The following is a 72,089-nucleotide window of genomic DNA, read 5'->3' on the forward strand; positions in this document are numbered from 1 at the left end:
CTCTGAGGACTCTGCTTGCCTGACAAGCAAGGCACTGACTGCCCTTTGTTCTGGACTATCTTTAAAGGATGTTTACATTGTGAACACACCTGCAAAAAGGGTAGTGGTCTTCTTCTGGAAAACAGGGAGAATTTGCTGAAAGCCTTGGAAGGTAAAGATGGCATCTTCCTTCAGAACAAGGGAAACCATGCTTAATATTCATCATAAAAGATTTAGCTCTCCTAAGCTCAGGAGTCCTCTCCTGGGTCACTGTCCCACTGCGTGTGCAGGTGCCATGCAGCAGCCCTCTCTGCAGCACCCTTAGGATCTAATACAAAAGTTTCATACTCTGGTTATTGCTGTTGTTGTCAGGAAAAATAGTCCTTCGTCTCTGAACCAGTCTCAGGCCTCCTTGCAGCATCCACGAAACTCTGGCAAGCTAACATGTAGCCTTCCAGTAGGGTAACCTCTCAGGCATTTTGCAGTTCCTGACACAAACTATAGGGTAGGACCACAAAAATTTCAGGTAGTAGCAACTTTTCTTTCAACTCCAGTTTAGTTTCTTATGAACTGTGAGTATTGACAGCATGTTCAGCCTGTGGTCAACAGGATGAAAGCATAAACATTGAAGTCTCCCACAAGTAAATTTTAAAATCAAACTGGTTTTCCTTCCTCTTCTATGTTTGGTTGGGGCTATAAGATAATTATTTTTAAATCAGAAACTGCATGTACTGAAGATAATATTGTGAGAAAGGGGAGAAAAGAAGGAAGGAGAGGAAGACAGAAAGAGAAGAAAAAAGAATGAAATGGGTAATGGTTACAAATTTAAAAGATATTTAATAGAAAAGCTAGGTATCTGGATGTCAGAAGCTTTTTTTTTTAATGAGCATATTGATGACTTGGCAACATTGAAAAACACTTATATTCACATCTTTTCTGAAAATTCCCAAAGGTTTCAAAATATTCTTACCTGATCATTGATTATCAGAAAAGCTACAAAATAATTTGGGGCCTCTCCTTTTTGTTTCCTTTTTTTCATTTTGGCTTTCTTTTGCTGTGTCCCTGTCTGCCTTATCACATGCCTCTGGCTGTGCCCTACCAGGTCTTCACCCCCTGATGTGGAAGCCTTTTGTCTGCTGACGTGTGTCAGCTGGACCTTCCTTTCTTGCAGGTGGCCATCTTGTTATTTCTGCATTGGTTTCACTTCAGTTTCTTCAGATCAATTTCTGTGAACCAGCCAGGTACTGGAGACTCAGTTCCCCTCCATCTTATGCTAGGCTCCTAAGTGTGTTTCTGAAGTTTCACCTCTGCTGAACCAGCTCTTGGATCAGGTTCTTGCTTTTCCTTGATGCTGCAGAAGCTTCCTTGCTCCAGAAGAGCCTTTCCTATAATTACTGCTGCTGCCTCAAGACTCTCAAAATGACCATAGCCTCATGTTTCCCCATTTGCCACAGGACCCATGGGACTAGCCATCTGGCCCTGGGAACCCACAGCTGTCAAGGATGCCTCCTTCAGGCATGCCAGCTGCCCTTGTAACACTCTTGGCATGGCTTCCTCTTGGCCTTAGTGCCACTGCTCCATCACTTGTAGAGCTTGCTCCATCAGTTTTAGAACTTGTTCCATCCCAAGCTGCGTCTCACTTGTTTTCGGGAGCTTCTCTCTTTGAGGTTTCCATTGAAACCTTTCCATGGCTCCTTTTTCTTGAATTGACTCGAACCAGTTGTTCTTTGTTGGAATTTTTCTGCTACAGCTTCTGAGCACCCTTTTTACTTGGTCAGCGATCCCCAGGCAACTCCTCCAAAAATCAGTGGACTTTGTGTGGCATAGCCACAAGTCCAGCCTCCCCCTGGTGCAAGTAGTGATGTGGCTCCTCTTGCTGCCCTGCCAAGTTGTGCTCCTGCTCTGTCAAAACTCCCTTCACCTATTCTTGCTGTATCACTTGTTTTACCTTTTCCAGCTAGGACTGGTAAAGGTAAACTGGTGGTGTGGTGGTAACACCCTGACAGATTCTTCCAAGCCTCTCTCTTGCCATAAGCTTAATGTCACCATTTTCTTTTCCAAGAACATATATTCTATGCTTACCTTCCTTTGGACCTGTCATAACTTGGAATTTGCTGCCATTCTACATAAGACTTCTGTTTCTTTTTTCTTTACCTTCTCTTGGGCCAGCTCCATGGCATGGGCTATACATTATACCTTTTTCTCCAGGGCCAGAGAGTTTTTTGCTTTAAATGTTTCTCCTCAGTTTGAATGAGGTGGAACTCCTGGTGAGTATAACCCGGCTTTCCTGCTGTGGGCGCAGGGCGGCTTTAGCTTATCATGTCACTGCCTCTTCAGTGGCTCTGCCACCTTGCAGTGTGGCATTCACTTGATCCAGCCTGGTGCTGCCTCATCATGTCTTTGCAATTCAGTGATTTCTGCAGAATATAGACTATCTTTTCTTGAGTAATTTTCTTGTTCCATCACTATATTTTTAATTAATTCTTTTTCTTGAATATTGAAGAAACACCTTTTCTCTGTCAAATCTGTCTGATGGTAATATTGCTGTTGCTTTGGTTCTAAAATGTTCAGAACCTCGTTGTCCTAGGCCTTAAGTTGCTGATTCATCATGTTTTACCTCTAACACAGTTGTTCTGTTGCTTCCACCTCTCGAAGGCTCCCTTCCTTCTAGAAATGGTACTGATACTCCCATGTCAAACCATTTTCATCAGCATGTGGTGCTGGCCAAATGAATAGCCACATGCAAAAGAATGGACTTGGACCTTTACTTCACACTGCATACAAAAATTAACTCCAAATGGACCAGGGACTAAAAGTAATACCTAAAACTGTAAATTTCATAGAAGAAATCATAGGGCTAAATCTTCAGGAACTGGGATTTGGCAAAGAATTCTTAGATAAGACACCAAAATCATAAGCAACAAAAGAAAAAATAAATTGGATTTTATTAAAATTAAAAAATTTTATGCTTCAAAGGACACCATTAAGAAAGTGAAATATTTGTGGAATGGGAGAAATATTTGCCATGTATCTGATAAGGCATTTGTATATAGTATATATAAAAAACCTCTTAGAGCTCAATAATAAAAAGACAAGTATCCCAAATGAAAATTGCATAAAGGATTAGCAAACACATTTCTCCAAAAAAGATATACCAATATCCAATAAATACATGAAAAGATGCTTGACATCATTAGTCTTGAGGGAAATGCAAATCCAAACCACCATGAGATACCACTTTACAGCCACCAGCATGATTACAATTTCAAAGTCAGCAAATAACAATTTTGGTGAGAGGCAAAGAAATAAGAGCCCTTATATACTGCTGGTGGGCAGGTAAATGGCTTGGGCATTTGGGAAATGGCCTGGCTGTTCCTCAAATGATTAAACAGTAGGAATAGTAGGATATATAAGTAGGAATAGGATTGCTGGGTCATATGGAGTTACCATATGGAGTTACCATATGACCCAGCAATCCTATTCCTACTTATATATCCAAGATAAATTAAAACATATCTCCATACAAAAACTTGAACACAGATGCTTATAGCAGCATTATTTATAATATCCAAATGCTGGAAACAGCCCAAATGTCCAACAGACAAATGGATAAACAAAATGTGGTATCTGCATACAATGGAATATTATTTGACCACAAAAACAAATCACAGTAATCCACGCTACTATATGGATGAAACCTGAAAACATTGTACTATGTGAAAGAAGCCAGGAACAAAGACCACATATGATATAAGTCTACTCATATGAACATACAGAATAAAGAACTCTATAGATCAGTGGCCAGTTAGGGCTAAGAGATTTTAGGAGGGGGTGAGAGGACAGCTAACAGGTACAGAGTTCCTAACAGAGGGGAACAAAATGTTCCAAAATTGACTGTGGTGTTGGTTGCATATACCTGTGAGTATGCTAAGGATGATTTAATTGTACACTTTGACTGAACTGTGTAGTGTGTGAGTTATATCTCAATAAAGCTATTTATAAAAATATGTAAAATGCAGTTCAAATGGAAGTTAATACTATTTTTTATTTCTGCCTGATTTATATGACATTTAAAAGGATAATTATGCAATGTCATCGTAACACTCAGAAATCAACATTTTTAATGCTTAAAGAAATCATTAAAATTGTAAATTTCATTGAGACCTTTGGGTGACAGGAAATTTTCTTAGATTATTGTTATAAGCAATTATCATTTTACACAGAATGTGTTATTTAAAATTCAGAGATAATTAGTTCTACTTTACTGAAAATCTATATTCTTCATATTAGCCTAATGGTTTTGTCTCTCAGCACAAAGGTAATTTAAAAGTATGCTCAACTTGTGATTTGATAGTCCTCATAAATGTGTTCTACTTTGTTATACTTTGCTCATGTTATCTTCTAAATGCACCACATTATATAATATTTATTCTTTTCCAAGTGTAAGATGAAATCATTTGCAGAAATGAAGGAACTTTTACATGGGGTTGGAATTATAGACACGACTATAGAAAGAAATATCTTCCTTGTCTATTGACAGACTTAGTATCTTTCTCCCTTCAGTCAAAAGATTTTGGTTTTGTAGAAGATTTTAAACCAAATTGAGCACTTGTCTGTTCCAGAAAAAAATGATGCCCAAAGGATTAAATGGGTAAGAGTAGCACAGAAATGGCCAGAGACAATCAGATGTTTTCCTATCAGTGTCCCTAAAGGAAAGCTTGTCACCATTCTCCTCCTGGCCCATGCTCTGCTGAAAATGAAAGAGATAAAATGATACTCAAACCAGTTTTCTAGAAGGATGCCCAGAGGCTCTAATTAAGGAAACCCGCAACTGTATTCTCCAGGTAAGACCACTCATTAGTCTGGGAGTCTAGTCTAAGGAAAGGGTAGAATATCCAGTGGAGATTTATTAATAAGTAATATTATATGTGGTTTACAGATAATGTAATGATGTGTAGCCAGGGCCCCCCAAAGACAGATTTGTAATAGGGTCCAGAAGCTGGACTATCTAGAAAATATTAAAAATATATAGATGTCCTTATCCCCACAAGTCTAAACTGGGGGATGGGACACATGGAGCAGGGCCATTGAAAGTTATTTTGCAGAACAACACTTTGGCCAGCTTCATATCTAATATGCAAAAATGGTTATTTAACATATCTATAAGAACTGGTTAGTTTCAAAGATATGTTAAGTAACTATGGCCATTCTTTGAGCCAGGGAGATGGGAGTGACTTTGACCCATGATATAACTGGGAGGCAACTCCTCCTGGTCATAGAGCCTGCGTGAGAGCTTGAAGATGGAAGATGGTTCATTCCACATCATGTGGCCATGCCTGCCCAGACTTACTATGGCAGCCCAGAAAAGCTGGAAAAATATGGGAATGCTAACAGCCTATTGTGGGAAGAGTCAGAAATGAGGTTGTAGAGGAAGATTCCCACAGGGATTTAAACCCAGGTGTGGCAGTCATGCAGTGTGAACCACATGGTTTTGGGGGCTAACCATGTGGTTTTGGGGCTCCCTTAACCACGCAGCTTAGGAAGCAGGAAAGCAAGATGTAGCAGCCACACAGAGCTCTCTCTTAGCAGTTTGGAAGAATGCAGGAGAGGCACTGAAGGAAGGAAAGGGGTGAAAGGACTCTTGCTGGTGGGCCATGAGAAGGTGCCATGTGGGTTTGGATTAAGAACTGGAGATGATGGGGGCGACATAGCTGATGGTGCTAGGAACCGTGGGAGGCCTGCCAGCTAAACTTGGATTACTGGGAAAGATCAGGGGCTAGCCAAGCCACAGACTTCTATTTTTCTCCTGAGATACAGTAACCCTGACTGGGCAAAAGGGGGAAAGGAAGGACTGTGTTTGTTTGTGGGTGTTTTAAGGGACTTTGGGATTTTAACAAAGATGATAAGTCTTTACTTTAAGTCTGTATAACTTTTGAATAAATAGTTCCTTTTCTTTTCACCAAACTCTGGCATTGAGAGCCACAATTCCTAAGGGCGGTGGGCAAGGTGAACCTAGTACATGGGGACCCTGGGGGAGGGAGGTCCATCCAGTAACAGTATCTTGTCCCCCACCACAGGTCTGTTCTGTAACAGTAAGAAGCCTGAGAATTGCTTCTAAATTATTCTGGCTTTATGTTCCTGAATCATGAACCAATGCCTAACAATCCCCAATCAAAACAACATTAAAAGGATTTGTACGGACATTTGTACTCAAATGTCCACATCAGCATTAACCACAGTAGCCAAAAGCTGGAAACAACCTAAACGCTTATTTATAGGTAAATGGATAAATAAAATATGTTCTATACATGCAATAGAATATTATTCCGCCTTAAAAAAGAAGAAAATTCTGATACATGCTATAACATGAATGAACCATGAGGACATTATGCTAAATTAAATAAGCCAGTCACAAAAAGCAAAATATTGTGTGATTTCCACTTATGTGAGATATTTAGAATAGTCAAATTCATCAAGACACATAAAGTAGAAAGGTAGATGCCAGGGGCTGTTGGAAGGAGGAGATGGGGACCTGCTGTTTAACGGGCGGAGGATTTCAGTGTGGAAAGATAAAAAATTCTGGAGGTGTGTGGTGGTGATGGGGCACAACAATCATAGTTACACTTTGTGCTGCTGAACTGTATGTACACTTAAAAATGGTTAAAATGGTAAATTTTATGTTTTATATATTTTACCACAATAAAACATATTTTAAATTTATATATTAAAATTTACACATGTACAAATTTTACATGTTTATCATTTTTAAACTATATAAGTAAGCAAGTTTTAATATAGGATTTAAAATATGTAACAACAACATTCACGAAGCACAAATATCTCAATTTAGGCCCTAAACCCACCCCCATACAATCCTGACAATTTAGAAGTGGGAAAGTTCAGATAATCAATTTACTTAACAATACAGCAAATAATGGTGTCTAGATATACCAGGTTACCTGATGCTGTTCTGTTCCTTGCCTGAATCACAAGATAGAAATGTCGCTGCTTTCTTTTCCTTTGGTAAATGAGGTTTTCTGGGACTTACTGCTTAGTTACTTGTAACATATGTGGCATAATCTAAAAGAAAATAAACAATGAGCCTCCCTAGTCCCTTAAGACACCTAAACCAAATAGCCTTGAATTAAGGCAGCTCTGGCTGAATCATATGACAAGTTCACAGACAAACTGTGATGTCTGAGGACTGGGAGGAAAATTTGGGTGATGGAGCATGGCCCAGGGGTCTGCCCTCTCTGCATAATCAGATCTTTTTCCCAAGCAACAATATAGTGTTCTGAAATTACATTTTGTTGATTACCAAATAATTGGTTGATAATGACACTTTTTTCCTTCGGGCATTCTGTGGGAAAATATTCACTAAGAGGCAGGAGTTTCAGGAAGAATTGATAAAGTGCCATTAACCAGAACCATTAAATAGAATTCTCTATTTGCTAGTAATTTCACACAGATTCAAACACAAAGATGTAAGAAGCTGTAAAAACAACCCCACAAAAACCAAGGCTTGACCTTGGTCGTTGTCAGCTAATTGGAAAGGACTCTAGGTCCTAAGGCTCTTACCACCGCATCACCAGTCTCTCTTCTATATAAACGTAGTTCTCAAAGTGTAATCCCCAACCACCAGCTTCAACATCATCTGACAAGTTGTAAGAAATGCAGGTATTAAGGCCTCAACCCAGGCCTGCTCTATTAAAATGTCTGGGGCTTGGGATGGGCAGTGGGAGGTGGGGTTTGGGGCCAGCCTTCCAGGTGATTCTGATAGGAACTACTGCTGTGTACCAAGGTGACTAATGTTTCTAATGGAGACCCCAATGCATGTCAAAATACAAAATGTGTTCTGAAACACAGCTTCTGATTGTATGCCATGCAGGTTTAATATACAAGTAAGTTGTCTTGCATTCTAGTTGTTTGAAAAATGCCTGCACTCAGGGAGGTTTGATTAAGACAATAGCAGTTGGAGAACTTGCTGTATTTGTAATTGCTGGATAACCTTATGTTTCTCAAGGTAAACTGTTAATCAGATCATTGTCATACAGTTTACTTCCAGCTAATGAACTGTTGGCTGTCATCACCACAGGAACTGGAACACTTGCTTAAAGTGGACGTTTTCATTAAGTCCGAACTCCATCTACTCCTTTTCTCCAAACCTCTGATAATCACTGCACGAGCATAAGACTGCCAGCTTTTTAATTAAAGCCACTGTATTAAAAACAAAACAAAATAAAACAAACAAACAAAGCACCTTGCTTCATTAAGACACTGATTTCATTATTTAACTACTAAGTGTTGTCCTGATGACTCTGCGGACACCAGTTCACCAGATTTGCGCCTTTAATTTCCTCACCTTAGCTCATTTGAGAAGCGCATCTTCAGCAAGTTTTCACTCAATTCCCACATGACATGATTTAGCCAAATCAGCCACTGGATGCTTACACAGGATTAAAGCATTAACATTCTCTCAAATCTTGGTCCAAGGACAAATCCTCCATACAACTGCTAAGTTTAGGTGATAGGACAAACTACTTAAGTGTGAATGACACCCCAGAGATGGGCTTCCTGTTGGCCTGGCCCCCTGACATATTGGCTGAAGAACACAGAAGTCTGGTATTCAAGCTGTGCAGGTTAGGAATGACAGCCATTGCTTTCATCTCCTCTGTCTTTAACTGTAGGGGGTTGCATTTTTGCTCCATGCATAGATGGGAGGGAGACACATGGCAAAGTTTCTGCCAGGATGCTAGACCACTTTAGGGACCCTGTCCTGCGAGCTTTCCTCACTGCACACCAGTATTGTCCATCCTTTCCTTCCTCCTCATAGCCTCCCAGCAGCACCCTCAGCTGATCTCTTTTTGCCAGGAGTAGACAGGTGTCCCTTGAGAACAGAATGTGAACTGTTCAGCAGAACTAGAGTTAAATAGACCCAAAGGAAAGCATTTGGAAAGAAAAACTATGTTCAAAATATGCTCAAGGAGACTTATTTAATTTAAGGAGACATGGAGGGGTTTGTCTTATCAGCAAAATAACCTGAAGATATTCTGCCCTCACTTAAGGCTTTTTAAAATTGTTCTACTGCAGTTGTCCCAATTTTTTCCTCTTTTGCTCTCCTCCACCCATCCCACCCCTTGCTCCCACAGTCAATCCCCATCCTGCTGTCTATGTCTCTGAGTCAGTCATATATGTTCTTTGACTAGACCCTTCCCCTTCTTTCCAGCATTATCACCCTCCCCACTCCCCTCTGGCCACAGTCAGTCTGTTCTGTGTTTTCATGTCTCTGGTTCTATTTTGCACATTAGTTAATTTTTGTTGATTAGGTTCCTCTTATAGGTTAGATCATATGGAATTTGTCTTTCACCAACTGGCTTATTTCACTTAGCATAATATTCTCCAGTTCCATCTATGCAGTTGCAAAAGGTAGGAGTTCCTTCTTTCTTTCTTCTGCTTAGTATTCCACTGTGTAAATTTACCAGTTTTTTGATCCACTCATTTACTTATGGGTTCTTAGGCTGTTTCCAACACTTAGCTATTGTAAATAAAGCTGCTATAAACATAGGGGTGCATGAGTTCTTTTCAGTTGGTGTTTCAAGATTCTTCAGGTATATCCTTAGGAGTGTAATTGCTGAGTCAAAAGGTAGTTCCATTTTTAGTTTTTGAGGAAATTCCATACTTTTTTCCACAGTGACTATACCAGTCTACATTCCCACCAACAGTGCACTAGGGTTCCCTTTTCTCCACATCCTCGCCTGTACTTGTCGTTTGTTGATCTATTACTGATGGCCATTTTGACTGGTGTGAGGTGATAGCTCATTGTGGTTTTAATTTGCATCTCTCTGACGGCTAGTGATGTTGAGCATCCTTTCATATGTCTGTGGGCCCTCTATATGTCTTCCTTGGAGAAGTGTCTATTCAGGTCCTTTGTCCATTTTTTAGTCGGATTGTTTGTCTTCCTGGTATTGAGTCATATGGGTTCTTTATCTATTTTAGAGATCAAACCCTTGTTCAATAATTAATAAGGCTAAAAAGAGCATTATAACATCGCTTTACTGGAGCTATATAAAAAAATCTTATCAAATCTAGTGTTAGGACCCAAGAGTAGAAGATGGAGAAGAACCTGCAAATGTAAGTGAAGTTGATAAAACAGAAGTGTTGTGGGCCTAATAAATACACCTTACAAAATTGTGTTAAATGTCTTCCCTGAATTTGTCAAACCATCACCTCCAGCAGTGAGCTAGAACTAGTGGTCCCATGCTAAAGTTTGGATGAATCCCCCAAACTCACCCTGGTTGCTGTGGCTCAGTGGATTGGGCACCAGCCTGCAAACCAAAGGGTCGATCCACCAGTTTGATTCCCAGTCAGATCACATGCCTGGCTTGTGGGCCAGGCCCCCACAGGAGGCACATGAGAGGCAAACCACATGTTGATATTTCTTTCCCTTTTTCCTCCTTTCTCTTCCCTCTAAAAATAAATAAAATATTTTTTAAAAAATCCCCCAAACTTTAGGTGATGGTTACTTTTGGCCTTATGAATTATCACTTTATTAATTTAATTATTTTATTAGTTACCTAACATAAGCTATATTCTACCTTAATTCCATATTTGTGGTCCTGAAAAGCTTTATGTTCTGCAAAACTACATACTAAAAACTATAGGACTTATGGGAATAAAATAGGATTAAAGTAAACCACTCAAAACCTATAGAACTTTGTAATCAAAGAAGTGACAAAAATAATACCAACTCTTTTTAGAAATAGTAGCACAGTTAAATCTCCACTGGCATTTGTACATAGATTTACAGTGCAGGCATCACGGCAGCCTTAGATTCTGGGACTCAAGATTCTGGGTTTCTTGAGGGAAGAATCCCTCAAAATGTGGGTCCTTTAAAGACATTTGCACTGATAGAGTCCAGCTTCATCAACATAACACATGTAAATTGGAGGTAGCCTTCTTCGGCTAATACGTGTTGACATAGGAAAAAAGGGTTTGTAAATTCCTCTGCATTTGCAGCCCAGACAGTGTAACATATGCACCGGTTCTTAAAGTGTGGCCCTCACATATGCTTCAGCATCAAGCAGCCATTTGTGAGAAATGTGAGTTCATAAGCTGTCCTCTAGACCCACTGAATCCTAAAACCCTGTAGCAGCCGCTCTCGCAGACGTTTCTGCATGACTTCAGCTATTTCATTAAGGTCTTCAATATTGCGAAGACTTGTATTTAATTGTAAGAAAGTTGGCTCCTGATCTTGTCAGAACATTATCACACTGGAAAAGTCACCCACTTACCAATATGATCTGTGTGTTAAACTGATGTCAACTCCCCATTGATCAATTGCACAGGAAGTGAGTCACAGTAAAGAATACCCTGTTATGCTAAACAGACTGTGACAGAACAGAAGTATTGGGTACAGTTAGAAGAGCATTGGCGATAAAGCCAATTGAACTGAGTATGAAGGATTACTTAGCCTCCCAGAACCCCTCTTCCATCTGCAAAGTGGGTGTAAGTAGCCCACATCATGGAGTAGAACTGTATCTAAATGAGATGATCTATTTAAATGTCTAGAATGTCGTAGATGCTTAAATACATTCTAATTCTCTATCCTTCATTGTTTTTCTTATGAAAAAAACTTTTATAAAAATAAAAATAAAAGCTAAATAAATATTTTTTTTATTTTTATTGTTGACACTATTACACATGTCCCCATTCCCCCCACCTCATCCTTGGCTCACCTCCACCCAGCCCACACCATCCCCCTTTCCCTCTGGCCATCACCGCACTGTTCTTATTGGTCTGGAATCTTAAAATATGTTGGGCTAAGGTGTACAATGTCAATCAATTTTAAAGTAACAATTGAAGTTGACTAATGGGGTTGAGGGTGATTATATCACTATGTACAAAATCATCCAACAGATGTTTTAGAAGTAAATTTAATAATAACTTATAATAATGATACAATAATATTAATACAATAAAATGATACAAGAGTAATTAATAATTATTTAATAATGATGATGTCTCAACACCAAGGATATTGACAGACAAATAATAGCAATTTATTTTAAACATCTACCAATATTATAGTAGTAATGGCTGTAGTCAATGTGAGAGTAGTAGTCCTAACAATGTGGGCAGCCAACACTGCATGTTTCATCCGTGAGAGCGGAGACGATATCCAGCATGACCACAGCCATATGCCCAGTACTTGACATAGCACCAGGAACAAAACATGTGCCCAAGAAATATTTGTCGAATGAAAGAATGTCCTGTTTTGGGTAATTCAGAGAAATTTCATCTTTCTGCTCATAACACCAATACTTGTAGACTGAGATGATTATTAACTCAGTTTTATAAATAAATAAGAAGACTTAAAAAGGTAAAATGACAGACACAGAAACCCAGATAAATAGAGGTCAAATCTCCAAACTACTTACTGACAGAGCTTCCGCGTTTCACAACTTACTCAGAATCTACAGAGACACAATCTGCTCTGAAATATTTAGAGTCTGTAGATGAGTTATCTTCCAAATGTGGCTGTTTTTCTTCCCCTTGAAATTCATAGTTGGTGCTACTGCGCAGATGGCTGCCAACATATGCTTTGACTAAAACACTGTGGTCAGAGGTCCATTGTAGAAGCATTCAAGAGAAGATAAGAGATGACAATTGTTTAAATGAGCTTAGAGCTAAAACTTTCTGCCTAATATATTATTTTTATTTAAAGAATTCTAGAACTTCTGGTAAAATAGATTGTGCTAAGCATCTTTTCATTCCTCTGTTCTCATTAATCTGTGTTCTTACAGGAGGATCATTTCTATTTGCTCAAGTATCTGTGATGTCATTTTTTGTCAATAGACAAATCAACAGTTTAAAGAAATACCAGGCTAGGGGCAAACATTGTATAATTTATTAATACAGATAAAGGATGGGAAACTTTCCCAATGAGAATAAGTCAATAGTTTGGAATTTATGAGTAAGAACTAAACAGGAGTCAGGGAACTGAGCAAAACCTGTGAGATGGGGAAACCCAAGAGCCATAGGATCAGACATTACTGAGTTAAGAAAATAGGAGCTGCAGTTTTTAGCCACACAACTGTAGCTGAATAGGCATGGGATATAAAACAGTTGGTTGCAGCTTCACAGATAATATGAGAGACAATGAAAAACGCATATAGGCACTCATGTAGAAAGTGTGAAAAATTATTTATGCAAGTTAATTTAGAATGTTCTTGTTTATTCTTCCCCAAAGGATTTGACTTTTTTTTTAGTGCTGGCAAAAATAGATCATAGTAGCACATAAAACATAATTCCAGTCTAGTGTAAAATTACATCTATGTGTAAAGGTTTACTTGGAACTTGTACCCAAGTATTCTCTCTCCTCGTCTTTTTTCTCAGATGTTTTATTAATTCTATTGAAGTTTTAATTTTTAATTTTTTTAGTTTGACAGAGAGATGCAGTTCTAACATGGACACCTGGAGTCTCAGAGGTCCTTTGGACAGGGCCAGGCAAAATTTTGCTTTTGTTGATGCTTGTGGACTTGATTTCAGTTGATTGGGAGATCTGAAAATCTCTGTATGCCTTTCTGAACAGTTAAAAGAACCATCAGAAGTAGTTAAAATTTAGAAACTGCATGAAATATAATGTATTTAAGTCTAAAACACTAGGAAGAGGTGTTTTTCATTTTTATTTTTTACTAAGAGCTGATCTTGTTGGATAGGGAAAAATAGAAAGCATTATTATTTCTCACTCCAATTCATTTGAAGCTAATGAAAATCTCATTCAATTTCATTCAAATTATGCTCTGACTCTGTACGAGTGATATATGCTATTTGAGAAAATGAGGGAGATGATCACCTTTCAGCAAATAGCTCATGACAAGATGTGTGTGTGTTTGTGTGTGTGTATGTCTGATAAGGGATGACTTATCTTTGAAAAAGACCACAGTTAGATTGTGGTTTAGAAGATGTGAAGAGTTTTATGTTCAGGTTTAGTAGAAATAAACTTAAATTGTAATTAATTTGTGGCACGATTACCATTTTGATTAACTTAACCTTTCCCTGTGCCCTAGAGGTGGCGGGAGGGCCATGCTAATAGCCTTTTGAATTAGTTACACGTTTTTGGTGCTGGAGTTGAAAAGTTCTTTTCAATCAGTACAGTATATCAAAGTCAAGTATTTTATTCAGTTTGGTTTGTAATTAAAGTTAAAAGAGGGCATGTCAGTCACTGGGAAGTAAGATATACATTGAACAAAAATACTTTTATCCTGAACTTTTGTTTTTGAAAATGATAAGAATTTGTCTTTAGACAGAAATAAGAGACTGCAAAAATCCTGCCAGTTCAAGGAAAAATTCTTGGGCAGGTGAGGTATAATTTTGATCATTATTGTCCTCCACCCTGCCCATGGTGCCCTTGTGAGGTCAAGGCTGGGCTACGAGGATCTTGCAACTGGGCAGGCCTCTGACTTACCAAGATCTTCTGTCTCCTGACTTACAGGAACCCTGTTAGGTTCTTCAAAGCCTCCATCCCCATGAAGTCTTCTCTTCCTTATATTCTCTCAGGTCTTACTCTCTCTACAGGGACAGTGGATAGATGTGGGGAGATTAGTTCACCACATTCCCAAAACCCCACGTAAAACTTTTGCATTTTATTTGGGTGCCCCCCACAATACTGAGGAACATTAAATAATGCCTTCAGCTGTGGTAATAGCTCCCATTGTGATTAGACATAAGAAGCAAGAAAATAGTATAAAGCGGGAATTTCTTTCAGAAACTCTTGAATTCAAACCTTCATTCACTTACTCACAGTCTTTTATTTATATTTTCATCCAACACACTTTTCTGCAAAAACTGTTAGTGTCCTATTGTTGCTGTAATAAGTTGCCACAAACTCAGTGGCTTAAAACAATACAGATTTACACTTATTGTTCTGTAAGTCAGAATTTCAAAGTCAGTTTTACTGGGCTGAGGTCAAGCTGTTGACAGGACAGCTCTTTCTGGAAGCTTAGATGAGAGAATCTATTTCTTTGCCTTTCCAGTTTCTAGGGGCCACCTGCATTCCCTGGCTTGTGGCTCCTTCCTCCATCTTCAAAACACACCCCTCTGATCTCTGACTCATTTGTCCCATGGCTTTCTCCTTGGGCTCTGACTCCTCCTGTCTTCCTCTGATAAGAACTCTCCTGATTATACCAGGTCCACCCAGATAAGAGAGAATAATCTAATCTCATGACTCAATTACAAAGTCCACTTTGCTATATAAACTAAAATTCACTGGTTTTGGAGATTACAATGGAGACCTATTTGGGAGCCATCTATCAGAGACCACAGGAATTGCATGCAAGGTGTGATGCTTGGTGCATGCTATAAGCAATGAAAAACCAATCTAGTGTTTTTAGATTTAATCGTAACCTGCCAAGTCATGCAGTTTAGTAAGGAAGATGAGATATGAGTAACAGGTAAAAAGTGAGGATGCAACAAGATTAGTGTAGACGGAAAGCCATGGATGTTCAGAAGATGGGCTATTAGTCCATTGCCCAGTGTGTTTGAGCCTTGGAGGCAAATAAAGCAATAGTATGGCCCATAAAAGTCAGTAAGAGATAAACAAATAATTGTTAGGGATGGCTGAACAAATCATACCTAAAATTTTATGTTGAAATGAAATGGTTGCAAAGGAAGTGCATTTCAAAGGAGAGTTCTTGAATTTTAGGCAAGGCAGTTGCATTATGTTGTTAGACAGCAGGAAGCATCATGTGTAGAAGTGTGTTGTAGAAAGATTATCCTGGTGACAGGAATGCATGCCTGAGCAGTCTTGCTGTGTGGTCTGCACATGTGGACCTGAGTCCACCATGCCCTCTTCGAAGAGCACACCAAAGGCAAGGATCAGGGTGAGTCATGGTGCCAGGACAGTGAAAGTCCAGTAATGAACACAAACATATTCCTTTTCTAGAGGTGATACTCTGCTTCACAAGTGCACAGTTGTGTACCTTGAGATGGAGTTAACAGAATACTGTAAAACCCAAGAGGTCTCTACCAGCCTCTCAGACTCTCTCTTGATCCATTATTTAGGTTCATATTTTTGCTCACCAAATCAGATTCTCTTAAGATTTATGATCAGTGCTAGCAGTATTCAATCTTTTAAGTGATGTAGTTAAAAAACAAACAAAAACCCAAACCATGGCATCCCAAGTATAATTATCATATCTATACTTGTAGCATTACACTAACTAGCTTTGTGATCTTAAGTTGGCCCCCTTTAACCTCTTTGAACTTCAGCAAAAATAATACAAATTTTACCTAACTCACAGGGCTACTTTAATATAAAGATCAGTCAGATAGTAAACAAGATGCTTTGTACACTGAAAATTAATTCACATTCACAAAAAATGATATGGAGTTTAAAATTGGTTGAAAAAGTATTCCTCAATGTGTGTTGCTGAATTGGCAATGATATAGATCAAATTAAGAGAGTGAATTGTGGCCTTTGAGGTGTTGATCCCCTGAACTAGAACATCTAGTGTTGCCTGATGTTGTGGAGTTATCTATTGGGCTGATCTGCATCCTTGAACTGACCACAGGCAGTCTGACTGGAAGGAAAGACAGAGAGAGGGGGGGGGGCTGATAAATCTGGAATTTAATTAGCAGAATCACTCAAGTGGAAAGGTTGAAGCCTAACTGGGTTTCTGTTTACATTAAATAGATTTGATTTGTAATCTGACTCAATTAGCCTGAAATTAAATTCATCTTGAGGCAGAAATATCATAGATGTAAATATTCTCTTTGGGGGGAAAAGAAACACTCAATAACATGACAACTGTTAATTTCTTTCTACAATCTTATTTTAGGGATGCTTCTCCACCTTTTCTCCAGGCCACAAGTGGTCATCTTCTTGCCCACTCCACCCCCATCCCCATCTCCACACTTGCCTTAATCAAAATTGATGGTACCATTTCCTCGGTGCCCCAAAGTCCTCATGGTGGATACTTACAGATAACATGTTAAATTATTCCACGATAATATTGTGGCAGTTACTCCAATGTGTTCATAACTGCTATTTCAATATATGTTGAATATGAATGGAAGCAAGAACATTTCCTTAAAAATAATCATTCTATTAATCAATGCTTACAAGCACATTAGAGCAGATGACATTAGAGAAGTCATTCTCCTTGATGCAAAAGTAAGCTTTGATTGAAACACTGAATGTGTTTCCATTCCTCATAAGAGAGAGTTGATTTTTGGTAGTGTCATCCAGGGGCAAACCTGATAGGGGAAGGCTGAATTCAGAAAAAATTATGATCGAGTAGATATTCAGAGTTTTTGCCATCAAGATTCCTCTGCCGTGAGCCAGAACCCTAGACCTTTTGTCAAGATCAACCACATGCCTCCTGAACAGCCTTTCTGTCACCTCCCCACTGTAGAGCAGACCTGAGACATTACATATGAGCCACAATCACCAATGAAGCTGTTGTGTAGAAAGATCAACTTTATCTAGGCCACTTCTTCATGACTCAACCCAATAAAGGCCCTAGCATTAGAGTCTATAGCTCCTTTGGGGGAACTTCTCTTGCTACTTCTCCTCATTGACTCTCAAAGTCCTTTTCCTGGGATAGGGAGAAAAGACCTAAGATTCAGACCTGTTTTTCTTTGGGGTGCATGTTGACATGTGCAGAAAGTAGCTGCTAATTCTGAGTAGCGGGCACCAGGAGATGGGAATTTTGTGATTGTGATTCTCTGAGAGTGGAAGTCTGCTCAGCCAGCAGGCTTTGGGGAACTACAGAGAGGAGGAATGCCATACCCCCATGCTGGGGCAGGCACTGAGCATTCAAGAGTGACTGCTAACAGTCTTTACTCTGCTCTGGACTAGTTTCTTGCTGGTCCACTCTCCTCTCACCAAATGATTTCATTAAGTCTCCTTTTGGCTCCTAGAGAGCAAGGTCATTTTCTAAGGCACCTTGGGTCCATCTAGTTCGGTGCTGCCAACAGTGCCTCCTTCCATTCCCCTGCCCACAATTCTCACTGTAGTTTCTATCTTTTCCCATAATGCTCCAAGCCCTTGCTTCTAGGCCCCCCTCTTGGGCTCTCCATTTTGCTAGCCTGCATTCTTTCTGAAAGAAACAACTTTATTAGCCTTCTCAGTTCTCTAACTGCCTTGACACCTGACATCACTGTATGACAACTCGTGCTACAGAGCCTTTAACCTGAATGACTGCATCAAATTACTCTCTGCCTTGGAGCTCAGCCTTATCTGAAACTCCAAGACCAATTCTGACTTCCAGCATAGGATACATAAGTAGCCCCTTTAACATAGATCTCTTTAGCCATAAGTCTTGCTGCCTAACAACCTAAGTCTTCCAAATGATTGCCCATATCTAGTAATATCAATTATAAAATATTCTACAAGATTCTGATTGAAGGCCTTTAGAGGCAAAAAGTTCTCTTTTGGTTCAAGTGTGATTCTGGGTCTGCCCCTCTTTAGAATATTGGCAGAATATTCTTAGGGGATTACTTTGAAACATTTGTTCTCTGTGCCTGACACCAAGAGGTTTCCTTACAAGGAGGCTATTATGGTTGTCAAAAGACAGTAGCCATGGTCCAGTGATATCCACTTAAGGAAGTGGTAAAGCTTAGACTGATGTGCCCTGATACCAGTACTAACTCTTCCTGTCACCATGTGAACATGGGAAGGATCACTTCATCTCTCTGGTCTTCAGGTTCCTGGAAGGTGAGGAAGGGCATGAGATAATCACTGAGGCTCATTCTAGATTTAAAATAGTGTCATGAATTGCCATCAGGAGTCTTTGTGACTGAACAACTACTAAAGTGGAGGTAGAGCAGGTATAGGCACTTTTTACATGTCTGCTTACAGCCCTCCCTACTCTGCTTTGCAAAAGCTCAGAATTTGAATGAGCCTCTATAAAAAAAGGATAGTCATGTCAATAACTTAACATTACACTGTAAGAGACTAGAAAAAGAACAGCAAACTAAACCCAAAATAAGGAGTTCCAGCCAAGATGGAGGCATAGGCAGAAACACTTCGCTTCCTTACAGAACCAAATAAAGGATAACAAAAAAATTGAAAAATAATAAACAACTAGAACTGCCAGAAAATCAAACTGCATAGAATTCTGACAACCAATGAATTCAATAAAATTCATCTGGACTGGTAGGAGAGACAGAGATGGGTAGCCACCAGCAAGATGGTGAACCATGTGAGTGAGGTGAGGCTGGCTGACCAGGAACTGGTCAAAGACTCAAAACCTCTAGCTGTGAAATACTGTGGGGGTTGTGAAGGTGGGAGAGACTCTCAGTCTCACAGAAGAGTTCATTGGAAAGTAGGTCTGGAGCAGAGTGAGTGAGCAGCATTGTTCCCTCTCTGACTCCTTCCCCTACAGACAGTGCCACAAGGTAGCAAAGAGAGTTAGTTCTCCACCCTGGTGAATACCTAAGACTCTGCCCCCTACAGCATAACAGGTGTGCCCAGACAGAGAAATATGACACAAATAAAAGGGCAAAAGAGAAAGAGTTAAGGGACAAGGAGATAGACAATCTATCTGATGCAGATTCAAAACAATGGTAACCAGGATGCTCACAGAAATGATTGAGTACAGACACAAAATTAAGGAAGAAGTGAAGGCTATACAAAGGGAAATAAAGGAAAATCTACAGGGAACCAACAGTGAAGGGAAAGAAGTCAGGATTCAAATCAACAATTTGGAACAAAAGGAAGAAAAAAATATCCAATCAGAACAAGATGAAGAAACAAGAATTCAAAAAAATGAGGAGAGGCTTAGGAACCTCTGGGGCAACTATAAGCACTGCAACATCTGAATCACAGGGGTGCCAGAAGAAAAAGGGGAACAACAAGAAATTGCAAACTTATTTGAAAACATAATGAGGGAGAACTTCCCCAATCTTGTGAAAGAAATAGACTTCCAGGAAGTCCAGGAAACGCAGAGAATCCCCCAAAAATTGGACCCAAGGAGGAGCACACCAAGGCGCATCATGATAAAATTACCCAAGATTAAAGATAAGGAGAGAATTAAAAGCAGCAAGAGGATAAAAGAGAGTTACCTACAAAGAAGTGCCCATAAAGACTGTCAGCTGATTTCTCAAAGGAAACCTTACAGGCAAGAAGGAACTAGAAAGAAGTATTCCAAGTCATGAAAGGAAAAGACAAACATCCATGATTACTCTATCCAGAAAAGCTATCATTTAGAATGGAAGGGCAGATAAAGTGCTTTCCAGATAAGGTCCAGTTAAAGGAGTTCATCATCGCCCAGCCCTTATTATATGAAATGTTAAAGGGACTTATCTAAGAAAAAGAAGAAGATAAAAACTATGAACACTAAAATGACAACAAACTTACAACTATCAACAACTGAACCTAAAAAACAAGAACAAAAACAAACTAAGCAAACAACTAGAACAGGAACAGACTGACAGAAATGGAGATCACATGGAGGGTTATAAGTGAGGAAGTGGAAGGGGAGAATGGCAGGGGACAGGTACAGGGAAGAAGCAGCATAATTGGTAGGCATAAAATAGATGGGGATGGGGTTATGAATAGTATAGGAAATAGAGAAGCCAAAGAACTTATATGTATAAACCATGGACATGAACTAAAGGGAGGGTGGTGCAGGGCAGAGGGAGAATGAAGGGGAGAAACATATTGGAACAATTGTGATAGCACAATCAATAAAATATACTTAAAAAACTAAAATAAGCACAAGGAAGGACATGACAGACTAGAGCAGAAGCCAATAAAATAGAGAATAAAAACAACTACAAAATCAATAAAATATTGAGTCTTTTTAAAAAATCAACAAATGCTGTGTTTTTAATAAGATCAACAATATTAGCAAGACTTTAGTTAGGTTAACCAAAGGGGGGTGGGGAAGAAACCACTACTTAGTAAAATCAGGAATAAAAGAGGGAGCATCACTACAAGATTATAAGAATATATATAAACATTTTATGCCAACAAATTAGATAACCTAGATAAAACAGGCAACTTAATTGAAAGGCATAAACTACTGAAATTGCTTAAAAATAGAAAAACAATAGATTTAGACCAAGTAAAGAGATTGGATTAGTAACCAAAAAATTCCCCACATGCCAACATGGTTGGACTTTGTAGGCATTATGCCAAGTGAAATAAGTGAGATAAAGACAAATACTGTATGACCTCACTTATATGTAGAATAAAAAAAACAACAAAGCAAAACAAAAATGCATAGAAAAAGAGATCAGACACATGGTTACCAAAGGGAGAGGGTAGGGAGAGGGTGACTTGGAGGAAGGTGATCAAAAGGTACAAATATAGAGTTATAAGGTAAATAAATACTAAGGATGATGACTATAGTTAACACTGCTGCATGATATATAGAAAAGTTAAGACAGTAAATCCTAAGGTTTCTCATTATAAGAAGAATTTTTTGTTTTTTGTATTATATTTATATGAGATGATAAATGTTAGCTGAACCTATTGTGACAATCATTTCAGAATATATGTAAATCAAACCACTATTCTGTACACCTTAAACTTATAGAGTGATGTATGTCAATTATTTTCCAATAGAACTGACTCCTCCCCAGATGGCTTTGTAGGTGAATTCTTCCATGGATGAAATATCTGAAGAAGAATTAACACCAATTCTTCACAAACTCTTTTATCAAATAGAAGAGGACATTTCCTAATTCATTCTTTGAGACCAGTATTACCTGATATCAAGACCAGACAGAGATGTCTCAAGAAAACTACATGCCAATATTCTTAATGAATAAAACACAAAAAATCCTGAAAATATTGTCAAACTGAATCCAGCATTATATTTAAAGGATTATACATAATCAAATAAAATTTATTTAAGGACTATGAGGGTGGTTCAACATACGAAAATCAATCAATGCAATACACTACACAAAGAGAATAAAGGGGGAAAAACCCCAAACAACCATCTCAGTAGGTTTAAGAAAATATATCTGACAAAATCCAACATCATTTCATGATAATAACATTTAACAAACTAAGAATAGATGGGAACTTCCTCAACATAAGATGGACTATTTATGAAAATCCCACAACTAACACTGTACTTATTGGTGGAAAAATGCATACTTTACCTCTAAAAATCACAAACAAGCCAAGAAAGTTCACTCTTTCCACTTAACATTGTACAGGATGGTCTAGCCAAGGTAATTAGGCAGGAAAAAGAAATAACAGTCATCCTGTTGGTAAAGAATAAAATAAAATGATCCCTGTTCACAGACGATATAATCTTATATATAGAAAATACTAAGGAATCCATTAAAACACTTTTAGAACTAATAAGCAAGTTCAGCAAGATTACAAGATCAATATACAAAAATCAATTGCATTTCCACACACTAAAAATGAGCAATCTGAATATTAAATTAAGGAAACAATTTTACTTAATGTAGCAACAAAAAGAATAAATACAAAGGAGTAAATTTAACAGGAAAAATTAAAAATTATATTCTGAAAACTAGAAAATATTATTGAAAGAAAAAGTCTCAAATAATCATTAAAGAAGATCTAAAAATTGGAAAAACAATTCATGTTCATGGATTAGAAGACTCAATATTGCTAAATGGCAATACTTTTTTAGTTAATTTACAAATAAATATTGTCTCTATGACAATCCCAGCTAGATTTTTAATCTTGGCAAAAATTGATTAGCTGAACTTAAAATTCACATAGGAATACAAAGGGCCTAGAATACCCAAAAAAGCAAAGTTGGAAGAGTCATACTTCCCGGTCTCAAAGCTTACTACAAAGTTATAATAATCAAGATTATATGGTACTGGCATGAGGTTAGACATACAGATCAAAGAAATAGAATTGAGAGTCCAGAAATAAACTCATACATTTATGGTGAACTGATTTGCAACAAGAGTGCCAAAAGTAGTTTTTTCAACAAATGGTTCTGGAGTAACTGGATAGACACATGCTAAAAAATAAAATTGGGCCACTACCTAACACCATATACAAAAAACTCAAAATAGATCAGAGATTTAAATGTTGGAGCTAAAAGTTTAAAATTTTTAGAAAAAGAACATAAGAGTAGATGTTTGTGACTTAGATTAGGCAATGACCTCTCAGGTCTGACACCAAAAGCATAAGTAATAAAAGAAAAAAAACATAAATTAGATTTCATAAAAATTAGAAATATTTGTAAAAAGACAACCCACAGCCTTGGCTGGCATAGCTCAGTGGATTGAGCAGGGGCTGCGAACCAAAGCATCGCAGATTCAATTCCCAGTCAGGGCCCATGCCTAGGTTGCAGGCCACAGCCCCCAGCAACCGCACATTGATATTTCTCTCTCTCTCTCTCTCTCTCTCTCTCTCTCTCTCTCTCTCTCTCTCTCCCTCCCTCTCTAAAAATAAATAAATAAAGTCTTTTTAAAAAAAGACAACCCACAGACAATAAAATGGGAGAGAAATACCTGTAAATCATATATTGAAAAGGGACTTTTATCTTAAAATGTATAACAAAACTCATAACACAACCATAATGTATTGTAAATGTTTAAAACTTTTTATTTTCCTAATGTCTCAACATCCCCATGAGCAGGGTGGGATCGCCTGCCAGGTGACCAGGCACACGGTGCAGTGAGGCTAGTCCCTGTCACTGGTTCTGCTTCTTGCCCTCCCTGACTGTGACCTAGTGGCATTCAAATGAACCAGTGAAATTCCTTTATGCCTTTTGCCTGTGCTCCGCCCAGATCTCCAATAAAAACATTTGCTCTCTCAGCTCCTTGCCTGTTGGGGTGGGCTGATCCCTTGGCTCTCTTCCCATTTGGGCCCCTGAACATCATGCCATGCCTCCCTCGGCTGATACATGTCACAATACAAATGAATGTTGAACATTCTGTATGAAAGAAGTCAGATACAAACGACCATATATTCTCTGATTCCATTTATATGAAATGTCCAGAAGAGGCAAATTCATAAAATCAGAAAGCAAATTAGTGGTTGTCAGGGCCTAGAGGTGAGTTTGAAGAGTGAGGAGTGGCTTCTGATGGGTACAAGCTTTCAAATTGAGGTGATAAAAGTGTCCTGGAATTAGGGTAGGTAGTTGTGATGGATTCACAGTTCTTTAAATATACCCCAAACCACTGAATTTTATATTGTAAATAGTGAACTTTGTAGTATATGAATTATATGTCAATAAAATTTTTATTTAAAAATAACTGTTTCCCATGGCTCCTCTTGCCTCTGTTAGTAAGTCCAAGCTCCATAACATAGCTGGTGCTGTCGACCTCTTCCATTCATTCTGTGCATGGTGCTCCCTTGGATTTGCCAGTCCACAAAGTCTAGCTCCCTGGAAGTCCCAGAACCCACAATATTGATTCTTACCTCTGTGCCTCACAACTTAGAATGTCCTTTCTTTTCTTGTCAAGTTGGTATTTTACTTTAAAAAAAATTTAGGATAAAAATTTTAAACACACAGGAAAATAGAAAGACTGGAACAATTAGTACCCATCAGCTAGATTCAACGATTGCTTTTTCTTATGTCATTTTTAAATATTATCTACTTTCAATTCAGGCTTCACTTGGACCACTTAGCTCCAATAGTTTTTAAAGCTTTTTTTTTTCCCAAACGAAGCTCCTACATAAAGGAACTTCACACACTACATTTGGTTGTTAGGTCTTTTAAGTCTTTTTCAAAATCAAGAACATTCTCCCATCACCATCCTTTGTTTTTGAGAATAACATTTAAGTCTCTAACTTAAATCTCTTAGTTTAGAGATGGGTGTAGGAGACTGTTCTGTGTGGTGTGGGCCCAGCTCCCACTTGGAGATGCACAGGACCCACGCCCATGGATAGGTTCTCCTGAGGGAAATCAGGCCTGCAATGTGCCTAGGCTGCTTTGAGTCTTGCTCTTGCTAAAAAACTCCCTCACTCTGAATTGAGGACATTTACTGCAAAGTAACTTCCTAAAATCCATGCTAACCCTTCCAAGGATGAGTATAACTGGTTCAACCACTTTTGCCTTTTCATTTGCAAAAATCCCTTTTCTGTGATGTGATTAGTGGCATTAGCTCCTTTGTTTTCTGTAAAAGGTAACCACCTAAAGCGAACCTGTGCATAGTAAATGAGGACCATTGTGTATTGTGAGGAGAAACCCAATAAAGACCCGTGATAGCAAGTGCCAAGGCTTTTGCCCCCCTTGAGAGAAAAGCCATGCTGTTCCTTTTCCTCCACTGGACTAAGTAGTCTGTGTGAATGTCTCATTTCATCTATAATGACATGGGCACTGCGGGTCAGTGTCTGCATCAGATGGGGCCAGTTGTCTAACTGAGTGTCCCATGGTCTGGTCTGTATCGTTTCTTTTGGGTGTCATTTAGCATGTTCCTCTATTCTCTGAATTTCCTGTGAAGTAAAAGTTAGATCTAAATGTTAATTAAATTCAGGTTGTTTGAAAAGAGTACTTCAGAGGAGATATTGTGTACTTCATATTATACTGTATTAGAAAGCAAATGATGTTATTAGTGTATATGTTTGCATTTGACCCATAAAACATCCTTTTCTGGGGTATCCTTTTGTTAACTGACTATATTTATGTAGGGGTTGTAGTTCAGCATAAAGTTAATTCAGGGCTCTAACTCTGGGCTTCTTTCTTAAAAGCTGGTATTAACTCTGTAATTTATTGAGGATAAGCACTGTGTTAGCCACCTGGATATGAAAAGATGAATTAAATTCAGCCTTCTTCTCAGGATAGCACTGGGGAACTCAAGCATTTTGGGAGTGTCAAGTGCTATATCATAGCTGTATGCAAACACACTATGTCATGTGGTGCATATATGACCACACATGGCCATGCATGGACATACACATAGTGCCCTGCAACACCACAGTGCCAGCAAGGACGGTGCCTTTAACAACTACTGATTGGGGCCTAACCCAACCTCCAAGCTACAAGGCAGCCAGAAGCCACTGCCCAGGGAACTCCCCAGGACCTCCGCTTTCCTCCCTGGTGCACTCTCCTCAGGGCCTACCTTGAGGAAAAGCAGAAGGCTCAGGAAGTAAAAAAAAGATCAATGAAATAATTTGTGACTATTCCTTAAACACCAAATATAGGATTTGACTCCTGCTGTCTCAATGTTTATACTTAAAAAAAAAGTATTGGTTCACAATGCACACCAGCTAAGCATGCATGCTGGCATTAAATCAAACCAAAAATCCATGTTGCTTTCAACTCCCTAGGCTGCATGGAACCAGGCTAGCCTGAGGCAAGACATTTCTTACTCTGTGGCCAGCCAGCAAGAACACTAGAAGCAACTGAATTCTATTTAGCACAGACCTGGGACTTGCTTTTGAGCCCAAAGATGATACCCTATTTCCCTTCTGTGCCTGTGTATAAACCCCATTTCATAGCACCCATAACACTCCAGTCTCACAGAGGGTTGTACAGTGATCACACAGCTAGGTTGATTTGATGGATTTAATCCCTGGTGCCCCAATCAGGATTGATTTTAGAAACACAGCCCTTGGAATTACTAAAAGAAATCATGCTAGAACAGGGAAGCCAGCCCAATTTTTACAATTACTACAGCAAGTAAACAAGAGCATTCCTGCAGTTTCTTAATCGTGCTGCAATCCATCTTGAAGCGGTCAGTAATTCCCGGGTGCACATTTCTGTGATGTGCTGCCTTTCACCAGATGATTCCCTGGCACAGTCTGGCACGCTTTCTGAAGAAGTGAGGAAATCAATTCAAAAGGCTCTGATCCGCCGGAATGACCTAAATACTGGCTTGGCTCCTGACAGAGTAGTGCTGATTACTTTCTACACATATCTTTTATCATCATTAGCTGGGTCCAGCTTCCTTTCTCTAGATAAGGATAAGGAAAACAACAGGCTGAGTATGGGGAGCTGCAGAGGTGCAATTCAACTGACAATCACAGAGACACAGAAAAGGAGCTACAGATGATAAAGTAAAAACAAGGCATCCAAGACCCGCCAACACCAATGGCAAGTCGGGATCTCCATTGCACATGAATTCTCTCAGCCCATCAAGAGCACATGGACCACATTCTCTATCAGGCCCCAGGCTCTCACTTAACATTCCTCCCAGGTAGTGTCTTTCAGACGTGCTTCTCATTATCACGTGGTGAGATAAATGGTGTTTTGGTACATCAAGGAACAGGGCAACTCTATAAAATCTTTTTTAAAAATCGTAAATTTATCTTCCTACTCCTGCTGAAAAACCAAAATAAATTCCAAGTTGTTTGACAAAATGCCATGCAACTTTGAAAACTAGAGTCTGAGTCTACTGTATTATGTGTGATATGTATTTTTATTACTCATGAGTTTGTACATAATAAGTTATATGGCTGCCTACTCTTATGCCCCCTGGCAGACTAGCTCACGACTATCAGGAGGGAAAAGCCCCATTATTATGACTTTCATTCTCTCTACGGTCATCAAAAATGAGTTTCCTCTGGCAAACAGTTTATTTTGCAAATGAGTTGAAGTGATTCATAGGCTGCTGAAAAATAGCATCTTGAAATTTATTCTTAAACATACTGCTTTATAAACTTAGTTCATACATATGGTGTTTCCCAGGAACATAATCAAAGGCAGAGAGTTCTGTGAGCCTGTGCTGGGGATGAAACTGGGACACTGTTTGAAGCAGCTCCCAGGTGACCACTGGGTGGATCCCACGTGCCTCATGGAGATGGGCTTAGGCAGGCAGCAGATGGTCACTGATCTGTAAATCAATGTGGCCAGCATCAGTGCAATAGCAGAGGGAAGAGAAGGGGTCCTGTCTCTCCTTCCTCCCTTTATTCTCTTTACTCCCAGTTCAAACCCCAATAGAACCTTTCACTGCTTTATGTTTTGTAAGAAAAACCCAAATTATTTGCAATGATTAAATCAGCCAGAGTCATGCATTTTCAATAGCACACAGTGCTAGAGTACAGATGGCAGAATTCAGAAAGAGAATAAAGTTTGATAATTCGAAGCACAGGGTCAGGTAACAGCAGTTGGGAAAGCAGTAGTTAAAAAACTCATAAGGGACCAGATTCTGCAATCTGGGAAGAAATGTTTCCTGAGAGACCGCTGGACAAAAGTCAACCTTGACACTGCCCATGCAGAGCGTGGCTTATCTCAGCCAGCAGACTCCCATGGTCTTTTGAGAGACAGGGGGACCATGTGGAAACATTGATCTGGATCCAGAAGACCAGTGTTCTGGTCTTAAACAAGTTGCTTCACTCAAGTTTGGGTCTCAATGTCCTCCCCCATGTACAGTGAGTGACCAGTTAAGGCCTTTACAAAGAAACCATTTTTCATCACATTCAATTCAAGAACACAAGAAACTTGAAGCAAGTTTCAAGAAATCCCTGTGTTTTGAGCTTTAAGAAACTGAGTACTTATCCTGGTATAGGGAGATCGCTGGGGGAAGGGGAAGGGCCCAGAGGCAGCATAAGAGCCCAGGCTGTGGAGTGAGGGAAGGGCCACAGGAAACACTCAAGGTTTGTGGGGGGTGGTCCTGCATTCCCTGGGTTAAGGGTAAATAGACCAGTGCAGCAGTGTCACGTGGCCCCAGCAACCCAGCTAGCCAGGCAGATGACACAGCAGGAGGAAGCTTGCATGGAGTTTGCACAGGCTGGAGAGGTCAGAGTGACACATGTACCATGGAGGCTCACATGGCGGCAGGAGTGGTTCCCTGCATGGAACACATGCCAGGCTAGTGAAACATTTGAACAGAGCAAAAAACCTTTCTACCTGTTCCTGCAGTGCATGGGATTTTGAGGAAGGAGATTTAAATTGAGGGCAGGCTTCTCCTTTCCTTCGTTCTTCCTGTTGGGAGTTGGAGTCTTGTGGACTGGCAGGCACTGGAAGCAATGTGACCAGGTGACAGGCCCCAGGCCCCTCCTTGCACAGGAGTGAGGCAGCAGAGATGAGAGGTATTGTATGGTCCTGCTCAGCCAGGTGAACTGACACACTGAGGGATGGGGCCCAGGCACTGGGCTGGTGGGCAGTGAGCAGTGAGTGGGATGCTGGCACGTGCACAGACTACAAAAAGATGCCTGAAACTGCGCTGTGATTGGGAACCAGCTAAGCCACTTGGATGGTCATGCTGCAGCCACTTGAGTTTTCCAAAGGACAGTATTTTTCATGGGAGGAGTTCCAGGCATAGCCTTGAAGTAATCTGGCTGAGGGTGGCAGGGTTAATTTTCTCTGGATGTTCTAGAGGGGATGGGTTCTGAGGCAGAAACCTGCCATTCTTCCAGAACTGTGTAGCTTATGAGGAAATGACTTCTCTCCTTTTATGCCAAATTTCTGCCTCTGAAATTTATGGACAGCAGGCAGCAGGATCCCATCTCTGTTCAATACCAACCCAACTGGTAGGAGACAGACTTGGGCTAACACAGGCATCTCCTTGTTCCCGGCACACAGTGTAAGAGCAGGGAGAGGAAGCCCACACTACCTTTCCATATAGATGTTCCTTTTCCTTGCCGCCTGGGTACTGAAGGGGTCAAGACAGATGTGTCATAGCTGGGAACCCTTCCCTACCCACTGCTGTTGATGGGTGCTGGGAGGAACAGTGAATAGTGATACATAAATTCCTCAAAATTCCTTATATGAGGCAGATCAATGCGAATCATATTATTTCTATTTTGACAGTTGAAGAAACCATGGTAGGTAAGCTACTTGCTCAAAATGAGAAGGCTTGTCCACAAAGGAGCCAAGATGCACCCCTTCCCTCCAGAGCCAGCCACCATCTCCACCTTTGTGAGGAAGGGAGTGTGACTGGCAAGTGTGACACCTGCAAGGTGTGTTTAGGGAAAGTCTGGGACTCAGTTGCACCTATTCCTCTCTGTTTGTTGTCTGAAAACTGGTCTTAGCCCCAGTTTGAAGAAAAGTGTGAGGAAATGGAACCATCCAACCAGAAGAGAAGGGTCTCAGATCCTTGAAGAGGGTGGAGTAATTTCATTGTCACATTTAGGGAAGCAAAGGGGTCTCACCCAGATCAGAAGAGACCCTGTCCTCTACTGCCAGTAAGGAGAGAGCAGCTAGAAGCAGGGTTAAGTTACAGCCTTAAGAATCTGGGGGGAAGATGGCGGCTTTACTCCAGGCAGAGCTTTTCTCGGCTTCTGTGAAGAGGGGGGAAACTCCCGGATCTGTGGAGAGGCAGAGCAAGTGGGCTGGGTTGCCGAATCACTTTTGAAAGCAGGACATCAGAAATTATTGCACTCACTGGAAAACCAGATGGTAAGGAGTCTGTTACAGGATAAAATGGGCCCAGGGATCAGCACGGGGTCTGGGGGTGCGCAGACCCCAGGCCCGCCCGGTGCTCCAGGCTCTGCCCCAGAGCTCCCGGGAGAGGGAAGCTGCTGCTCCCTCCCTCCCCCGAATACGGGGGTAAGCAACTACAGGGGAGAATGGGTTGCTAGATGGAACAGATTGGCCAGATGGACTGAGAAAAAATCGCCCAGAGAATATGAACACCTGCCCAGAGACCGGGGAGAAGTGAGAGCCTCTAGCCGACAGGACCAGGGGCATCTCTAGCCCGGTGGAAGTGCAGATCAGTGGAGAGTACGAGCTGGCCGCTAGGCTTGTGCCCCATAGGGAGGCCAGAATCTCGCGCTGCGATCCCGGAATATTGCGCTGGGATCCCGGAATCTCCAGCTGCTATCCCGGGAGGGACCTGGTGCTGGGTGCGTTCCTGCAGTGGTGGCTCAGAGATTTCCAGCCAGCCCGACCGGGGGAGCCGGGAAAGGTGCCAACACCCGGTCGGAGTGCGGTTCGGTGGGGAACACGGAGCTGGAAACGGCTGGGCACCATCGTGGGGAAGACTGACTCTCCCGCGCCATTGTGTTCGTGAGTGCCCAGGGTACCTGACAGACTTACTGAGATCTGGCGGGGAAGAGAGAAGAGCATTTCAAAGGCCCCTCAGCCAGCTGAAGCCAGCAAGATCAGAAAAACTGGTCTGGCCAGTTAGAAACCAACAAGAGGTGTTTTTTTGTTTGTTTGTTTGTTTGTTTTTTGTTTGTTTGTTTGTTGTTGTTGTTTTGTTTTGTTTGGTTTTGTTTGGTTTCTCTGGCTGTTGTTGGTTGATTGATTTTTATCTTGTGTTTTATGTGACTTTTTTTTCAATTCTTATTATTTTTATCTTGCAATCCCTTATGTTTCTCTTCCATTCAACCTAATATTATTGTTTCCACTCCAAATTTATCTCTCCTGCACTACATCTTCTGCTTTTCTTTTTTTTTTAATCTTGCAAGTTACTGTATATTTGTATTATCTTTTTCTCACTTTTCTGACATTTTTTATTTTAATAATATTTTTGTATTCTTTTTCTTTCTGTATAATCTTCTTTGCTTGGCTGGTTATACTGTTATTTGATAGGTTCCCCCTGGTATCTCAGTCACAAGGTGTTGATAAGTTACTATCCTTCATCTGTGTTCCATTAATACATCTCTCAAGGTTCTATACTCTTTATTCTTGTTATCCAGACCTCATCGATTCTGCCATAAGACTGTCACTTTACTATTACTGCTAGTAAGACCTAGTCTATACAATTGTAAATGCTTCTCAATACCCCTACCTGATCTCAGCCCACTTTGCAATTTTCTGAACTATACTATTGTGGGAGTTGTCTCTATTCTTTTACTCACTACTCCTATATACTAATCTTTAGTCCAACCCTACCTTAGAAGCTGACCTCCCACAGCCTCACAGCTTTCTAGATCCAACTAACAATCCTCTCGGCCCCAATAAGAGTCTTACCTTCTTTCCGTCCTTTCTAAAACGTGGATAGTGGGGTGGAGGATCACGGTTAACACTATAAGGAGCCAAAGGATAAACCATCTCTTCTCTATGGGCTGCTAAAGTAAATATCATAGTATACTGTCTTGCTGTTTTAAACCATTTTGCCTTATTCCTCCAACTGATCCCAAAAAAGAGTAGGGGGAAGCTGTGAACATCAGGATACACGAAGGAGACTGCACCACTGAAACACACAAATATTCTACCACAGAAGTTCACACCATAATTACAGGGAATCAGAACAGTTCAAATTAACAAACAAGAAGAAAAAAGAAACCCACGAACAATGAGAAAACAAAGAAACAACCCCCAACTGAAGGGAAACGAGGAAGCCTCAGGAAAAATGCTAAATGAAATAGAGGCAACTCAACTATCAGATAGTGAGTTCAAAACAATGATTACCAGGAAGTTCAATGAACTCACAATGAGCTTTCAGAAATTAGAGGGAAACTACATCAATCTCACTGCAAACTATATAAACATGAAAGAGGAAATAGAAACTCTCAACAAAGGTCAAGAGGAAATAAAGAATACAATTTCTGAACTGAAGAACACAGTAGAAGGAATGAAAAGCAGGATCAATGAAGCAGAAGATCGGATTAGCGAGCTGGAGGACAAAGTAGAAAACAGCATCCAGAAAGAGCAAGAAAAGGAAAAGAGGCTCAGAGAGAATAAAGAGGAATTAAGAGAAATGCAAGACAATATGAAATGTAATAATATCCGTATAATAGGGATACCATAAGGAGAAGAAGAAGAGCAATGGATCGAAAACCTAGTTGAACAAGTAATGAAGGAGAACTTCCCTAATTTGACAAGAGAAAAAGTCACACAAATCCAGGAAACACAGAGAGTCCCAATCAAGAGGAACCCAAAGAGACCCACCCCAAGGCACATCATAATTAAAATGACAAAATTTCAAGACAAAGAGAGAATCTTGAAGGCAGCAAGGGAGAAAAGGGAAGTAACATACAAGGGAGCCCCAATAAGGCTAACAGCTAACTTCTCAATGGAAACACTTCAAGCCAGAAGAGAATGGCAAGAAATATTCCAGGTAATGAGAACCAGAGGTCTGCAACCAAGGCTACTATATCCAGCAAGGCTCTCGATCAAGATAGAAGGCCAAATAAGAAGCTTCCCAGACAAAAGAAGTCTAAAATAATACACCTCGACCAAACCAGCTCTGCAAGAGATTCTAAAAGGACTGCTTTAAGGAGGAAAGAAGAAAGAGAGAGAGAGAGAGGAACACACGTATATAAAAGACAATGAATAAGTACCTATCAATAATAACCTTAAACGTAAATGGATTAAATGCTCCAATCAAAAGACATAGAATAGCTGATTGGATAAGAAAAAATGACCCACATATCTGCTGTCTACAAGAGACCCACCTCAGGATAAAAGACCTACACAGGCTGAAAGTGAAGGGCTGGAAACAAATCTTCCAAGCAAATGGACAGGAAAAAAAAAGCCGGGGTAGCAATACTCATATCAGACAAAATAGACTTCCAAAAAAGGTCCATAAAGAGAGACCCAGAAGGTCACTTCATAATACTCAAGGGAAGAATCCATCAAGAAGACATAAATATTGTAAATATATATGCACCCAACATAGGAGCACCCAAATACATAAAAAAAATCTTAGAGGACTTCAAGAAAGATATGGACAGCAACAGAATTACAGTGAGAGATTTTAACACCCCACTATAAAAAATGGACAGATCTTCTAAACAAAATATCAACAAAGATATTGTGGCATTGAACAATACCCTTGATGAAATGGACTTTACTGATATATGCAGAGCCTTCCATCCAAAAGAAGCTAAATACACATTCTTTTCAAATGTACACGGAACATTCTCAAAGATAGACCACATGATAGGACACACAATAAGCCTCAAGAATTTCAAGAAAATTGAAATCATACCAAGCATTTTCTCAGACAACAAGGGACTGAAGCTAGAAACCAACCCCAAGGAAAAAAAACAAAAACACTCAAAATCATGGAGATTAAATAGCATGCTATTAAACAATGAATGGGTCAAGAACGATATTAGGGAAGAAATCAAAAGGTTTCTGGAAACAAATGAAAACGAACTCACAACAACCCAAAACTTATGGGACACAGCCAAGGCAGTCCTGAGAGGGAAGTTCATAACGATACAGGCCCACCTAAAAAGGTTAGAAACATTCCAAATAAACAACCTAACCCAACGTCTACAAGAACTCAAGGAACAACAACAAAGGCAGCCCAGAGCAAGTAGAAAGAAGGAAATAACCAAGATCAGAGCAGAATTAAATGACATAGAGACTCAAAGCACAATTCTAAGGATCAATGAATCCAAGAGCTGGTTCTTTGAAAAGATAAACAAAATCGACAAGCCCTTAAGCAGACTCATCAAAAAAAAGAGAGAAGACCCAAATAAACACAATCAGAAATGAAAGAGGAAAGATTACAACAGATACCACAGAAATACAAAGGATTGTAAGAAATTACTACAAAGAGCTGTATGCCAAGAAATTTGAAAACCTAGATGAAATGGACAACTTTCTAGAAAAAATATAATCTTCCAAAACTCAATGAAAAAAGAAGCAGAAAGTCTGAACAGACCAATAACAACAAAAGAAATTGAAGCAGTAATCAAAAAACTCCCAACACACAAAAGCCCGGGACCAGATGGTTTCACAGGAGAATTCTACAAAGCATTTAAGGAAGAGCTAACCCCTATCCTTCACAGACTATTCTAAAAAATCCAAAAAGATGGGAGTCTCCCAAACTCTTTTTATGAGGCCAATATCATCCTAATTCCAAAACCAAATAAAGACACAACAAAGAAAGAAAACTTCAGGCCAATATCACTGATAAACATTGACGCTAAAATCCTCAACAAAATACTGGCAAACCGCATCCAACAGTACATTGAAAAGATTATACACCATGACCAAGTGGGATTCATTCCAGGGATGCAAGGATGGTTCAATATTCGCAAGTCAGTAAATGTAATACATCACATAAACAAAAGCAAAGACAAAAACCACATGATCATATCAATTGATGCAGAAAAAAGCATTTGATAAGGTACAGCACCCATTCATGATAAAAACACTCGGCAAAGTGGGAATAGAGGGAGCATTCCTCAACATAATAAAGGCCATATATGAGAGACCTTCAGCCAACATCATACTCAATGGGCAAAAATTAAAACCTTTTCCATTAAGATCAGGAACAAGACAAGGCTGTCCACTTTCACCACTTCTATTCAATATAGTACTGGAAGTTTTAGCCACATCAATCAGACAAGAAAAAGAAATAAAAGGCATTCAAATCGGAAAGGAGGGAACAAAACTGTCACTATTTGCAGATGACATGATAGTATACATAGAAAATCCTATAGACTCTACCAAAAAACTGCTTGACCTAATAAGTGAATTTGGCAAAATAGCGGGATACAAAGTCAATATCCAGAAATCAAACCAACAATGAAACAGCAGAAACAGAGATCAAGGAAAAAATCCCATTTGAAATAGCAAAAAGAAAAATAAAATATCTAGGAATAAACCTAACCAAAGAGGTAAAAGACCTGTAGTCAGAAAACTATATAACACTCAGGAAAGAAATCAAGGAAGACACAAACAAATGGAAACATATACCGTGTTCATGGATTGGAAGAATTAATATCATCAAAATGTCCATACTACCCAAAGCAATTTATACATTCAATGCAATTCCTATTAAAGTACTGATGGCATATTTCACAGACATAGAACAAACACTTCAAAAATTTATATGGAATTATAAATGACCCCGAATAGCTGCTGCAATTTTGAGAAAGAAGAACAAAGTAGGAGGGATCACAATACCCGACACTAAACTATACTACAAGGCTACTGTAATCAAAACAGCCTGGTACTGGCATAAAAACAGGCACATAGACCAATGGAACAGAACAGAGAGCCCAGAAATAAGCCCAAGTCTCTATGGTCAATTAATATTTGACAAAGGAGGCAGCAACATAAAATGGAATAAAAACAGCCTCTTCAACAAATGGTGTCGGGAGAACTGGACAGCCACGTGCAAAAAAATGAAACTTGAGCACCAACTTACACCACATACAAAAATAAACTCAAGGTGGATAAAAGACTTAAATATAAAACATGACACCATTAAAGTCCTAGAAGAGAACATAGGTAGGAAAATCTCAGATATTTCACGAAGAAACTTTTTTACTGATGTGTCCCCTAGAGCAAGGGACATAAAGGAAAGAATAAACAAATGGGACCTCATCAAAATTGAAAGTTTCTGCACAGCTAAAGAATAGTATCAAATAGAATCAAAATTAAATATTATCAAAATTAAAAGAGAACCAACTGTATGGGAAAACATATTTGCCAATGACACCTCAGACAAGGGTTTAATCTCCAAAATATATAGAGAACTTACACGACTGCACTCTAAGAAGACAAGGAATCCAATTAAAAAAGTGGGCAAAGGACTTGAACAGACACTTCACCAAGGAGGACATACAGAAAATCCAAAGACACATGAAACGATGTTCAATATCGCTAGCTATCAGAGAGATGCAAATTAAAACCACAATGAGATACCACGTCACACCAGACAGAATGGCCATCATAAACAAAGCAACAAACAACAAGTGTTGGAGAGGTTGTGGAGAAAAGGGGACCCTAGTGCACTGCTGGTGCGACTGCAGACTGGTACAACCACTATGGAAAGCAGTATGGAGCTTCCTTAGAAAACTAAAAATGGATCTGCCTTTTGACCCAGCAATTCCACTGCTGGGACTCTATCCTAAGAACACTAAAACACCAATCCAAAAGAACCTATGCATCCCAATGTTCATAGCAGCACAATTTACAATAGCTAGATGCTGGAAGCAACCAAGATGCCCATCAGTAAATGAATGGATCAAAAAACTATGGTACATTTACACAATGGAATTCTATGCAGCAGAAAGAAAGAAGGAGCTCCTACCCTTTGCAACAGCGTGGATGGAGCTGGAAAACATTATGCTTAGCGAAACAAGCCAGGCAGTGAAAGACAAATACCATATGATCTCACCTTTAACAGGAACCTAAATAACAAAACAAAGAAACAAGCAAAATATAACCAAAGACACTAAAATAGAGGACAGGCTGATGGTGACTGGAGGGGAGAGAAGAGGGAATTTAAGGGGACAGTGGGAAGGGTTCACAGGAACAAACTTAAACGACACATGGTCATAGACTAAGGGGAGGGTGGTAATGGGAGGGAAGTGGGGAGGGTGGGTGGGGGGGGACTGGATTGGGAGTAAAAAGGAGAAAACTGTATTTGAACAATGATTAAAAAATAATAATAAAAAAAAGACTAAAAAAAAAAGAATCTGATGGGGAGTTCCAGCCAGGATGGAGGCGTAAGTAGAAACCCTTCACTTCCTTGTACAAAAGGAGGATAACAACCAATCTAAAATCAATAAACAACCAGAACACCAGAAAATCAAACTGCATGGAACTCTGACAACTAAAGAATTAAAGAAAAAGTCAACCAGAACAACCAGACCAGTAAGAACCTATGGCACAGGCAGTGTCACCTGAGAGAACCTGCAGCAAGGCAGCAGACCACGTGTGCAGGGCTGGCTGAAGGAGAAACTGAAACTCAGAGCTCACTGTGGACTACAGGTGGTTGCTGCAGTGGGAAGAACTCCCAGTCGCACATGAGAGTTCCTTGGAGAGTGCACTAGGGATGAGCAGGTGAGCTGCATTGTTCCCTCTCTGGCCCCTCCCCTACAGGCAGCTCCGCCCCACAGCAAGAAGTGTTGCCCTGCCCTGGTGAATACCTAAGCCCTGCCTCCTTACAACTTATCAGGTGCACCAAACAAAGAAATATGGCCCAAATGACCAAACATAGCAAAACCTTAGAAAGAGAACTAAGTGATGAGGAGATAGCCAATCTATCTGATATAGAATTTAAAGCCCTGGTAGTCAAAATGCTCACAGAACTGATTGAGCTTGGCTGAAAAATGAAAGAACAAATGAAAGATACCCAAAATGAAATAAAACAAAATATTCAGGGAACCAACAGTGACAAAAATGAAACCAGGACTCAAAGCAATGATTTGGAACAAAAGGAAGAGATAAATATCCAATTGAAACAGAATGAAGAAACAAGAATTCAAAAAAGTGAAGAGAGGCTGAAGAACCTCTGGGACAACCTGAAACATTCCAATATCTGAATTATAGAGGTGCCAGAGGGAGAAGAACAACAGCAAGAAATTTGAAACTTATTTGAATAAATAATTAAGAAAAACTTCCCCAATCTGGCGAAGGAAATAGATTTCCAGGAAGTTCAGGAAGCTCAGAGAGTCCCAAAGAAGTTGAACCCAAAGAGGAATATATAAGGCACATCATCATTAAGTTACCCAAGATTAAAGATGAGAATCCTAAAAGCAGCAAGAGGAAGGGAGACAGTTACCTAAAAAGGAGTGCCCATAAGGATTGCCCATAGCTGATTTATCAAAAGAAACGTTGCAGATAAGAAGGGACTGGGAAGAAGTATTCAAAGTCATGAAAGGCAAGGACCTACATCCAAGATTACTCTATCCAGCAAAGCTTTCATTTAGAATGGAAGGTCAGATAAAGTACTTCCCAGATAAGGTCAAGTTAAAGGAGTTCATCTTCACTAAGTCCTTATTTTATGAAATGTTAAAGGGACTTACCTAAGAAAAAGAAGATAAAAAATATGAACAGTAAAATGACAACAAACCCACAACTATCAACAAATGAACCTAAAAGAAAAGAAAAACAATGAAAATGAAAGCTAAACAAACAACTAGAAGAACGACAGAATCAGAGAAATGGACATCACATGGAGGATTTCAGCGGGGAGGGGGAAGGGAGGAAGAGCGGAGGACAGGTGCAAGGAAGAAGAAGCATAATTGTTAAGCATAAAATAGATGGGAAGAGATCAAAAATGGTATAGGAAACAGAGAACTCAAAAAAAAAACTTATGCCCTGGTTGGTGTAGCTCAGTGGATTGAGCGCGGACTGTGAACCAAAGCATCACAGGTTCAATTCCCAGTCAGGGTACATGCCTGGGTTGCAGGCCACAGTCCCCCGCAACCGCACATTGATGTTTCTCTCTCTCTCTTTCTCCCTCCCTTCCCTCTTTAAAAATAAAGAAATAAAATCTTTTTAAAAAGAGATGCATCGTAGTCTTAAAAAAATCCCCTTAAAAAAATCATATATGTACAACCCATGGGCATGAACTAAGGAGGGGAATGCTGGATGGTTGTGGGGTGCAGGGCAGAGGGGGGATAAAAGGGGAAATATTGGGAAAACTGTAATAGCATAATCAAGGAAATATACCTTAAAAAGTATATGTGTAATAAAAATAAATAAATAAAGCTTATTGTTGATAAATAAAAAAAATAATCTGATGAGTAAGAAGGTGTATTGTAACCAAGTTGTGGATCCCTGGAAGAAGCTGACAGAAAGAGGAGCACCCTCTCCCCTGGGCCCCCTGACAGGAAGGGACATTCCTGAAAACCAGTGTGTCACTGTTCATTGCAAGGCTGGAAAACTTTAAATCAAAAATGAGATTTCTAGAAATGAGTTTTTCTACATTCTTCACACACAGGTGTACTATTAATATGGAAATGAGAGAGTTTAATAGTGTTTGACTATTTGCTGGGAAGAAAGCAAACATGCTGATATGCTAAGTATCATCAGATTTGTTAAATGGGGTCAGGATTATAGGCCTGAGGTGGGACTGATGGATTTCTCGCTGCTATTATCCCTATTGAATGGTTGGAATAAAATCAATGCTGAGAGAGGCCAGGCCATGGAGGGGCTACCAGCATCCCCGCACTGGGCACAGCTCTCCTGAGAAGCTATTGACTTTGCCAGTGACTTGGAAGCCCAGCCCCTGAGCCCAGCCTCACCCACCACACGGGGATCTCCCTGCAGAGCTGGTGTAGGTTGGAGAGGATCAAAGGGCAGAACAAACAAGGGTTCCTCAGCCGTATGTAATTGATTCCTGTTTACAAGGTCTTTCTAAGCATATTGTCTCAATTAATTCTTTTAAGACTTCAATGAGGAAGACACATTCTTCTCTGCCTGGTTTATAGATGGGTAAAAGAGGCTCGGAGATTTGGCCAGTGTTACTCAGCTCACAAGGCACAGACAAAACTCAAGACCCCCTCCCCACTAAGCCACAGTGCCTCCACCCAGGAGGTGGGTCCATGGAGGGCCAGGCTCCAGCTCCATCAGCTTCCCCATCCCACCCACATGGGCTCCCAGCCACAGAGGGAGTAGGAACCTCAGGGTGATTTCAGAACCAACACCCCCTTCTTAACTTACTGATCTCTTCAAGAAAGTTGTATTGTGTGGTCATTTTGTAGCCACTTCAAAGAGCACAGAGAATTCACAAAAGTGGCTGTTCTCAGGGAGTTCATGGTGAAGGGCTGTGCTCAGGCTTTCATGCATGTGCCAACCAACTGGGGACCCTGACAGAAGGCCCGCTCTGATTCGGTAGGTCCCAGGAGGGGCCTGATAGTCTGCATTTCTAACAGGCGATGTCAGTGCTCATGGTCCCTGGGCCACACTTTGAGTAACAGGGCCTTACTGCCTGATGGTGGAAGAAACTCAACAGGGTAGCAATAGAATGTGCTTAGTGCTTTGACAGGGAGTGTAGTGTGTAGGATCAGCTAAGGGCTCAAAGTGGGGCAAGTATTTCTGAGTTGGGAAGTCAAAGAAGGCTTCCTGGAGGAAAGGAAGGCTAAACTGACATCTAAAGCTGAGGTAGAGATTAACCATACCAAGGGCTGCAAGTGGAAAAGGTGGTCCACTTTATGCATATGTGAAGTCTTGTGAGCAAGCAAGCAAGCATGACATCCAGGGTTCTAAGAGTCTGCTCTAACTGAAGGAAGATACTGAGGTGAAGAGGGATTCGACAGAACCTGGGGGGCATGATGAAGGAGTTGGGTTTACCCCTTGGCACCATGTGAGCTATTGAAGGGTTTTCAGCAGCAAACTCACTTGCTAGTGTTTGCATTTTTAAAGTCTCCTCTAGGCTGCCATGGAGAGACTGGATTGGAGAGGAGGCCCCTCTTCAAAAGAGAGTGAGCAGGCTTCATTCCAGTAACCCAAGCGAGGGGTCGGGGTGGTGTGAACTAGGGCTGGGCTGTGGGCTAGAAAGAAAACACAGCTCAGAGCTACGTTATGTGAGTGGTTCTCTCACCTCAATGGCTGATTAGAAGATGTGTGTCTGGTGGAGTGGGTAGTTAGAATGTGCTATGCCTTCTACCCTTGACCTTGTTCTGTAGTTCCTGAAACCAAGCTTTTGCTTTTTTTCTCCCTTCTTTGTGACTAAGCTTCTGATTATCCAATAATGATATTTGCCATATTCTCTAAAATTGTGGAAGGTTCTTTTGGGAACTGAAGCCTAGCCTCAGTTACCTATCTGTCCAGCCCCACACCTGCTTGTTGGTTTACACCACTACCTGGAAGTTGCTGCCAGACACTCTTAAGACTCTCCACCTGTCCATCTCAACTTCCTTCCATTCTGAACTTCGAGGCCTCAGCCCTTCCTGATTCAGCACATCCTGCCATTGACTGGTTGGATTAGGAAATGTACCCAGTCAGAGCCCTGCTAAACTAGGATTCAAGGCATTAGATTCCCAAGTAAGGAGGTATATTTTAAGCTATGTCAACCTCTTAATTAGACATTAGGTTTATTTACTGTCAATTATGAAGAAGAGAACCCTTGTCCCACTGAGGATAAATGCAGTCTGCACTCTCCTTTGAGGCCCGCTTGTTTCTGCTGATGACTTTATTAAAAGGTAAGAAAATTGGCCTGCTTATTAGCATCACAGCAGGAATCAAATCCTTGCTGTAAATGAACCTCCTGAGATTGCTTGCAAAATTGTAGATTGAGAAGAATCAACTCTAAGGCCAGGAATTTAGCTTTCCAAGTTATGGAATGTAGGGGCAGAGACTGAATAATGGTATAAAAACATGATCAGAATCTTCAAGAGTGTAAAAAAGCCGATCGAGGTAACAACCATCATTACAAAACTGCATTTCCTGAACATGTGTTAGAATTTGGAGACATGGACCATGATTCTCAGGTTATAGATGCGAGATTTCAGAATCCTGTTAAAGGCTGCTGCAGATTGCAATCTGCCTGCTGGCCCAAGGCAATGACTTTATGACTGAGCTTTAGAAACACTTTTTGCCAGTGCCACAATCTCAGCAGAGAAGTCTTCTTACTTGCTACTCAAAAAGGATCTTTGACTCTCGAGTGCCGATGAAAGATCATCTGTTTTTCTCTCTCACTCAAACTCTGTCTGGCCTTTCCCTTTCTACCCCAGCATTTGTGTAATGAACTGCTCAATACATTACATACTTTATAAAATAGGCTTTCTCATTTTCAAACCATAAGATAAAAGTCTTTTGATTTAAAAAAAAAAACACAACCCTGGCTGGTGTGGCTCAGTGGATTGAGCACTGGCCTGTGAACCAAAGGGTCACCGGTTCAATTCCCAGTCAGGGCACATGCCTGGGTTGCAGGCCAGGTCCCAGCAGAGGCCACGTGAGAGACAACCACACATTGATGTTTCTTTCCATCTCTTTCTCCCTCCTATCCCCTCTCTCTAAAAATAAATAAATAATTTTTTAAAAATTTTAAAAAACTCTCTCTCTGGTTTCTTATTTGTTTTTTTCTTGTTTGTGATTTGTTTGTATTTCTTTTTGGAACCATGACACTGCAATAGAATAAAGTAATGAGTCTTTCCAACTCCATTTTCCTCCAGTCTGAGATTTCAGTCAGCAACTTCTGCTTAGTCCTGGACATAGCTATGCTAATCATTAAAGAAATCTAACCTATAGCCTAGCAAGTACTGCTTGAAACTACCTCTTCAAGGAAATAAGAAAGGTATGTACAACAATAATTATTGTTTATCAGAAGATTTGTAGGAATTTTGTAACTGAGACCATGGAATCCATAGTTTGAAGTCTCACCATCCCCCGTGGACTCTTGCTGGCATCCAGTTGTTTGCAGTCATCAGCCTCCTCCTGGCCTCAAACCCCCTCCCCTGACGTAAAAGAAGCCTGAATTCTGTTGCTTCTCAAGGTGGTTTTTTAAGATGTTAGCCTGCCACCTTCTAGGATTGCTAGATTTCCAAATACAGTTCCTTTCCTAGCCCAACTCCTTGTCAATTGATTTATTGGCTGTCATGCAACAAGCAGAACAAGCTTTCACTCAATTACAACACTTTGACCAATAAGCTGGAGGAGCCTATGTTGACTGAAGAGGGAAATAGCAGGCAGGTAGCCACACAAGAAGGCTTTTCTCAGCATACTCTCTGCATCTAGGAAGGCAGGTTTTCTTTTTCTGAAAGTCCATAGAAACTAAAGCTATGGGAAAGAAGCCTCAGAGCAGGCAGATCGTTGTGATTTCGATTCACACTGTCCCTAATACAGCATAAAGGATCTGTAACTGCTAGGAATGGGGAAGTTTCTTTCTTTTTAGGCACAGGAATATGCTGGTCAAACAGGTATATAACAAGCACAGAGTCAGACATGTTGAATGCTGACCAAGATCAGAGTTTGTGAAATAATATTCTCTTGGGATTCAGATAAGGGAGCACAGCCACGTCTCCGAGTAGGGTAGACCTCCCTCTAGGAGATCAGAGCTTCCTGGCATGGTCTGGTCCCTGGGTATGCGGCCTAGGGCCTGCATTAAGTTGCAATTCAAAACTCATCTTCAAAGTAACTTTTTTTTTCTCCCTGATAAATTCCCATACTGTCCAAGTTAATCTAAGCTCTGGCTTGTCTTCTCTGTTCCTGCCCTTAGCGCATTCCAGATCAAATGCACGTTGTTCATTCATGTGCAAAATGATTCTTATCAGGAGTTACCTTGAGAACTTTTTACCTGATAACAATGATTAGCCTGAAAAATAATATTAATCAGCACAGGCCTGTTCTAGGAGTAAAAACATGTTTAATCACTAATATTAATAATTATTTAAAGTGCAATTTGCACATGCCTATGAAATTCAAAATCATTATGATTTACTGACAAGTAGAAATGCCAGTATAAAACTAAGGTAACCTTTGTTCAGATGAAAAAATAAAGTTGAAAGTAGAATGATCCTAGTTAATGAATCTGCTGAAAATCGTTTTGTGTCAATGGGTCCTTAGCCAAAGGTGGGTTTTTAATTAGAATATAAATTTCAGGTGTATCAATAATATATGTGGAAATGTAAAGGATTCAACCCAACAAATATGTGTTGCTTGTTCTATGTTCAGTACTGATGGCATCAAGGTGAATAAATCAAAGCTCCTGCTCCTGACATGCTTACCATCTGGAGAAGATGACATGAAAATATTTGTGAAGCAAGAGATAACAGGAGAGAGAGAGGCTGAAACTATAAGACAGATGAAGTAAACTTTTGGAGGGGGCAATAGAGAACAAAGTTTGGGAAGAGGGATTGAACTTGAACTGAACAGGGAACATCACTTTATCTGAAAATGAAAGGAAAGAATAAGAATAAAGTGTGGGTTTCAGTATACAGTAAATAGAAAGTTGTTCATACTTTATTATCTTCATTTTCTTGTTAAAGTGAGAGGCAAGCAGTTTGTTGAGGGTGAGTGTGTTGAAAGGGGGAGGGATGGCCAGGGTGTATGAGGAAAGTAAAAAAAGATGAAAATAGCAATTGATGAACATAATAGTTTCTTTGCATTCAATGCCTGGCCAAGACAGGAGACCCAAGGATTTATAGTGACACCAACCAACAAGTCAAAGAACCTTCTCCAGTACAACTAGTAGCCTGGGTGTATTAGCAGACAGTTTATGGAATGGGTTCATTGTTGGGAAGATTAAGAGAAGAAGAGTGGTACCAAGGCATTGAGCATGCTCCTATATCGTGCAGGACTCCATGTTGCACTAGGAAGAAAGAAGCTTCAGGGGGACAAACAGGAGGGCATGGGTACCACAAGGTCTTACTGGGTGACCTGGTTCAGGAGTTCTTATAACAAGGCCTGAAGGGATCCCTGAACCTCAGACTTAAAATAGATAATAAAGGTCTCTTAACTCCCAGTACAGCATGAACAAAACGGAGTTTCCAATCACTCATTACTTAAGCAAGACGTAAGGGAAGATAAAAATAATATGCAAATATAGTGTTTGACGTACCCGTGTGGTTCTGATTTGAACAATCTGTGCCACTGGTGATTAGAGAGGGTCTCAGTGGTGGTTCTATTGAAATCCTCTTTCTATTAAGTCACTCACAGAGAGTTTTTTCCTGCATTCCCCTCTGGTCTACGTCAATTAAAGTCAGACGATATTTATTACATGCCCATTATCTGGCCGACTCTGCTAAGTGCTGGGATACAACCCTGGATGCTATGCAGCTGCCCTCAGCGGGAGCTTACAGCCTGTCAGGGACACAGACAATTACATTACGGAGTGACGAGCCACCATCTGGAATTGTGAGAGCACATAGGGCCCAGGGGTGCCAGTCAGGCTAGCTGCTTCTCTGTATCACAGTCATCAGTGGACTTTCCCGAAATTGTTCAAAGTCTGTATTTTGATACTATTTCTAGTGATCTCTTGTTTTCCACCTTTGCTATTTCCCAAAACCGTGTCAGAATCCAGAGCTGCTGAAAATGTTTAGCAGTGTAATTCTCTCCCAGTGCAAAATATTCCACTAATGTTTTCCACAAATGTCTCCCTCAAAATGCTTTCTGGAAAAACTTTCTTTAACCAAAGAGATTATGTAGATTTTGCTGATCAAGTAAGAGAAGAAGAACATCTTTTCTAGTAATGGCTGCCCTGAAGCTACTTCCCCTCCTGGGCGACAACGTCTCATCTCTGGTCATTGACTATCCACCCAGATCCCACAGCTGAGGTTAAGAGCCACCCCTTCATTGTAAGAGAAAATGCTATCTTGCCAGATTTTTGCCATTTTCACTAGATTCTCTGTGTGGTGTGTGGGGTTCAGAAGCATTTGAAAACTAAAGCCTTTAAAAATTTTATGGTTTTTTCCTCCTTGACATTAATCTCCTCAGTCCACTCCTTAAATAAAAACACTGTCCTCAGTCTAGTCTTTGCTCCTCTGCCCTTGCCCTTCTCATGCTTTGGGAATCTTCTCCACAGAGGTTCATAGGATGTTGGATTTGGTGTGGACCTTGAGAACATCTACTATAGTGGTTCTCAACTTCTTTTTGCTATTCCTAATGAAACCTTTCCTTCAAAGCAAGTCTTGCAGAGAGTCCAATATATGAACCTGCCAAAGGGTGGACTTCCGTTTTTTGTAGTGGCATGGGGACCCCAGACCCAGCCTGCTGTCTCTTTGCGCACCCATGCAGCAGTCCCAAGGCACCCAGTGGTGTCCTGTACCAGCACTTCTCAGAAGTCCTGTAGTTCTTACAGGTTATCTAGAGTTCTGCCTTCTGCACCCCACCCACGACCTACTGAGTCAGAGTCTCAGGATGGGCCTGGGAATCTTCATTTTACTAAATGCCTCAGCTGAGCCTCCTATTTATAACATTTGAGAAGCACTACCTGTTACTGCAGAAATGTAGTTTGAAACTGCTATTCTGAGGTAACCCCTTTATTTCACAGAGGAGGCCTTGAGTCCCTGAGGAATGGAGCCAGACTCTCAAACAGAGCATGACTTCATTTTCACCTTCAGGTAGAAGGTGCTGAGTCCATGCTGGACTCTGAGAAGCCAGATCCAGCTGCCTGCAGGGAGCTACCATCACATTCCCAACTCCCATGTCAAACTGAATTCACACTCTGTTCCTGCCACATCCTCCATCCTGGGATCAGTAGTGGCCTCCTGGAGGTCCCAAGTGTGGCTTTCAGGCTAAGGTTATGCTTCTTACCCATGGTACTAGGTCACTCCCTGCTTCTCCTTGGCTCTCCTGAGCAATGCCCATCTCTTGGCATTGTCACCAGTGTTAATTACAGACCTTCTCCAAGAACACATCTCTTCACAAAGACCCATGACTCTCACTGCTGTGCTGATACCTCCATTCCCTGTCTCTCATAACAGACACAGTGATATACACATTGGTGCTCTCCAGTCTTGGTTAAACATTAGGACAACTTGGGAACCTTTTGAAAACACCCACCAGGTCCTATCCAGAGATTCTGCTTTCATTGGCCTAGCATAAGCACTGGCTACTGGTGGTTTTTTATAAGCTTTACTTCCCTTCATACCTCATCCTGTGAATATGAAGCAAAGGTTGAGAAGCACTGGTCTAATCTGAATAAAGTTAGTTAAGGGTACGTCTGTCTCCCTAGCAAGACTGTAAGAGTTGCCAGTATTACACAGAGTCCTGTTCAACTTTGGATTGCATTCTTTCCCTCCTTTTTGTAATTATTAAATGTTTCTTGACCTCCTACAGTACGCTAGATATGAAAGACACTATGTTGGTCTCACTTCTCTGCCTTGCAATCCCACCTTCCTGGGCGTGTCCAAGGTTGTCTAGATTGTCCTGGAGAAAATCAGAGTGGAGGCACAAACACTTCCCTCTGCACATAGGGTTAGACAAAACGTAAAGAAGAACAGAGAGTTTACTAGCAATTTTCTTCAGTCAAATAATAAAATATTAGAGTATTTCAACACTGCAATTTTAAGACCCCCAGAAAAGGTTAGGTTGTGATGCTATCATTCAAAAATATGGGAAAGATGGCAGGTAATCACTAAAAGAATACTTGAAAATAAGAAAAGAGTTAGCTTAATTTGGGTAGCAAATGAAAACAGACGTAGGCTGGGAAGTAGAAGACTACTCCTGGCTCAGCCACTAAATATCTAGCTGTGTAGCTTTGAAATAGTCTGAGCCACATTTTACTCATTGATTAAATCTTTAAAAATATAAAGCACAATAAAAATGTTAGCTGTTTTAAAGTCATTTTCTGAGTGTAAATGGAAACTTTTCTTTTAAGAAAACCAGATGCAAAAACTGATATTTGACTCCGTGACACCAAATTTTCTCTCCTGTCATTAGTTCCGTGGTTTTCCCTTCAGGTGTGAGTGTGAGCAAACCTGTTTTCTGTGCTGGATGTCATGAATCCCCGAGTACAGGTTAGACAGTTTTGCAGCAGGCTCATCTTTTCTTAAACCAAGCTAAATGAAGAGGGGCTTCCAGATGGCCAAGAAAAAGGCTTTTCTGTTTTAAGTGGTTTCAAGCATGCCGATGTCCTTTGACCTCTATAGCAAATGCCATTTTTATCACTATCATTTTTATATTGTTTGGTTAGGTGCCCAAGATAGTGGTTAATTGTTCAAGGGCTATGCCAGGAGTGGCTTGGATGCTATTTCAAGCTTTATTCTATTTATTTTCCTTCTTTTCTTTTTTCTTTTTTTTCACCATGACTAAACTGCAGAGTAATATAGTCCTTCCTTATGTAAGCAAAGAGACTTTGCACATCTGCACAATTTCATGGCAGATCTAACCTGAAACCCACTTTTTAAAAAAGTACTGATGTTATATTTTATCCCTAAATCATTGTTCATTGTTAATCTGCCCTAAACTAACATGCAAAGCCATCACCTCATTCACAACCCCCTGTAAATCTGGCTTTATGAAAGCAAACAGTGAGGTCAGTTTCAAAGGCAAGACAATCTCTGTAAATTACTCCAAGCAGCACATCTAAGACAGAAGATCTCTGGAGACTGGTGTTTTTTCCACAGGATGACCCCTGTCACTTACTGCTTTCTGACTTGACTCAAGAAAAGGGGGTGGGGTGGGGGATGGAATATTATCATCAGTATTTTCCAGTCAGAAAGTTAAAACCAGGCAGTGACAAATCAGTTCTCAAGATATACCTCTCCACTCCTGAAAATGAAAAAAAGGAAAAATAATCCTGAGAATTCCCCTTTGCTAGCCTTAAAAGTTACAACCCACTGACAAATCTCTGAGTGTCAGGACTTTTTTAAAGCTCTACTGTACTATTTTTCAAACTGGCGACCACTGAATGACAAGTCCACTCACTGGGTATGGTGAGGCCTTCAGACAAAGAGGGGGGTGGTGTGGGGAGCTTAGCGAGTCCTGAATAGTTGTATTAGCATAGGGATCAAATCCATGTGAAACTTAATACTTTAATGACCGGGCTTCTTCTGGGCTCTTGTTTTTAATTCTCTGGCCCCAAGAGTATAATTTTCTTCTCTCAATCGAATCTTCTTGAGAGGAGGAGAAAGCAAGGGGATAACTGTGACTCAGGAAGTGCTGGGGAAGAGCTTCAGAAGGGAGAGAACTACCCCCACGTCTGCAGCAGGCAATGGGGGGTGCCTAGCATGGGACTTCTTCCCTATCCATCCTTACCCATATACCCTGAGTTGTTACTTACCTACTTTAAGTCTCATTTTCTCCTCATTTCGTGACCCTAGGTGCTAAGTATGAAGTGAGAGCATCACATAAAATACATTGAGTAGAATGTTTGGTACTTACTAATTATGAGGAATTTTAATTATTTTATCTTCTAGTGTTTCACAATTTGCGTAGTGAATACTGGGCTCACTATATTTGGGGTGAATAAATGACATGTGAATGACATTCCGAATTGATCACTACTAGAACTTGACATGAACTTACCATCATCAGAAGTTTCTGGTAGATGGAGGCCATCTGAGTGTGTTGGTGGCTTCTTTCCTTCAGCCCCCAGCATGCTGACAAGCACATGCCTTGTTCACCCAGGCTGGGCTTATGAGGACTACACCTGCCCCAATCCTACAAGACCTGGGACCCAGGAAAAAGAACGAAATTGGTCCAATAAAATCTATCAGCATCCAAGGGACCCTCTAATGGACATGACCATTATTTCTCTTCTGAAAATGATGCCAAAATTTATACTGTCACATGACCTCCATGAGCTCAAGGCTGTTTTCCAGTTGAGTCAGGGCTGATCTTGTGTGTCTGCATAGCCAGAGAGAGGCTGGCAGAAAATGGTGTGTTCTTTTGACCTGTTCTTCTGTTAACCTTCTGGAGAGAGATCAGTTTGGAGAAACTGACGTAGCTCAATAACTTTCATGGATAATTCACACTAAGTAGGAAATATTATTCCACATCTGGTTAGGAAGTGTAGTGCTTCATACAGTCATGCTGCTATTCATGTGGCATTCCCAATATGAAATGCAGAAAGCGTACTAGGACCTATTACTCTGGGATACTGGTCTGTCCAGAAAATACCCACCCATGTACTACGAAATAGACATTTATTGGGGAAGCTACAAGAAATATTGCACACAGGCCAATGATGCCTCAGCCCCCTTCACAGTAGGCACCTTGGGACCTCACACAGTTCTCCCAATTGCCATCAGCTGCCCAGTCATATTTTCCTGAATTTCATTGACAATCTGAAATCTCTCCCCTTTCAAAGGCAATTTTAGTTTTAGGAAAAGCTGGAAGATGCAGGGTGCCAAACCTGGTCTGTAGGGGGGCTGAGTTAACTGGGTGATTTGATGTTTTGCCAAAAAACACTACACCAGACATGATACATGAGTGGGTGTGTTGTTGCAATGAAGCTGTAAATCCCAATTGCCTATAGCTATGGCCTTTTGAATTCTCTGAATAGTTTCTACAGAGGAATAAACTTAATGCAAAATTTGATGCAGATTCATTGCTCTACTTGCTCAGTCATTTTGAATGCAATGGCCACACAGTACACATGCTTACTCAAGGGTGTCTACTGCCCCCACTGACTAGTACAGTGAAAGTTCACACATGTGCATTCCAGTCCACTCTCCTTGGCTGCCAGGTTACATTGATGTCATGCAAACCATTCTCGTTATATTAACAATGGATGAATTTTTTCAGACTGACCACATATCTCCTTTTCATGGATTCATTGTTTCATGAAAACTTTTATGTGTCAGGCACTGAAAATATGAAGACAAATAAAACACAGAGTCCACTAGGAAGGGCCTAGAGTCAAGAGGGTGACATACCTAAATGGACAAGTATAATCAAATACATTATGCACATGGTGTGTGTGTGTGTGTGTGTGTGTGTGTGTGTGTGTGTGTGTGTGTGTGTAGGTGGGGTATGGTAGGGTGGATTCTGCTTAAATAAATATGAATGCGCTTTTATGGAGTCAGTAAGTCTTGAACTGACTCTTGAAAGGTGAATGTTTACCTGGAAGTTTTTAGGGTAAGAGAAAACAGTGGGATTAGTCCAGGCACAGAAATGTAAGTGAAGACATAGAGAAAAGGAGCAACTTTCTTCTATGGGCATTGACAACTGCTTTGGCTAAAAGTTGACTGAAGAGTATGTGCATGGAGAGGGAACGCTGGCTCTGGCTCATTCCAAGCCCCTCTATTTATCTCCACTTGTCCTCCTTTACCAGCCAGGATTCTTGGTTATCTTCCCCTGAAACCAACTCTGGTTATGCTAAACACAAAGGCAATTCAAGGAGTTTCTGTAAACCATGGTAAATTGAATACATGTGTTCCCCTGTGCTTCTCTACTGAAATTCCACTAAAAGCACACTGAGGTAATAAGGAATTTTTTAATGGCATAAATGTACAAGGACAATGGAAATGGGAAAAGAGAAAAGATCAAAATATTTTTAGAAGCTGAAAAGAAAATGGCTTATTATACCTGACTTGAAAGACTTAAGGAGATAGAATTCCTTCTATAGAGGGGGAAGAAAGCCATTACACCATTTGGTTTGCACCACAGAAGAACTGGTGGCACAAGGTAAGTAAGGTAATAGTGAGGCTGATTAAAGAAAGATTGGCTTGAAATGTGTTAAGTAGTAGACCTCCAAATTCCTCCTCTGTTCTGAAGAGTCAATCAGCTGGTCCTCATTGCCATCCAACAAAAGACTGGGTATTTGTTCTTGGAGATGGCAGGAATCTCGGGACTGGAGGACAACAGACACAGGTAAGGGTGAGAAAGTATGTGGAAAATAAGGAACTGAATATTGGCTCTTATATTGCATGCTGGTAACTTCTTCCCATAATTAGCTCCCAGAATGCTGGTGTCCAGGTTTCTACCCTCCAGGTAGAAGATGGAAAGTTGCTGTTGGTTTGATCAGCATACAAGAAAAGACTTATAGATGCTAACATGGTAATACATGACACAGGTGGCACTCCTTACAGAAAAACCCTCCACCATCCAGCCCAACCATAAGGGGCTTCCAACTCAGCTTTTCAGTGACTTGCTCTTATGTATAGGAGGACAACCTCTTATGTCATATACCAGACCTTAGTGGAAAGCTCCAACATGAAACTTGGGGACTATTATGGGTTGAACCATTTGCCCTTAAAATTTATATGTTGAAGTCTTTCTAAGTTCACTTCTGTCAGCTCCCTTTCGTTCAGTGTCCTGGGCCTGTATGGAGGGTTTGTTCCCAGCTGGAGGCAGCCTTCCTACAAATTGGAATGTCTCTGTGCAGCTTCTTGTCTGCCGGCTTGCCTGGTCTGGGGAACTTGCCTGACCTGGGTGTGAAGACACTAAGTATGTGCCTTAGCTCAGAGGAAAGGCATATAGGAATGGAGATACCATTTGCCCAGAGTATGGGAGGGAGAGTAATAGTAAAATTGAGAACAGTAATTAAGTGTCTTTGTTCTTTATAGAACATTCAAGGACATAAAAATCCTTTTATTTTCCTGCAACCTCACTCATTCCCAGAATTCATCAGTGGTAAAGGGTGGCAGTATTATTATTGTCTCCATGTAATTGGTGGGGAATTGAGGATGGATCACAGGAAACTGGAAATCCTAGTGTACTGGACTCGAAGTAAATAGAAATTTGCCTCAGTGTAGGAGCCAGCCTGGCATCAGTCTTGGCAGCTTTTGCTTCTGCCCACGACCACAGTGCATGCAGGGACTGCACAGGTTTTTGTCCCTAAGCAACCATGAGAGAAATGTGCCTGCTTCCCTTCCTAGAAAATGGAACTCCAGGGTCTGTGCACATCAGCGGTGATTCAGGGGTCAATTTTATTCTCTAACTTTTACTTTCACCAGAAGAACAGTTTGCTTTTGATATTCTTTCCTGACATGTATTTAGCAATCCATTCAAACATATGTCTTGAGTATCTACTGCATGCCAGGCCCTGTGCCAGGCACTGGAATACAAAAAGGAATAAGACATGGATGATCTTTGCTTCCAGGAGCTTCCAGTCAATTGGAGGTGACAGGGCCAGGAACAGAGCATGATAATACAATGATAATACAAAAACATTCTTACGGGAGAACAGGCAGGAACCCATCCTGGCTTGAAAGGTCAGAGAAGGCCCCCTGCATGACGTGCACCTGGTCAGTTTGAAAGGTCAGAGGGTGCTCTACAGGACAGGAAGGGACCTTCCAAAACCATTATGCTATAGGTAAGAAATGCTAACATGGGGCCCTAAGTCACTCTAACTTCACCCAGGACATCTCTCTGAAAGGAGGAGGATCTTGGAAGGATGAAGTAAATGGAGTCTTTATTTTTTTCTTTCCCCTGCTTATAGGGGTCAGGGAGTGTCCAACACATGTTACTCACTACAACATACCATGAGCAATCTCTAGTAACCCCGAGTCTGGAACTCATGCCTTTGGACACCCACCCAGTCCACTTGGGCACAGACCAGGAAATGGCAGTGTGAAAAAGTCTCAGCATCAAGGGCAGCTGACAATTTCTGATTTCAGAACTTTGCAGAAAGGGAAGAGTTAAAGGAGGTTATTACATTGTTATAGGAAGGAAGGAAGGAAGGAAGGAAGGAAGGAAGGAAGGAAGGAAGGAAGGAAGGAAGGAAGGAAAGAAGGAAAGAAAGAAAGAAAGAAAGAAAGAAAGAAAGAAAGAAAGAAAGAAAGAAAGAAAGGAAGGAAGGAAGGAAGGAAGGAAGGAAGAAAGAAAGGAAGAGAGGGAGGGAAAGAAAGAAAGATGTCTTTGGTTTAAACAGAATTCAGGGTTCTAGGAGAAAATATCAGTCTTACTTACTTTCCCAATTTGAACCAGGAGTAGAACCCTCCTCTAATTACAGCAGGACAGCTGGCAGGTTGGTGGGATGGCTTCTTGGAATTGCTGGTGGACAGGAGCTAAGTGGTGTTAAGTTGCTGGTGTGTTGAGTGTGCTTCCCTAACCAGCTCACACTCTGCTCACTCTTACTCTTGAGCTGTTGTTAATTGGGGTGTGGAGTTCAATTAAAATTCCCATTTTAATTGCCTTGTTTCATTAGATTATTTGTGGAAGACAGTTATTTCACTCAGGCTTCCAGGTGAGAGATAAGGAGGAAAGTGTATCCCGGGGAAGCAGGGAGGTGTTGAGAAGAGAGGCAGCCCATTGGGTAGCTTAGGGTAGTTTCCTGTTGATCAGAGGTAACTAAGCATTGAAACAAATGTCCTATACCACAGAGTAGTGACTGGCTTGAGCAGAGAAGAACGGGACTTCTTGGGGCAATAACATATCACAACTCTGACCTTTGGGATTGGTTATGAAAGCAGTAAAGCCAATGTGTTAAATTAAAAGCACTTTATTGTCCTATGGTTCCAGGAACTGGTTTAAGGTAATTACTCTGTTAAAAAAAATGTACAGCCAATTGCAGGCATAAAGACCAGAATTTACAACTGTGTTCTCTCATATACACACACAATACATTTTCTGCAGATTCACCTCTAATCTGACAATGTAGTGAGGCTAACCTCCACCCTGCATGGAGAGCAACACCTTCTTTCAAAAACAGGATGGTGTGTAGGAACATAATTAGATTAACATCAGCCAGATAATCCTTGACCCAATGACCAGTGTGATTTCTTTTTGTAATGAGGAGGCTGGGTGCTCAGCTGGATCTGATGATAGGATTCTGGGTACAGCAGAGTTCTCAAATAAAGGCACTTTTCCAGTCTAGTTTATTCAAAGACACCAGAGGTAAGACAGTTGCAGAAGTCACTAGACTCCACTCAACATCAGCCCAGTGTTATAAGCCTTGGAATTCTGCTGAATCTGGAAGGAACCAGGAAACTAATGCAGCAAGCAATGAGTATAAGCAAGAAGCTTTCAAGTTTATTCAAAATGGCACCACAGCATTCACCTGCAATTTCCATGCTGTCAGAGGTAGATAGAATAAGTTTTAATTGTCTAAATGTGATAACTCTATGGACTATTACTGTAAGCGATTCTTACGGAGGAAGAAACAGTATACCAACGAGATACTAACCAAATTAATGAGTCCAAGGCACAAAAATTTAGGTATTTTCTGAAGACTTGAAGCTTTTAATCAATTAACCAGTACAGTAACCACTGACCCCATTCCCCCCCGAAATGACTTCATAGGAAAGCTTGGCTGGAAACTTTATTCTGTGACCTTTGACTATATGGGAAGTCACTCTTCTAAGTGCTTAGGTCTCTGCCTGCTGAGTATCAGCAGGAGGAAGTTTCAGTATTGAAACTTCCTCAAAGCCTTGAGTGGATTTGGGCTTATTCTTTTACCATAACCTCTATTCCCCCTTTTCTTATGAGTGTGCCCTCCAAGGTTCTCAGTGGGGAGAAGAAAAAACCCCATGTTTCATCTCCATTGCACTGTTCAGACCATCCAGTAGGGTTTCATTGTCCTCGGTTTGAAAATGCCAGACTTCCTCATAAAATTAGTCAATTGTCTGAGAGATGGGCCCAACTCTTTATCTCCAAATGATATGTGTGACAGGGTCAGGGTTTCATGTTATCTCACCAGCTCCATTGTGGCCCATTCCCAATATGCTGGTAAACGTACATTGTAACAAATCACCCCACATCCTGAATCTATACCATTTATCCCATTTCATTTAAACATGGCCCTGTCATTTCTTGGGTTATGAAAGTGAGGGAAACCAGTTTCAAGTATGAGAGATCTGACTCTGATAGATTTATCTCTGGGCTAGCAAGGTACATTCACACTACCCTAGCACAGGAGAAAGTGATTTGGTTCATTCAAATTTTAACTACACAAGCTAATTCTCTTTATAAGAAAAATAAAGTATGACTTACTATTAGATTTTAGTTATCCAGGATTTATTTCTCTCTATGCTTAAGTACTGCACAGTAAAAGTTAGATGCTTAGGAAGTTAGTGTACAGAAAGCTGTTAGGCCAAGAATTCTAATTCTGAGAATTGTTGTTATTGTAGAAGTCCCCTGACAAACCAACTGTGGACCGCAGCTCTGCTTAAGGCCGTGTTAAAGTGGAGCTGGAGCAAGAACATGGACTCCCATCAACCCCAGCTACCATTTGACTGCTTTTCAAACCAAGACTAACCCTTGCTTCTGTGTCATAAGCCTTCCAAACACAGAACAGTTGTGATATTTCAATCTTCAGTTTTCTTAGTTGTGCTTTTTTATTTCACAATTTGAATTTGTTCACTCTCTAACACTATCTCTAGATTAAGAATTCTACTTGAGAACTGAATTTCTAACAAGGGTGAATTAGGCAAGTGCTTTTTTGGGTTATGAATTACCATAGAGTTGTCAATGAACCAAGGTGACTAGAATGATGCCTTAACGTTAAATTCTTAAATACTTTTGATGGTTGGCAAACTAGTCACTGATAAGAAAACAGTATTATTTATGTTTAATAACTGCTGTTATAATCCATATTAGTTTAATATTGTGTTATCTATTTCTGTATAACAATATTACCAGAAATTTAATAGCTTAAAAATAACACACATATATTACCTTGCAGTTTCTATGGGTTAGGAATCTGGACACGGTTTAACTGGTCAGTCAGCCCAGGGTCTCTCACAAAGCTAAACAAACTGTTATCACTGTTCCCATGAAGATGAGAAGAATAAGGCACAGAGGGGCTAGTGATTTGCCAAGGTCACAGAACCAGTAAGTTCATGCTCTGCACCAAGGGTCACCATAGGCACAATCTGCCAAATCTGGTCAGCTGCCCGCTTCTGCAAATAAAGTTTTATTGGAATATAGACATGCACGTTTGATTACACGTCTATGACTGTTTTCACAGCACAACGGCAGAGTTGAGAAGTGTCCCATATGGCCTGCACTGACTAAAATATTTTCTTCACAGAAAAAAATTGGCTAGCTCTTGCTATAAACCACTGCAGAATAATACCTCCCTGGTGACAGATAGACATGTCATGTACCCAGAATTCTAAAATATGGATGAAATATGAACTATAAAAAGATACAAAAAATAGAATAATGTTATTGTGGCCACACTTTCCTGTCCACAATGGTAGTGAGTGTGGGGGATGGGGGGCAGCACAAGGTTTGCAAAGTTTCTCTGGCCATAAAGCCAATAGAATTTTCTAAAAACTGAAAACAAGTATAGCATAGGTAAAGACTAAAGATATGATAGCTAGATTCAGGAGTTTTAGAAAAAAGAGCAGTTGGGAAAAAGATTTATATCTTACAGTAGTTACAAGTAACTATGTTACTATATTTAAGCCAATAAAGTGTTAAAATCCAATTAAATATCTTGACTTTCAAAAGCTACTTTCAGCCTATAGGGTAAATGGAGTCAGTCTTGTTTCCTCACCCAGATGTCTGGGCAATAAGAGAAGCAGTTTCCCATAACCTCGGGCCTGGGCCCTATAAGCAATGTTCCTATAGCCTTGAGAAAAGGCCTGATAAACTGTCCCATAGCCTTGAGTGTGTCTTCATGAGCAGAATCTTACTGTGTTGTACAATGTATCCTGGCTTCCTGCTGGCTTTGTGGGCATTTAGTATATAAGGGGGTAGCGACTTCCCACTGGAGGAGAGGCAACATGCAAGGGGACAGGTGACTTACAGGTACATGCAGTGACATGAAGTGACACGCGGGGGGGGGGGCACATGGCTTGCGGTGTGCGTGGATCGACTACCCATAAATAAAGGCATGTCAGACATCCCAACAGCTCTGTGAGCATTCTTCCATCTGCGAGAATCCCGTGAACCTGTCCAGCCTTGAATGGTCACAACAAACAGCTGTAAACTTTAGCAATCATATGGGGAGTTTCTACCAAACCAACAGAATCAAGCAAGTAGCGGGGAGAGATCATGTGATGCCTGAAGCTCCAGGCTTTATGCAAATGAAAGTCATCTGAGTCCTAAACGGCCCTCAAAGACATTCCAGTGAAGCTGACTTCTTAAAGCCAGTACATTAGTCAGCCTGGCATCTGTCTGTAGCTGCTTTGTTTGATTTCTTTAACTCTTGATCCTAACTAGTTTTCTAGTTTTTTCTTAGTTTTCATCATTTAGCTAGTTTGTACCTAGGGATTCAGCAAAGCAATGGTCTCATTGAAGACATTTGAAATGAGGTGACTACTGGCTTTGATCTCGTTTGTCTTAGTGACTTGCTGATGGTAACGACCAGACTACACAGCTGATATTCTGTAGCGTCTGACACCACAGTCCACTGGTGGATGTTAGTGGTCATAGCAATAGTCATCCTCCTGTGAGCTTTCCTTGAAAATATAACTTATTTCTCTGAGAGTAAACACTCCACAGATAAAACTGTAAACAGAAAATTTAATAAAATAAAGGCATGTTTGACCATCTTTCTCTAGAGCTTCAGAAATAGTTCACTGTTTCATAAACCATAGAGGGCACAGCCCAGGCACATCCAGGAGACTAATAGGCCTTCTCCTCCTCCAAGATTTCCCTGGGTGATCATAGGTAGGGACTTGCACTGTTTGTTGGATTGTTATTATACAATTATTGCCTTTCAGCCTATTTTGCTATCACTTATGTTCTTCTAGTTTTAACTCTGGCTTTATGTTTTTGAAAAAATAGAGGTAAGTTAAATGGGGTTGAAGTTATTTGGAGTCAATTGAAGTCAACTGCTTTTAAATATGTATGAAGGTTATTAGATGAGAGCCTCACCTGCCAGAAGAGAAACAAAAATCTTTATTTTGCACATTTGCTGCTCATTGGCATTTTAGAGTCTTCTCAGTCTGCCTCAAGCTTTGTCTCAGACACATTCCATTCCATTTCTAGACACACACTTCCCCCCTTAAATGTCATCCCATTTCCCAAGTTCAGATTATGTCTACAATTTTTAGATGCCCTTCTGACAAAGCAGATGTTAATCAAATTATTATATAAGGTTTTGTGGTCTCACCTGCTTCTTAATTCTTCAGGATTTCTGTCCATTTCACTCAAAAATGAGAAAAAGATGAGGTTTACCCAGTAGGCATGAATTTAATTCTTTATTAGAGTCTTGTTTCACCAGAACTAGATGGAAGCAGGAGTCAGGGGAGTGACTGTGACCCACCTAGTTGAACACTTTAATTTTCTTCTAAGAAATGAGATATTAATGGTCTGTGGAAGTTATTGAACACAGACCTTCTCTCCTGGAAACAGAAGGCTGAGCTTTCCTTCCATTTGCATTTACTTCTCTCTTCCATAGAAAAACCTAGCTTTAATATTAAGAGAACTTCTACAAGTGAAAAAGATATTGGAGGATATCACAAAGCATCACAATATGAATCAAAGAACTGGGCACATGTAAGAAGGAAATAAGACCCCACCAAAGATCAATGCAATGGCAGACTATTCAGGGGGCTCACTCACCCAGTGTGGGTGCTGCCTCATCCTGCAGGATCCTAGTTTCCCCAAGAGCAAAGCTAGAGGCATCACATTTTATATTGATTTACCAGACCTTAACAAAACATGCAAGCAAGGAAACTTCCTTTAGTTTCCTACCTCAATTATTAGACACCTTTATATTATATAGTTCTAATAGATATTATATTTCAAAACAGTGATTCTTCTCCCTGTATCTCCCTTTCTATGGATGTCTTCCTATCTGAGAATTAAGCATCTTTGCCCCAGGGACATCATGTTTCTTGCTTTGACCAATGAAATGAAAGCAGAAATGGAGTGTATTCCTTCTGAGAAGAAGCTTTAAAAGTCATCTCATGGCTCTGCCATGCTCTCATTTGCTTCTGCCAAGAGACAAGTATTGTTGGGATAAGACAGTTATAATAGCCTTCGTCCCAGATGAAGAAGATATTTAGCTGACTTATAATAGGCATGTAATGTCAGCATGAAATAATTATCATCAGCTGGTGAGAGTCTAAGGATTTTTTTACTGTAGTATAACTGAGCATCAGCTGACTGATCCATATTATTCAGGAATTTTGGAAGGTTTTTAATATGTCCAGCAATAGTCTAATTTAAAATATTTGTGTTGGCCTCATCCTAACCATGTTGATAACCACCTTCTTAACTATTCATCCACATATTTATTTAAAAAATCATTTAACAAATATTTCTATGTCTTTAGTGCTTACTAGATAACTTGCATGCTGTTCAAATTTTGATTACAGAGATATAGTAAGTGGCTTTGGGAACATACAATCTAAAGAGGAAGATGGACATTAAACAAACAACTGCAAAAATAAATACAAAATTACCAATTGCAAAACGAATACGAAGTAAAAAGAAAGGGCTTTGTGAGAGAGTATAACAAGGACACCTGAGTTAGATTGGGTGGTCAAGGGAGTCTGGTCTGTGGATCAAGGGCTGAGACTGGAGGATGAGTAGATGTCAGCGAGGAGGAACATGAGTGTCCCAAACAGAGTGTCCCAAAACAATAAAATATGTTAATGCTTTTCACTGAGAAAGAATTGGGTGTTTGAGGAACAGAAAGAAAGCCAATGTTGCTGTGGCATGGTGAATGAAGGGGAGAAGAAAATGCAAAATTTGAAAGATAGGCAAGATGAAGAAAGGCCCTAGAGGTAGGGCAACCAAATGCCTCGGTTCGCCTTGGACAGTCCTAGTGTTTGTCTGTTGGCATCATCAATAAGATCTGCCTTTCTGAAAGGGCCTCAATTTGGATGATAAATTATATATCCATTTACTTATCAGGCATTTTAAAGATTTTGAATTTTATGCCAAGAGTGATGGGAAGCCTTTGGAACAGAGTAAAATAATCAGAGGTATATTTTTAAAAGATAACCGGTTGCTATATAGAAGATGGCAAGAATGAAAAAATGGAGACCAATGTGGAGGCTACAGACATGAACTAGGAGAGAGAGAATGGTGAGGATGGAGAGTAGTAGAAAGATATGACCTGTATTTCCAATGGAAAACTACCACTAGGTCCTTCTACTGTTTTCTTTGTTGCTGGCTGCAGGAGCATGTGAGTCTCCTCAGATGAAGTTGTAAAACCATCAACTTTTGTTTAAAATGATCCAATGCCAAATACCATTACTTTTACCTGCAATTGATCTGTATCTCTATGGAAACATAAACATATGGCTTTATGATCATATCAATATTTTATTTTTTTTATAGACCATTTTTGCTGCTGGCCACATTCCCCTTTTTCTCTCATTTCAGTGCTTTCCTTGGCCTCATCTTCTTCCTCCAAATTTCTTTCCATACTCCTGTGTTCCTCTCTTCTATACTTCCCTGTTCTTTTAGAAAATAAGAACAAAACATGAAACATTTTATATAGAGAAGATAAAATAATATGCAATATTATGTTAATAGTGCATTTTCTATTTAGTTTACATTTCATTAAATAATATGTATAACTACTCTTAATGAATAAATTATTGCTTTAGTTTTTTCTCCTATTTACTGACCAGATTCCCATCAAATGATGTCAGAAAAATCTGGTGCCTAGTCAATATACATTGTCAAGAGGTGAGTAAGAAACCAGGCAGATACACCTTTCAAGAATGTGACGATGCCTCTCTAGGCTTCAGTTTCTCCCCATTCTAAGGAAATAAAGGTCAACATAGAATTCCAAAGAAATATGTAATTGTTTTACTCTCTCGTGCTATTCTAAGACATTAATCTGAAAGTTATTACAAAATACTCTAGAAGTAGTTGAAGCTCAAATAACAGAACTTAAAAATTCTGGCCATTCTTGGGTCTGTCTCTAGTTTGTCCATTTTTACTGAACTGCATAGTGAAAAAGGCTTGAATATTAAAGATAAGGCAACCAAGTGAGAATAAAATATTCCTGTCCAAATTCAAGCAAGGAAAGGACCCATTGTTCTTCGGTGGTTGTTGGAAGCCATGAACACTCACCAGAACTCATTAGAAAAATGACAATTCCTTCCTTAGGCTTATGAAAGTTGTCTACTTCATGAACAGCCCCAAACATCTGAAAGTCAACCAGTCAGTGACAGTCTCATACATGTGAAGCCAGCCAGTTAGTGAAAGCCCTAAGTATCTGAAGGTCGACCAGTCAGCAAGACTCTCACTCCTGTTGCCTCACTTTCACACAGAGGTCAACCAATCCCTAAATACTCCCATTAGTGAAAGTCCACCAGTCCCTGGACTCTACCCTCCCCAAACCCTATGTAAGATCAGTGTTCATTTTGACCACAAAGAATATGTTTTACAAGCACAGTTCTCTCTTACCTGGCAAACCATATATTCTGATATTGACTCATGGCCTTTTCCTCCAAGACATGAAATTTGTGGGATTTCATTCAACACATGTATCTGGAATTTTTTTCAAAATGCCATGTAAATTTATTCTTAAACAGAGGCAATTTGATAAATATGGACCACATGTGATTTAAAAGTTTTACTAATGTTTGTAACTATCAAGACCCATATTTAAAAATTCTTAATCAAAACAAGCATTCAATATTTTCACCCAGAAAACAGAAACATCATAATTGATAGGGAAGACTTCTAAGAGTTTGGGAAATATGAACCAGCAACATGAATTCGCTTTGACCAATTGTATTATCTTTGAAGGAAAGAATCCAGGTGAGATGGATGCAGATTTTTGGAAAGTTCTTTTCTGATCTTAAGTATTCCTAAGATCTTCAGCTTAGTTTTCAGACCTATAAGTATTTTATGCCTTTTTAATTTTCTATAACTATTTGCTTTTGTTTCAACTTCATTCTATAGTAATATTCTTTCTGAAAAGTGAGCCTGAGAGAAAGAGGGATGTTTGGTGAGTCTTCCCAAAGAGAAGCTCCCTGGGAATGGAAAGTGGAGGTGAAAATTGAAGGGGAATGCTGAAGTAATGTGAATTGAAACAACTATGAAATTACTTCCATCTTTCAAATTAGCAAGTTAAATATAACATTCCCTGTAAGCAAATGTGTTGGGAAATGGTCACTCTCATTTCTTCTGGTGCAATTTTAAAATGAATAGTTTTCTAGATGGTGATTTTGTAATATTTATCAAAAAAGATTTAAAACCTGAGTAGGATCTGAGGCAGTGAAATCCCCTATTGGGCTGTATCCTAAGGGAATGATAATATATGCCTAATGTACATGTCGAAGGATAGTCTCACAAAGAACATGGCTGAGAGGACATTGGTCATGGGGCCAACAGTGCTGACATCTGGGTTGTGGAATTAGTGGTATTTCTCATATCTTCTTTTTTTGTAAGCTATTTCTAAATTGGTTTTGCTAATGTGTCAAGAGGACTTATTTTGTTTTTGTGATAAAGGTGGAAAGATATTAAAACAGAGAATTCATGGATAGCTTATCCATCTTGGGTAACATTTTCCTTTTGAAAACAATAGCCTTTCTTGTCCTATAGATGATAGAACAGTAACCTTGACACTGGAAATTTCATGTCAGATGGCAGGTGAGGGAGTTGCAATGGGAACAGATAGGGAAGGAGCTAGAATTGGGCATTTTGGATTCTTATGGCCTCACTATGCAATTCATACCTGTGCTTGAGACTAATTGGGGCTCACTCTGTAAAAAATACTCCTACAGTTCCTCATCCTACACAGAGTCTCTAAGAACTCAAGATAAAATCATAACAGGGCCCACTTCATTCACCCAAGGCCTGGGGCCCAATTTGCATTTGGCTCACTACCTGCTTTCTTTCAGGCATGTTTTGACGTCTTTAGCACAGAGTCTGTTGTGGGGTCCCTACTTTCATTGCTGAGTTAAGTCTCTCCCTGGTTGGGTATTTTTCTTTGCTACTGGTTCTGTGATTCTATCTTCCTTCTGAAGAGTCATCAAGCTACATATGCAAACCATGTTTAGGGGGCTGCCAGCTGTGGAGGCCCATGAATATTAGTGGTGAATAAATACCCACATTTTTGAAGCTCAGCTGTTTGAAACAAGCTGAATGAAAAAATCATCGGTGAGTTACAATGTGTTAAATAACTCCAATTAAGTGCCACTATATTATGACATAGTTTACCGTATTTCATGGCAAAATTAGAGCTGGAGCGCCTACAGTGGTAAGCACTGTATTCTTTATCCTTTTATATGGAACTGAAGAGAATGGTACCAAAGCAACTTTAAAAGATAACTGTGCTAGAGGCAAAGATTTATTATTTGGATTCTCATAGTCTATAACATTTAGCAAATAATTTTTGTACAATGGTGTACATTGCATGCTTTTCATCTATTTGACAGAGGAAGAGACAGAAAATTACATTTAAACAAAATTTCCAGCAGATAATAGTGTCTAGATAACTGGTCTGTTGTTGTTTATCTAATTTGTTTTTGGGGTTTTTTTTTACATAAAGTAGTTCTGAAAACAAAGCACAAAATACTAAACTCTCAATTGAGTTCAGAACATAATTGGCAGGTTGGGAGAAGAGCCTCCTGGTCAGTTACTGGAGCAGACTTTAAATTTTTAATTTAAATAAAAACTCCTGGAATTTTTCAGGATCTCTTATTAGTATCTCCCTGTTATGTACCTAGAAATCTAAGTTGAAGACTTTAATAATTTTTATAAATGTTCAAGTGAGATTTTCAGCTTGTTCTTAAATACAAATCATAAGATTGATTTTGCTTTTTAGTATGGCCAACTTATAATATTCTATTAAAACATAATTTATGAGCCTGATGTGATGGAGTTTTTAGAGCAGTCAATTATTCTGATTGTCGGTGGACATTCTGCTTGAGTAAGGACTGTAGTGCTCAGCTACTGTGGATGATAAATGTTCTGGATTCCAATCCTGTTGCTGCCATTGACATTCTAAGCTAATATTTTTGTCTTTGTGTCCTCAAGGAGAAAGTACAGCTCCTAAAGCCAAAGTTGTCCTCAAGGATATAAAAAAATAAACACAATAACTGTAAAATTATTATAAACAGAGAGTGATATTGCTTTCTACACACTGAACTTGATACTCCATTTTAATTCTAGATTGAGAGCAAAACAATTTCATCTCAACTGAGAAAACTGGTTCCTGGCTTCACTCAGTGCAATAGCTTCCCACACAAATTTCACTGGGACATATTTAAGGTGCACAGATGTCCAAGCCTCACACCAAATAAGGGTATCTAGGGTGGGTGGTTTGTAACATCTCTACGTGCAATTCTTTATCTCCTTTCAAGCAGCATGAAGAGGGATTACCCATCCATGGTCAGAAGGGTGCTAATGTTTTACATGTGGTCTTTCATTTTGTCTTTATAACACTGTTAGTCTTATTTTACAAATGGGAAAATAGAGATTTAGAATTCAGATGCTTGAAACTCACCAAGGTTACAATTTCCAAATGCACAGACAGAATACAACCCAGCCCCCTCTCTCTGTGTCCCTAGTCTCCAGGTCTGTTTCTCTTCTATTCTGCCTTCAAAGCAAACATTTCCAAACCTGGCAAAGAAAAAGAACTTGGCAAAGAAACAGAGGGGACAGCCATGCCTTCATACCAGCACCAGTTCCATCTGCTGCTTTCACCTGGGTTTCAGGCTCCTGTGGACTGCCAGTTTTCCAAGAAAGACAACCTCTTGACCGTCGATGAGTCAGGCTCCCACCATCACTTACCTTTGTGTCTGCAGCTCTGAGTAGACAGACTAAAGTTTCAGAACAGATGCCATTTGAACATAAGATTCTGTTTAAGCAAGATATTTCCATGCATGGTCAATAGTAACAATGATTTGCAGATCTGGTTTCAAAAGATTCTACTAAAATGAAAATACCATAGAACAAATGGAATTCTAAGTCTCTGTCCATAATGTAGTAAATACTTATTTCAACTAAAGTTTGTTTTGATGCTTACATTTGTGCTGTGACTACATCTGAAGGCAATGAGGGATTTTCCCGAATGCAAAATGATTGTCAGCAGGGACTCAACATTTATGGGACAGAGGTAAGAGTGAGCAAAAAGTGAACTTTTGTTTTTAAAAGGGAGAGGGAACACCAGGGAGAGAAAGCATGACCTGAAGGACAATGTCACAAAATGGAAAGGATTCAAATCCTGACTTTGCCTTATGTAAATAATTACTTATTTAATGATTTTTAATCTTCTGCCAGGAATTGAGTTAGGCATTGAGCATACAGAGATAAATAAGAAATATTTCCTGGGAGCATACAGCATGTATGCATGCATGTGTGTGTATATGTGTATATATATAAAATTTGTGATGCTAAGCACAATGATAAGAAACTTCATTGGGTACTAGGGAGACCCAGAGAAGAGACATCTTGAAAAGTCATAGGAATAGAGCAGACCAGGAGGGCTTGCTTGCTGTTGACTTTGGGTGAGTTAATCTAAGTATCAGTTTTCTCAAGCTAATAACTATCTTGCTGGATTGTTGTGGGAATTAAATTAAGTTAGCTCTATAAAATGTCTACCATGGTACCAGGCAAGTAATAGAATATCTATAAATAGTAACAATGTTAATAATGATGATCATGGTGACAAAGATGGTATTGACATGAAAGATAAATGGATCAGAGAACAAGGGATTCTGGTGGTGTTAGGAAGAGTCAACTGTTTTTTTTGTTCAAAATGAGGCTGAGTGCCTATGTCACTGCTTTGTGATCTGAGCAACTGCACTGTATTGTTTCATTCCACTAAATTGTGAGCTCCCTAAAGACAGGCAGCATAACTCTATCTTATGAACCACTGTGTCTCCAGAAGTTAGCCTCAATCCTAACACGCAGAGTCTCCACACACATTCATGGAAGGAAGGTTGTAGAAGAGAAAGAAGAGATGGAAAGAGAAACACATGAAAGAAAGGAGGGAGAAGTCTTTGGTTCTTAAAATATTCTAAGTTAACTAAATGTATGTTTATAATATAAAACATAAATAATAAACACATCTTCTATCCAGTGCCCAGTGAATTTACCAGCTCTAAATATTGGGCCACTGACAAGAATGGGAGATCTAGTTGGAGTGTTTGGGGTTTTTTGTTTTTTGTTTTTTGTTTGTTTGTTTGTTTGTTGCTCTCTTCAGCCCCAATCAGAAGCTGTTACTGTTGTAGTCAAGTAGTATCCACTGGAAACCAGTATGATGAAAGGTCTCTGAGCCATATAGATGGCAATTCTTGTCTCCTGAAGCTACAAGAGCATGAAAGTGAATATACAGGGAGGAACTAGGTTGTCTCCACCATATAACTCTTCTCAAATTAGCTGAGTAGAAACTGTGACCCTGCTACAGAACAAGGACGGCCTAGAGGAGATATATTACCTGAAAGGAACACCCCAGGTCTGTTATGTCCGCCACCTATAGGAAAGATGTCTCTCAATGCCAGAGATTCATGAAAAGGAAAGGAAATGTTTATTTAATGCTATACAAACTTAAAGTAGTGACCTAATGTCTTTATCAAAATCCTAAAGTCCCTTAAAAAACCCGCAAACATACACAGTCCTTCCTTCCCCCTTTGCCCAGTCTGGGGTACCATATCTCAGGAAAAGAAATAGAAGTCTGTGGCTCAGGACTTCTCAGTAATCTGTGTCAGCTAGTAGGCCTCCCTTGGTTCCCGGCACCATCAGCTGTGTTGCCGGGATCTCTGCTCCAGCCTTGTGGTCCTCTCTTTCAGGGCCACGGGAGTCCCCACTCAGCCAAAACCGTATGCTTCTCTCCCCTCAATGACTGCAAGGAGGGGGGTCACCACTCTGCCAAAGCTGAGTGGTGGTTCTCTGCTAAGGCCGCATGGTGATTCTCTCGCAGGGTTGCGGGAGTTCCCGCTCTGCCAAAGCCAAGTGGTTCTCTCCTCAATGGCTGCCAAGTCTGGGTTTAAATACCCGCGCCAGTCTTCCTCTGCAGCCCCATTTCTGACTCTTCCTACAGTCGGCCTCACATGCCAGAACTCATATCCTTCCAGCTTTACTGGGCTGCCATCATGAGTCTGGGCAGGTGTGGCCCCATGTCATGGAGCCAATCATCTTCAAGCTCCCATGCAGGCACTGTAACTTGGGGGACCTGCCCCCCAGTCACATTTCAGGGGGGTGGTGAGGACATCCTAAAATCTCCTGGTCATCTTGAGTTCTGGACCCCATTTCAAATGCCCATTTGGGGTCCCGCCTCTTGGCTGCACCTTGTTACAACCCTCCTTGTCATTCTCCATCCCTTTTAAGATAAACAAATTCATTTCATTGTTATTGCTACCACTGACACTATTATTTTGCCACACATTTAATCTGTTCTATACTTCACTAAACCTAGAGTTTCCTCTGGAAAGAAAACAACTTCCACAAGTGCAAGACAAGAAAACAAATATTCTGTAAAATGGACTTTGTGATGTGGTAGAGCTTTTTGCTCATGTTAAATTACATCATAACAAGGTATCTTGTTTGATGTGTTTCTTGTGATTCTAAGGCCTCTTCTCCCCTGACTGGAAGTGTGGAACTTTGGAGTCACTATGACAAAGATCAGCAGAAAAAATTAAAAGCAGTAGGCTCATGTCATAGCTCTTAAGCATAGCCAATCTACAGAGCCCAAGAGTGAGCACACAGGGTTTTAACTGTGGTAAACACTGGGCTGGGGGGCTGGACTCTTGCATTGTCATCCTAATGCTGCCCTCAGAAATATGCATTTTTGCAGAGTCATCAATCTGGGCTTTCATTTCCTCATTGGTCAAGTAAAGCTGGGTGCTGTCTGAGTCTGCTTACAATTTGACTCCTGATCTTCCCCTTCCCACTCACTCTAGAACTATATATATCTGGGTCTGAGTCAATGGTGGCTGGATCCTGCCCAGCTCCAGCTTGCCTTGTAATGCTGAGCTGACTCTGTAATTCTCTGAGCCTTACTTTCCTGTTCCTTAAAGGGGCAAAACAGCTGTACCTTTCCCATAGTGTTGTGAGGAATACATGAGATAATGGAGGTCTGGTGTTGCCTATGCCATCTGGCCAACCCAGTGACAATATTCTCCCTCACCTCCCTTTCAAAAGCCCAAGGCCATGGAGGGTGAGAGGCTGATGAAGCTTCCCCAGAAGTGAAGCTTCATTGACTAGTGATTAAACATTTTGCTGAATCTTCTGATGAGGATTTGGGGAGGAAGCTGAGCATGAGCAATGTCAGGGCAAAACTCTCATGCTTAGAAAGATAGCATTAAAACAAAAAAAAGGTGATTATAGGAACTGCAAGTTCCATAAGAGAAAAATAGATTTTTAAGGACTTGGTGACCCATTCTATGAGAACCCAAAGGAGGCAAGATGCTGGGCTGATTAGGTTGCCAGCTCTGGCATGGTTATAGTCCTTGTTCATTATTCATGGTGTTATAAATGTCTAAGCTTCCTTAAAGTGGAAGATCTAATGAATAACAACTATAACAAGACAAAAAGGCTGTGTTCTTGGTCCAAGAAGTATACAGTTCAAAACCTGACAGTTCAAAAGCTTAGGAGTAGACTCTTGCTGGCTTCTAGAAATGTAGCATGAAGAAACTACATGCCGTTAGTATGTAGGTGCAGTTATGTAACAGAGTGCAGCCAAGGGGGCGGGGGACCCAAATAGGGATTTTTAATGGGGTCCAGAACTTGGTGTCCAGGAAATATTAGAAAAAAAATATATATATAGGATGTCTTTACCCCCACAAGTCTGAGCTGGGAGATGGGACACATGGAGCAGGGCCATTGAGAGTTGTTTTGGATAGCAATAGTTTTGCAGCTTACCTCTAGAATGGTTATTTAATGTAACTATAACCTTTAACTAGTTTCATAGATATGTTAAACAGCTGTGGCCATGCTTTGAGCCAGGGAGATGGGGGTGACTTCAACCCATGATGTAACTGGGAGGCAACTCCTCCTGGTTACAGAGCCTGAGTGAGAGCTTGGAGATGATTGGCTCCATACCACAGGGCCACACCTGCCCAGACTTACTATGGCATCCCAGTAAAGCTGGAAAAATATGAGAATGCTAGCAGCTGTGGCCAGTTGTGGGAGGAGTTGGAAATGGTGCGGCAGAGGAAGATTGGTGCTGGGATTTAAACTCAGGTATGGCAGCCACAGGGTGTTTTTTGGGGACCACTCGGCTTGGGCAGAGAAGAACCATGGACTTCTTTTTCTGAGATACGATACCCTAGATTGGGCAGAAGGGGAAGGAAGGACTGTGCATTCTAAAGGACTTTGGGATCTCAATGAAGACATTAAGTCATTACTCCTAAGTTTGTATAACTCTTTAAATAAATAATCCCTTTCCTTTTCACCAGTCTCTGGCATTGAGAGACATTTTTCTCTGGCAGTGGGCAAGGCAAACCTAGTACAGGGTGAGGGACCCCTGGAGCACAAGGGCGGGTCCATTTGGTAATAGTATATTGTTCCCCCTACCCCTGGGTCTGTTCTGTAACAGTTATAGTACAGATTTCCCAGGATGATTTTGCAGTTTTGTGAGTAGAGACTCAAGTTATAGAAGGCTATTGTTATCTCAGTTAAGGAAAAAATAAGGTCGGAAGGGCTTAGAGAAAGTAAGTTTAGTGCACTAGTAAATGTCTCCTGACACCTGGGAAAGTCCTAATCCAAGCACTCATGGCTTCTGCTACCCAAGTATCTTCTTTCGGGCAGCGGTCCCCAAACTTTTTGACACCAGGGACCAATTTTGTGGAAGACAATTTTTCCACAGACCGGGGATGGGTGATGGTTTCAGAGTGATTTGAGAGCACTACCTTCAAGCTCATCTCCTGCTGTGTGGCCTAGTTCCTAACAGGCCTGGGCCAACACCAGTCTGCAGCCCAGACATTGGGGACCCCTGCTTTAGGGGATGGAAATAAATAATCTCAGAGCACCAGACCCTTCACATGTACTATACTATCTCCATATGATTCATAGGAATTCCATGATTAAGTCACACTCCATTCTCTCCACAAAAGAAACATTACTTGCTGTGCCCATGACCACAGAAGGCTGCAGAGCTGCATTTTGACCTCCAGACTCTGACACCTTTCCAGACCACCATGTTATTTCCTCATCATTGGATTACAAATATGACAAAACTTCATACCTCATCCTCTCCTTATTTTTCCAGTTCATCTGCTTGCTCATTTAAATCCAACAAGAAAGTATCTGTAGGCAGAAATATTGAGTCAGAGGACTTGTGATACAGTAGAGGGGTACAATTATTAGTTTTGCTTGCAGATGTTGAGACAGGCTGGGGGCCAAGAGACAGACTGGGGGGACCAGACTCACTCAGCAAAGGATGCACAGCATGGATGGAGTGATGGTGTCAGGGCAGTCTCTTGCGAGCAGGACAGAAAGCCAGCCCAACTCTCTACAATATTACTTAGTGGAGTATACAGCAGATAGTAAACGATACACTGACTGATGGACTAAACTTAGCCAGTGTCCTGCAAGTGTGTGTGACATTTAGCATGAAAAAAAATAATCTGTTCAAACAAGGACGGTTGTTTTTGGTGATCAAAGGCAAAGGCAGAGTACACAGCTACTTGGGAAGTATAATTTTGGGGGAAGCAACACCTCAGTCCCTAAATGTTTTTTCCGCTGGCTGATCCTTGAGATTTCACTCTTAGTGCTCCAGCTCTTAGCCTCCTTCATTCCCTTTGTTGTTGTTGAACTTAACCTGTAGCAGGCCCTGCCTGGGCTGGACTGGAAATATAGGCAGCAAGAGAAGAATCTACCCACTGTCTCAGGAGAGACATAGTAAGTACATCGGTGATGAGAATACAGGAGTAAGACAGGGACGCAGCAGACATGGGTGAATGTGCCAAATGAAAGGACACATTTGCACTGGGCAGAGGCAAGTGTGAACTTGGCTCAAAGAGGGTTCACTCATGCAGCACAGTGGACAGGCAGGTCCCAAAACACTGCTCTGCAGTGTTTAAGGTTCTGGAAGGAAAAGAGGCTGCATGGAAGAGTGATATCATCATATTTGTATATTAAAGTGCAAATGAGGACAAAAACAAGGTGCTTGGACTATGTAATGCATTATGTCACTTCGATTCTAATATTATAAACATCCTTAGAAGGGTTAGCAATTTTGAAACAAGTTGTACATTCTTTGGAGTGAGTAAATGATTCAAAGACTAATTTTTATGCTTCTTTTTAACTTTTAAATATATTTTGTTGGTTATGCTATTACAATTGTCCTATTTTCCTCTCCTTTATTCCCCTCTGCCCTGTATACCCCCTCCCATCACCAATCCCCCTCCTTAGTTTATGTTCATGGGTTGTACATTTAAATTCTTCAACTTTCCATTTCCCGTGCTATTCTTTACCTCCCCCTGTCTATTTTGTACCTACCATTTATGCTTCTTATTCCCTGTACCTTTCCCCCACTCTCCCCCC

The 72,089-nt window shown here is 40.4% G+C and overlaps 1 long non-coding RNA gene across 2 annotated transcripts; it reads right to left on the reverse strand.

Moving 5' to 3' along the window:
- Positions 1-12,001: 12,001 nt before the first annotated feature.
- On the reverse strand, positions 12,002-53,835 carry LOC123826409. 2 transcript variants are annotated; one of them, XR_006787033.1, is made up of 4 exons: positions 53,703-53,835; positions 49,374-49,517; positions 14,447-14,550; positions 12,002-12,584 (listed from the first exon to the last, which is right to left on the reverse strand). It is a non-coding gene; the product is annotated as an uncharacterized LOC123826409 (long non-coding RNA). The 2 variants fall into 2 exon arrangements; XR_006787032.1 differs by having other exon boundaries at positions 12,002-12,592.
- Between the last annotated feature and the right edge of the window lie 18,254 nt (positions 53,836-72,089).

This window comes from Phyllostomus hastatus, unplaced genomic scaffold (assembly GCF_019186645.2).
Source record: "Phyllostomus hastatus isolate PE091 unplaced genomic scaffold, TTU_PhHast_1.1 phas_contig_80, whole genome shotgun sequence".
Classification (NCBI taxonomy): Eukaryota; Metazoa; Chordata; class Mammalia; order Chiroptera; family Phyllostomidae; genus Phyllostomus; species Phyllostomus hastatus.